General features: G+C 39.9%; 5 protein-coding genes and 1 non-coding gene across 12 annotated transcripts in view; 4 read left to right on the top strand and 2 right to left on the bottom strand.

Annotated features, from left to right (window-relative positions):
• The first annotated feature begins 1,424 nt into the window (after positions 1-1,424).
• Positions 1,425-1,496, top strand: trnaq-cug (transfer RNA glutamine (anticodon CUG)). Its single transcript has one exon. It is a non-coding gene; the product is annotated as a tRNA-Gln (tRNA).
• Positions 1,497-5,208: 3,712 nt separating this feature from the next.
• dennd4a (DENN/MADD domain containing 4A) lies at positions 5,209-28,164 on the top strand. 3 transcript variants are annotated; one of them, XM_012919636.4, is made up of 31 exons: positions 5,209-5,272; positions 5,404-5,445; positions 9,923-10,254; positions 10,417-10,663; positions 10,769-10,838; positions 10,963-11,132; positions 11,923-12,161; positions 12,283-12,349; positions 12,442-12,500; positions 12,613-12,757; positions 12,878-13,053; positions 13,307-13,407; positions 14,142-14,360; positions 14,826-14,971; positions 15,433-15,453; positions 16,781-16,914; positions 17,246-17,378; positions 17,575-17,781; positions 17,885-18,013; positions 18,121-18,265; positions 19,630-19,752; positions 21,205-21,312; positions 22,125-22,918; positions 23,014-23,233; positions 23,846-23,937; positions 24,038-24,213; positions 24,460-24,865; positions 25,171-25,288; positions 25,587-25,749; positions 25,850-25,914; positions 26,383-28,164. In XM_012919636.4, exons 3-31 carry the CDS (start codon positions 9,944-9,946, stop codon positions 26,517-26,519), a joined length of 5,121 nt encoding a protein of 1,706 aa, XP_012775090.1. In that variant the 5' UTR covers positions 5,209-5,272; positions 5,404-5,445; positions 9,923-9,943; the 3' UTR covers positions 26,520-28,164. The 3 variants fall into 3 exon arrangements, with proteins under 3 accessions (XP_012775090.1, XP_076741925.1, XP_004553146.1); XM_076885810.1 differs by lacking the exon at positions 5,209-5,272 and having other exon boundaries at positions 5,279-5,445; XM_004553089.2 differs by lacking the exons at positions 5,209-5,272; positions 15,433-15,453 and having other exon boundaries at positions 5,279-5,445.
• A 4-nt stretch (positions 28,165-28,168) lies between these two features.
• Positions 28,169-38,468, bottom strand: slc24a1 (solute carrier family 24 member 1). 3 transcript variants are annotated; one of them, XM_004553085.5, is made up of 10 exons: positions 37,548-38,468; positions 35,164-36,345; positions 34,339-34,398; positions 34,015-34,117; positions 31,042-31,116; positions 29,864-30,018; positions 29,490-29,747; positions 29,311-29,400; positions 29,019-29,185; positions 28,169-28,900 (listed from the first exon to the last, which is right to left on the bottom strand). In XM_004553085.5, the coding sequence occupies exons 2-10, from the start codon at positions 36,274-36,276 to the stop codon at positions 28,651-28,653; spliced, it is 2,271 nt and encodes a 756-aa protein (XP_004553142.3). In that variant the 5' UTR covers positions 36,277-36,345; positions 37,548-38,468; the 3' UTR covers positions 28,169-28,650. The 3 variants fall into 3 exon arrangements, with proteins under 3 accessions (XP_004553142.3, XP_004553141.3, XP_004553143.3); XM_004553084.5 differs by having other exon boundaries at positions 34,009-34,117; positions 37,548-38,467; XM_004553086.5 differs by having other exon boundaries at positions 29,930-30,018; positions 34,009-34,117; positions 37,548-38,464.
• A 5,937-nt stretch (positions 38,469-44,405) lies between these two features.
• On the top strand, positions 44,406-51,298 carry ints14 (integrator complex subunit 14). 3 transcript variants are annotated; one of them, XM_076885811.1, is made up of 12 exons: positions 44,406-44,588; positions 44,836-45,154; positions 45,262-45,369; positions 45,525-45,680; positions 46,664-46,782; positions 46,886-47,028; positions 47,637-47,729; positions 48,259-48,403; positions 48,514-48,647; positions 49,019-49,137; positions 50,444-50,509; positions 50,607-51,298. In XM_076885811.1, exons 2-12 carry the CDS (start codon positions 44,933-44,935, stop codon positions 50,838-50,840), a joined length of 1,539 nt encoding a protein of 512 aa, XP_076741926.1. In that variant the 5' UTR covers positions 44,406-44,588; positions 44,836-44,932; the 3' UTR covers positions 50,841-51,298. The 3 variants fall into 3 exon arrangements, with proteins under 3 accessions (XP_076741926.1, XP_023008237.1, XP_004553148.1); XM_023152469.3 differs by having other exon boundaries at positions 44,406-44,592; XM_004553091.6 differs by having other exon boundaries at positions 44,407-45,154.
• Positions 51,028-54,833, bottom strand: hacd3 (3-hydroxyacyl-CoA dehydratase 3). The gene is made up of 11 exons (XM_004553090.6): positions 54,613-54,833; positions 53,804-53,846; positions 53,633-53,706; positions 53,331-53,495; positions 53,154-53,199; positions 52,941-53,051; positions 52,723-52,850; positions 52,508-52,620; positions 52,102-52,208; positions 51,867-51,998; positions 51,028-51,765 (listed from the first exon to the last, which is right to left on the bottom strand). The coding sequence occupies exons 1-11, from the start codon at positions 54,688-54,690 to the stop codon at positions 51,689-51,691; spliced, it is 1,074 nt and encodes a 357-aa protein (XP_004553147.1). The 5' UTR covers positions 54,691-54,833; the 3' UTR covers positions 51,028-51,688.
• A 48-nt stretch (positions 54,834-54,881) lies between these two features.
• Positions 54,882-55,503, top strand: part of ppcdc (phosphopantothenoylcysteine decarboxylase) — a 12,270-nt gene continuing 11,648 nt past the window's right edge. Inside the window, exon 1 of the mRNA XM_014407894.4 lies at positions 54,882-55,099. Within this exon, the coding sequence (XP_014263380.1) occupies positions 54,974-55,099 (126 nt within the window). The 5' untranslated portion in view covers positions 54,882-54,973. The remainder of the gene's footprint in view (positions 55,100-55,503) is intronic.

Here is a 55,503-nt window from a genome sequence, read left to right as displayed (position 1 = left end):
CTCGCAAAAGCTGTTTTTCACAGAAGCTGTCATAGAGTGGGGAGGGAAGAAAACGTCTACATGTTCTGAAAAGCTGCACCTGGATGCTGACCACGCTGCTGCAGAATAACCTGTCACTTTCACTTGAGTCTGACATCAGCTGTTGAGAGCCAGGGAATAGATTTATGTCTGCATGAAGCATTTGAAAAGAGCGACACACAACAACTTCTGATAAAGTTTCTATTTTTCCTGGTGAACTTCTGATAGCAGGATCAATTGTGGTGTGATAGCGCTCTCATTTAAGTATGCACCATTTGACTGCACTCTGCTGTGGCTAAATCCATAGCAGAGCTCAGCTGCCGATCTTTATTGTGGTCACGTCCTGCTACAGGAACTGTGATTATCCATCAGACCAGAGCTGGATCTTTACTTAATGCACAATCACTATTCATCCCAGTGAGGTTGATCATTTTCACTCCCTCTGTGTCTGTATATAATTCAGATGAAAACCAACCTTGACACTTCTAACACTGCTCAATAACTAAATAAGCCTGTTAACAAAGTAAAGGTGGGAAAGGAAATGACATAAGATTTGTCTAAATCAACTGGTGAGACCTGTTAATGGAGAATTCTATGAGAACAGATGTTTCCATATGAGTTCAAAGCTCAAGGTTTAAAGAAATTACTATTTTTATGGAGACAGAGCAACCACATTACTACAACCCTGCGAGTGCTCAAGGCTAGTGAGTCCTGCTATGTAATGTTGCACCTCGGTCTATAATGCTTTTTTTTCACAGGTATTGGTTGAACTAAGGAGATTTACCCTAGAGTTGAACAATCTCAGTCATAAACTGATTTTGTGCTAGGCCTGCTAACTGTGGTGAACTCACAGATGTGCAGTTGCACTTTTTAATTTAAGTGTTATTAGGTACTCTTTGCAGAAAGATCATCGTTAAATTTGTATATTCAGATCTAAATTAATTGTATTTCAAAAAGATCTCATGCAAGATGTTTCATCAGCAGCAGTTTAACATAGTATTACAATTACATAAGTGCACCTCCTGGAAAGGATTTGGAATGAAAGATCACTAAATTGTGGCTGTAGACTTAATTTAGACATGGTTAGGTCATTATTACTAGTGTGGACTGGAGACATTGGAATCGCCCTGAGGTTTACATACTCACATGTGCCTCAAAGACGAGCAGAAAACGGAATGAAAATCAATACCTGCGGTTCTTGCAATTACACATGTTGACCACCAGGAGGCAGCCGAGTGCTGGTGAGAGCGGCATTGAAGTAATTCTGCCAGTCACAAGTAAGTGCCCAAGTTTTGTCTTTTTATTCCGGTCTACAAGGGAAACAATACATCCGCAATAAATATACACCTTGCAGAAACAAGATGTGTCACGATTCACTCTATGATTTTAGTAGGTCGCTGACACGTGGTTCTATGGTGTAATGGTTAGCACTCTGGACTCTGAATCCAGCGATCCGAGTTCAAATCTCGGTGGGACCTGAAAAGTTATTTTTCTTTAATTCTCGTTTTTATTGTAAAATGTCTATAGTTTAACACACAGGATTCTTTTTAGGTCTATCAATACTTATAAAATAGATTATAATATATCTAATATCTATCGTTTCAGCTTACTAATGGGAAATTACAAACAATCTCCACAGTACGAAATAAATCCTTTCTCCTCCGTTTATATTTCAGTTGCAGAAGGTATGCAATATTTTGACTCGTTCACTATTTACATGCACTCACACGTTGCAAGTTTTCTTAAGAGTCTGACGTGCATATATTTGTAGAAAAACATAAATCATTTAAAAAAACACAGTTTTTGAAAGTCTAAGTCAAATCACTGACTCACTTCCCAATTTTGTCAAGGGATTTTTCAACTAAAGAACACAAACTTTTTCCCTGATGGTCTGAAAAACTGTATACTTCTGAAAAAGTGTGAGTGAGTCAAGGAGCTGATTAGACTGGTGCTGCTGGCATGACCAGCTGATGATCAAGTCAAGTTGGCTTTATTGTCACTTCAACCATATACAGTTTAACAGTACACAGTGAGGCGAAACAACGTTCCTCCAGGAACCAAGGTGCTACATGCAACATAAATTTACAACATAATTTAACAGAAAAACTCTAAACTAGCTAACTAAGAGGCCTAGTTAGCTGGCTAGCAGAGACAAGACAGACTGACCTAACATAAATTACAACATAACTTAACAAAAAACTATCTAAGGATGACTTTTTTTTTTTTGATGATGACCCCTTTCCAAGCTTGAGGTGTAACGTAGAATTTTTCAATAACACTTTCTTGTCTAATGTCCTCCTTGTAATGATGTTCATTTTCGAAACAATTTTTAATCCTCTGGAGGATGTCATCAACAATAGTCTCATGCGATCAAAGACCAGACATCATTATATGGTAATTTCACCTGGATTTTTCTGATCTGATATTAAATAAAACTCTGTCTATTGCCTTTAATGCAAGGCTAACAAGGCAGACCAATTCACACTAATGGCTGATTTCAAAGCTCAACAATAACCCCAACACAGCTGGTCCCCCCCCCCCCACACACACACACACACACTTTTTTAGCCTAGCTGTTATCCTGAATCAAATCAGAAAATGATAATCCTTTGAAATGTATTTGTTGCTCAGTCTGTTAGTCGTTTGCAAGGTAGGCTCATACATTAGGTTGGATAAATCACCCTTCCTTCCTTCCTTCCTTCCTTCCAATGTGTAGATATTGCAATAACACGTTTTTTAAAAGAGTTGTTTTAATTTCTTCCCTCATTTTTTTTTTTTTTTTTTGATGTTGTTGTTTTGGGTTTTGGTTTTTGTAATAACTCATCAGCTGTTGCCATGGATGCAATGTTTTCTTGTTTGACAGCAGCAGCGATCTCAGTGATTGTCAGCTTTGGAGCTTGCTTGTTATTTCATTGTGGGTAACACATAAAGATACTTAATGTTCTGTTTTTCTGCTTTAGCCCTTCAACTCATACTGAGCTATTTGCTGAGATCAAGAAATGTCAGGTAATGTCAGTACTCCACATTCACGCTTCTGCAAAAAGCCCAGTATGACAGCTGTGTTGTGCTTTGACAGGAAGAACCTCACTTCATCTTACTTGAACTTAACTGTGTTTGTAACAACACATCTGATCTTGGATTGCAAGCAATTTATGTGAAGTCACAAAATAATTATTTAGTCTTCTCTAAAGTGACGGCGCTGCTGGTAACCAGTGCAGTAATAAATACTGTGTTTAGTCAAACCTGAACCTGCATCACTACATAGCTCTTTGGCAGCTCCAGGTGTTTGTGGGTGGGAAGCACCATCTGCTAAAAATACAAATAAATGCCTAGTCAAGGCCCACAGTTGTTTTTGTAAGTTTTTAGTTAACACTGTAGCATAACCATGAAGTTAAGAGCACAGAGCAGAGAATTTAGTGCAAGCTGACAGAAAAATGGTATGTAATATTCTCAGGCAGTTCGACTTAAATATCCGTTTGGACCGTTTGGACCTTTGTGATATATATATATTTTCATGCTAAACCAAAGTGTGATGATGATCATTTAGCTCTGAAGAGCATTTTGATTTGTTGAGTTTAATGACTTAACATCAATAACTAGGCCTTTACATAGAAAACCTGGTCACTTTTAACACCTGTACAGTACCTTTGAAATACCAACAACAGCATATCTGCTAACTGCCTAAGAATATATCAGATATCTTGTTGTTTTTATGTTTCTTCAAGGGTGCAGTCGGGGTGTGTGCCTGCAATCTCACAGAAACAAATGAAAAGCCACCTACTGTCTGTTGCTAATGAATACATTATCCAATGTGAGCATGCAGCTTGTCAAACACATTCACGCCACAAATCTTATATCATGTTTTTCATCTAGTCTGCACATCTCAGCAATACCATGTTGAACATTTTTGATGTAGTAGCTGTCTTCAGCCTATAACTGTTTTTCTTTTAACAATAAAACTGCAGTGTTGCCATCCTTATCTTGGAGATATAATAAGCATTAAAAAGCATTAAAGAGACAATACCATATCTGAAACTGGAGTAAATCAGAACTATGCGTTCTATTAATTAATTAATTAACTATTAATTTTCCCAAGGGGCTCCATGAGAAGCTGCAACTTTTTAAAACTACTGGTGCATGTATTGCTCACCACTGGAGCTATATGGGGTTTCCCAGTATTAATATGTGGTCATTTGTGAATTTCCACCAAACTGTGTGTCTTAGTAATCGCCACACAAGGGCAGCAGAGGGCAGGACTGCCAGGGTTTATGCAGAGTAAAAGGTTATAGTATACTGTAACTTTTTACTCTGCATAAAACCACTTTCATTGGGTATAACTGAACATTAAACAGCTGAGTGAGGAAAAAAACAACAACAACCTTTTGATTATCATGTCATAGATGAGTTCATGTGATATATAAAATTGTATAATAATAATAATAATAATGATAATGTGGTGAAGTTCAGAGTTGTCTGGCAATAAAGTATCATCATCACCACCATCATCATAATTCCTATATTTATTGCAAAAATTATATTAATATAATTAGCCTAATATATGTAATATTCTCAGATTATACTGAATGCACTACCAAAATGAATAAGTGTTTCTATGCCCCTTTTCCCTTTAAGAATAAAATAATGTACTTTGCTTATTAAATCAAAAGAGTCTTGTCTGTCTTTGGCGATGGGTGGGTGGGGGGTTGTGGGCCTGAGCGGTGTGGATGACTACAGTTAAATCCTGGAATACTGTGTCACTCAGTAGATTTAAATAAAACTAGGTGTAGCTCATCAGAATTTATTATTCCTGTTCGTATGCAAGAAGTTTCACAGAGCTATCAAATGAAAAGAAAAACAGTTTTAAGCTTATTGCGGTGATATAAATAAGTTGTAAAAGTAAAGTTATACTGTAATATTTCTATCAGAGACGTTTTTTATGTTAGCTCAATAACAAAAATAATAATAAGAAGAAAGTAAAATACGTTTTTATTTATATAGCTCCTTTCGAGATAAATATAACAAAATCATTCGCGACAAAATGCGACTAGTACAGCTTATGGCAATAATAATACTCTTTTGGTGTGGTAGCGCTTTCGGAAGTTGTGCAGTTCCGTATAAACCTGTTTCTTCAGAACCACAGACGTTTTTCTCTGTCACAGCACTGTCATCAGTGACGTCAGTCAGGGTTGTAATCGGTCACGTGAACAGCGCAGGTCTGGATAAAGCGCTGCTCGGGAATACACCATTTATTCTGGTCGGTCCAACCCTCTGTGAATGATTTTTTATTATTTTATACATTATAATATATGTGTAGGTAATTTATTTAAATCTGAACTGTAAGAAATAAACATTTATCATCAACGGGGACCTGGGTTTTATTTTCAGCGTGTACTCATATTCGACTGATCATCTTTCATTCGTCGTGATGTGAGTAGATTCTTCTTTTGTCGAATATCTTTAAAAAAAAAAAAATACAAGCGACGCTCGCACACGTAGTTTCTGTGCTTATAGTAATTTTTGTGTTATTATTTTTTTTTATATTATATGTCTGAGATCCCATTTTTGTAGCTTTATGTTTGTGTGTGTTATACACTGAAGGCTAATTTTAATGTTGGATTGCTGCTTGGAACAATTAACGGCAAACATGTCATATCACTGTCCAAGAGCTTCATGCAATGCAAGCTCAGATTAATTCTTTGCGGTGAGCATCGGTTTCTGTGTGAGATTTTCTGTGTATACACTGCGCCCATTGGTTACAATGAAGTCATATGGAGGCTTATTCCATTGCCTCCCGTGTCGGTGCTCCATAAGATGGCCTCTTTAGATGTGGGCATATGAGAAACCCCCTTTATTTTTATGGTCGCTGTAGCCAGTTGTTTTTTTTAAAAAATCTATTTATTTAATTTTAACCATTTACTTTATGGTTAACCCAGTAGTCCTTTTGCACGTGCGGTTCAAGCTTAACGTACAAAGCCCTTCAGCGTTCTCCTATTTTCAGCACCACCTTATCTCCTTCATCTTTCTGCTCTGTTTATCTTGGGCGTGTGTGGTTTCCTCATCAAGCGGCCAGGGCTCCCCCCTGTCCAGCATAAGGAGTGCAAATGGCTGATGAGGGTGAGGGTTGTCTTCATGGCTTCATGGGGAACAGATGCTTAGTGAAATGTTGTGGTGGTTCCCTCCCTGTTCACACTGCCCATCCTCCCTGCCCCCCTGCTGTTAACACAGCCCTCTAATCCCTCCACAGCCCTACTCGGACTGTCCAGCAGCCACTGCCTCTGTCTTTTGGGCCATAATTACAACAACACACAAGCAGAAGTCAGAAAGAGGGAGGATCGATTTTTCAAAGTTTAATGTCTGCCTTCTGAAAAAACAACAACAAAAAACAAAACAAAACAGAAAAAAAAACATGTTATTGGCAAGAAATATCAAAAGAGACTGGGGATAAATAATCGGTCATGTTGCTTCTGATGAAATATAAGTTCATTCTAATTTCCGAAATTGGCTTTAATGCCTATCCAGCACTTAAAAATATATTTTGGTGCAAACAAAATCATGTTTGATATTTAGGGGTTTTGTCATCTGCAGAGCTTTGGCAGTTGGGACTTCTAAAATGTGAGGCAGTGCATTTTAGTTGAGAGCTATAATCAGAGTGTGCTGCATACAAATGCTACAAATGTAAAAGGAATGTTTAAAATGATGCAACAATTTTATAGGACTGATGCAAGTTTAAAAAACTCATCTTAGAACATGTTTTAGAACATAAGAAGATACACAGAAGGTGTGATGCTCTCAGATACCATGAAAAGAAAATATTAGGTTTGAGGATGCTTAAGAGGGAAATGTCAGGAACATTATGGCACAAGTGGTTAACAAATTACTGCAAAACGGACGGTTGACGGAGACTCACGCAAATAATAGTGGATGCGAATAGGGAAGTTGGTTTGCTTGCAGTAAGAGGAAATCCGCCGTGTCCTTATTTGTCCTGTTATTAAGAAATGCAGTGAATGAAGCGGTTGCAGTTTCTGTGGCGACTGTGACTTGCTCACTTCCAGTGTTTAGTAAACTCGAGACTGCCTAGAATAAGTGAGATAATACGAGAACATTTCAAAATTAAATTTCAGTCAAAATATTTGTGATGGAGTCAGTTTGATTTCTGTGTTGGGGGGGGGGGGGGGTTGTCACTAGAACATGCACTTAGTGATTGATGGGATGAACAATCACATACATGAAAGTGGATGATACAGGCCAGTAACCAATCTGTTTTACCATAGTCATCTCTGTGGTATTAAATATGATATCACACTGATAAAAAATAGAAAGCATTTCCAGATAAAAGGGAAACACTGTGGGCAGTCATGTTTACTAAGAGTGTTTGTTTCCTCGTCCACAATCACATGGAAAAAAAAACATCAATTCACATAAACAGATAAAAGATATTATTGCGGCCGATTCTCCATCTGGTAAAACATGTTTCTCAGACACATCGGTCCAGGCAAAGACAAATAATCTACAGCATTCTGATTAAAGGAAACCAAAGACTGTGTATCATCACAGGAGTCAGAAATGTTCAACCTTCTGTTCTCTGCTCAGTTTTAATGTTGTTGCTATGGAGAGGATTAGATATAATTTTAGGCCTCTACTTCCTGTCGAGGGGGAGGAATAGACGCAGTAATGTCGTGGTGGTTGGAGCAGGAGATTACATCTATATTTAATCCAGAACCTTTTGAGTATTATATGACACATCTGTCTAGCTTTTAGCTGTCAGCATTTGTGTAATACCTACTGGCAGCAGGTATGTTGTGTAAGTGTTGTGCGCGATCAAAGAACAGGTGAATCAGCTGAACAGAATTATTGTGGCCTTCGGCTTGTTAGGTCATTAGGTAAAATGGATTCGGCACTGGATTACAAAGGATTTTGTGCCACATGAACAGCTGGCGATATGATAAAAGATGTGACACACAAATTTCTGCTTAGAAATTCTGGGGCAGGAAAGAAAGTGGTAAAAGAATCGCTTCTAGCTTTTCCAGCAGCATTATTTTGGGTCAAAGTCTGCAAACATTTCACCTGGTTTTAAACTGATTTCACCTGTAATTATATTTCATGACTTTGATTGTTCATTTGGTTAATGGGGAAGGACTTATTTTCTAAAATAGTTAGAACCTATTTAGAAAATAAGACCAAAATTAACTATCATATAGATGTTTAACAATGTAAATTATCTAACATAAGAAAAGAAGCCATCACATTCTGCCAGATAAGTAAGTAAGATTTACTTACTTATATGGAACCTTTAATTCATATAACACCTCCTTTAAGGACCACAAAGTGGTTCACAACTACAATAAAATTACAAATATTAAAACACAACAATAATTTCCACTAGTTTAAGTTTCTAAAAGCCGTTAGATAATGTGAATAGTTCATTGAAAAGTAGAACCGCAGAAGCAACATAAAAACAAGACCAGCTAAGCAATAAAATAAATATACATCAGTGTTTTTCAGAATAAAAAACTTTTTTGAGAACCTGAGTAAACCGTAGAGGAACAAATGCTACGTTGTAAAATGCATAAGTGGCAGTGTAATGAATGCATACATATTTTTCAATAAAATAAAATTGAGTATTGAAGGAGATCTGAAAAAACAAGAAACCTTTTTGCTCTTTACACGCCGAGTCATCACGCGTAACCATAGGGCTCAGCACAAATAACTGCGAAAAAACATCAACTACTGATGGAAAAACAATGTCGACTGGAAGACTGTCAGGATGGAGGAACCTGGTGGTGATGAGTCATCATTTCAAAAACAAGCTTATGAAACAGTGGACTGATCTTTGCTGGTAAATTATTTTAAAAGGTCTTGTGATTGAAAGTGAAAGCCAGTCAGATACCAAATTCTAAATCTTGTTCAGTAAACAACTGAATCTCTGTCATCACTCAACATGCTGCAGTATCTTGCTTCTACAAATTATCTTTTTTCCATGCTCTTGTGTTAGGAGTTAGTTTTGCACTCTGAGCCTGTAAGCAGTGCTTAGCTATCTGTACCATCACGCAGCCACAGGGAGGAACAACACACGGGACTATTAGATTTAAAGCCAGTAGAAGCCAAAGTCCTCAGTAGATGAGATATGGCCATAGCTCCTTGTGTGCCAAGGTTCCTAACAGTGACACATCCATCACAAAGGAGTGAGACAACTATTCTACCTCCCACATACGCCAGTGGGGAAAATAATAGGCAGCTGTTTATCAGTTTGCTAGTGTGTGTGGACGAACTGCTGAGAGAGATAAACCAGGCTCTTCAACTGAACCACAATAAGCTGGCCCAGCACTTAGAGGGCTTCCAGGGTTCCATGCTTTGTGATAAAGCCATAACAAGCTAATTCACTGGCGCGCCCTCTATTCCTTTCATTTTCATGATGTTTTTGAGCCCAAAATAAATGCTGTCTGAATATTACAGCTGTAAAAGCCCAGAAAAAACTGCTTGCCGAGCAACAACGTATCCTCTCTTCACTTCTGAGTGCTCAGTTACAGTTCAATTCTAGTTTCCATATGCGCCTTTTTTCTTTTTTCTCTACAGAGGCATGTGTTCTGTTTTACATAACCAGCCATGGCATATAGCAAGGTCACTGGTTGCAAGCCCTCCCATATTTCTCGGTGAAATATGATGTTTTTGCAGCAAGGAATGTATTTTAAGTGCTTCCATGTGCTCTCATTATGTGCTATTTCTTTGGTATGGTATGCAATTTAATGCACTGCAGGAGAAGTGTACATTTTACATGCTGCATTTTGCCTCTTTTTTCAAATCTAGTACAACAGCTAATACAGAGTAAGGACATTTAAGGGTTATCCAGTGTATAGAGTGCACTTTGTTGACCCCCCCATGCAACTTCCACTTTTTTATTTTGCAGCCAACAGTGTGGGAATGGGAAATGATGGAGGATAAAGGGCCTCGTGTAGCAGACTACTTTGTGGTTGCTGGCCTCACCGACTCATCCAAGCCTCTAGAGGAGGATCTACACTTTGATGATGCTGGTCCCAAATCTGTGAAACCCAAAGCCCCTATCACGGATGTCGCTGTCGTGATACGCTCTCTGGGAGAAGAGGTACCCCCAGGCTTCACCTGTGTTGAAACTACCCCCTCAGGCCTTTCTGCAGAGCTCAATGGAGCCAGTCTAAGGGGCCCACAGATATTCTTGTGCTTTAAGCGAGGCAGAGATAAGCCTCCACTGACAGATCTCGGGTAAGAAGTAATCCTCACTTACTGACCTTTTACTCACCCAGCAGCACTAATAACTCCTCCGCTTAGGGTCACTGTAATCTGCTTTAATGCACATGCTCCAGTCTGAAGTCTTGATCAGTTTTCAAAAATATAAAAAGTCACCAACACCGTCTGATATTTCAGGGTTCTGTATGAGTGGAAAGAGAAACTCAAACCCGGATGTCACATCGTTCAGACCACACCCTCAGGCCGCCCTGCAAACATCAGCAGCTCGTCCTCCCAACGCATCTACATCACCTACCGCCGTGCACCAAAGAGCCAGCCACACACCTCATTGGCTGTCACCGATGTCTGCGTTATCATCCCCGGCAAAGGGGAAACGCCCCCTCACACCTTCTGCAAGGTGGACAAGAACCTCAACAGCAGCATGGTGGGATAGAGCTCTGAAAAATAATCACTTAAACCTAGTTTGTCTGCCCACACAGCCCAGATTGTTGCTGCTATGTGATGAACTTTATCTTTCTCCGTATTTCAGTGGGGATCCTCGGTCTACCTTTGTTACAAGAAGTCTCTGGCTAAAGCAAACACAATCGCATACAAAGCAGGTAAACTGTGCAGAGTTTGTAGCAGTGAAAAGAAAAAGGAAGTTTAGTCATGGATTTGTGTCAGTCATTATCAGTATTCATATAAAGAATATGTTTAACATTTCTTGCATGTGTTTGTGTCCAGGTCTTTTGTGTAGGTACCCCGAAGAGGACTATGAGTCCTTTCCACTGCCAGAGTCAGTGCCTATGTTCTGCCTGCCCATGGGGGCAATGATCGAGTGCTGGCCTGCACACACCAAACACTCCCTGCCTGTTTTTTCCACATTTGTACTAACGGGAGCCTCTGGAGAAAAGGTAAAATCACCCTTGTACGTAGTTGCTTTTTTGTATTCTTTTCTTTTACTTGTTATTTTGTGTACTCACCTACTGAAGTGGCCAAAAAAACACTTCTCCATTCAGCTTACGGCCATTTCGGTGAGATCATCACCAATTAATGATTCCCCTACAATACCACACATACAAAATATCTCCCTTAATTGCTTCATTTCAGCTAGCATCTCTATCTTTAGCTCCACCTCTGTCTCTCACTGAGAATTAGGATCCCTTATGGATTAGACTGTTTATGAAGTGCAGCTGTATTTCTAAGAATACCAGACAATCTTAATCAACTTCTGAACTCTGACTGGAATCAAAAGTGGTCTAAAGGCTGTGTTTGGAATACCAAAAGCCTGTTAGCCTCTGAAAGCACTGCAGCATAAAAGATTTTTTTTGTATTGTGCGGCTGAGTGTAGCTCATCTTTTGAATAATGGATGGCTCATGCACCACTTGGGCTGATGTGCAAGTTTTAAATGCTGGATGCTTCAGTGTTTACTGCTTCTTGCCTGCAACCTCTAGTCTGCAGGCTAGTCTCATGGCACTTTAGGCTAGGAATGACTTGTGTATTTATTTGGGAGAAGGAACTTCAAAGGGCGGATTTATTATGTTGAAAATTCTCTTGTGAAGCCGCCACTACATGCTCAATGAATGTGTTTCTCAAGGGACTTGTGGCTACTGTTGGGTTTGCATTAGGATAACAAGCGTGCGCATCCTTTAGATGCATTGTGCATTCTTCACGCAATTATCTTGGGGGCCCTTTGTGTGCAGGTGTACGGAGCAGCTATCCAGTTCTATGAGCCTTACCCAGAGGAGAACCTGTCTGAGCGTCAGCGCTCACAGCTCGGCCTGCCAAGCTCTGATCTCAGACCTGACGAGACCAGAAATGTTTACAGCAACAAGAGCATCTGCTTACTCTCCCACTGGCCCTTCTTCCAGTCCTTCAGGAGCTTTCTCACCTTCCTCTACCGATACTCCATCTCTGGGCCACATTCCCTGCCTATTGAAAAGTTAGCAACTTTTACAGATTTTATCCCTTTCAAATCAGACACTTTAGCTCACAGCCTGATAAATCATACAAAAGTAAGAAGTGTTACAACTTTACTAACTGAATTGATTTTTTACTCACAGGCACATCTCTCACTTCATGCAAAATGTGCCGTTTCCCTCCACTCAGAGACCGCGCATCCTAGTCCAGGTGAGTTTATGAGAAATCACTTCAACTTTGTACGGGTGGGTTCTTTGTTAAATTTGCTCTAACTCACTAAATTTTGCTTGTGTCTTCCACAGCTGTCTCCACATGACAGCCTGATGCTGAGCCAACCTGTGTCCTCTCCGCTCCCACTCAGGTAAAGATAACAATAAATTTCAGAATTACAACATCTTGCATTTTTTGCAATCCTAATCTGAAAACTTGTGTTGTTGTTGTTTTTTAAATTGCCGTGTGTTTTTGTGTGGTAGTGGGGGAAGCCTCTCCACGTTGCTCCTGAATCTGGGCCCCAAAAATGCTGCCACTCTGCTCGTGTTGGCTGTCACAGAGCACAAGATCCTGGTTCATTCCCTGCGCCCCGCTGTACTCACCAGTGTAACCGAGGCCCTTGTGTCTGTAAGTATTGTCTTTTTTAATCCTCTTTTTTTCCTGACAGTAAAACGAAGGTCTTTCATGGGACCATAAAAATCTTTTGTATATATTGTTTATAGTAATTTTACTTATGATCCTTTTCAGATGATTTTTCCCTTCCACTGGCCATGTCCATACATCCCTCTGTGCCCGCTGGCTCTGGCAGATGTTCTTAGTGCACCATGCCCTTTCATTGTGGGCATGGACTCCCGGTACTTTGATCTTTACGTCCCCCCGGCTGACATCACTTGTGTGGATCTGGACACCAACACCATCTCCCAGTAAGTGACCTCTTACTGCAGCCAGTCTGTGCTACTAGATGGCCACCTTCAAATCAACTCTTATGTAATGATAAGAGGTGGAATGTGAAGTATTTTTACTGTACAGAAAAAAAAACATGTTTGGATCCCACTGGTCTCCCACATCAATTCAAAAGGTATTCTGTGAGGATATCAGTGAATCCTCCCTCCCTCATATCTTTTTTGTTTCCTAACTGTCCTCCCGTGTAACAACAACCATCTGTTGTGCTTTCAGAAAAGATGACAAGAAGGCTCTTACGTGGAAAATCTTGCCCAGGAGAGCCTGCAAGCATCTTCTCAATAGTCTGAATAAGCTCTATCAGCAGCTCATTGAGGGTGAGTCCAGTCTGATGCTGTGTCATCCTCTAAGTGGTTTCATGAATAATTTTGGTTGCTTAGGCTACATGAGTCTGTTGAGTCAGCCTCTATGGGCAGCTTTACAGGAAAACTGACAGGATGCACTCACTGTTCCGTTAATAAAATAGTGCAATGATTAGTTCTTTTATAGAAGAGCATGTTGACCATGTATCATTCGCCATTTATGGTTTTTTAACTGATCCTCACCCTTCCTCTTATTCCATATATGGTATTCTTTCATTAGTGATTTATTCAGATTATTGTTTTTATTATTCTATTTCTATTTAATTTAAAAATCTTTTAAATTATGCAAAAATGAACTGTTATGTCCTGCCTCTTATAAAATCTAGATCTTCGCTGTGGTGTTTGAACAACATGACATCATGAATACTGGTCTAGACAGGAACAATTTGCTTGCGACATCATGCCAAGTGGTCTGTTTTTGCTAGCTTTATACCTGTTGGCAAGTTGGTCTCTGCATTTCTTTTAACTAGGTCTGCTGTGAAAATCAGAGTATTATACATAATTTGACTTTGACAGTCTCACTTTTACTCCAGTCTTGAGTGCTGTACTTAATACTTCTTTCCTTGTGGAAAAAGTGTGTGGTCTGTGGTAATAATAATACTGGTGTCTGGTTAAATAACCGGTTATTTGCTATCAGGTGGTTTACGCGCGTATGGATTGTTAAAACATCAGCTGTTGTGTGCCCTCAGGTGGTCATTTAAACCATGAAGATGTGCAGATGGATCACACAGTGACCGACTGTGAGCTTGAAAGTGGAAAAAGCCTGCACACACTAGAGCTCGAGATCCAGGAGGCCTTCCTGCGCTTCATGGCTGCCATCCTGCGAGGCTACCGTTCCTATCTGTTGCCCATCACCCAAGCCCCGTCCGAGAAAACCACTGATGCCAGCTCCCTCTTTGACATCCAAGGTATGTGTCACTCTCAGCCAGTAATATTCACCATACTAAGTCACGGCAAACCATGCTGACAGGTCATGGCTCCCCTCCCTCTGTGATTCAGTGCTGTAGTAAGTCGCGGGGTTAAGGTCTGAATGCTGCTAAGCTGGCCTCAAATCAGAGCTGTAATGACTGTTGTGATTTATGTTAAGCCTCGGTGGAAATTAGGGTTGGATGACAAGTCAGAGAGGCCACTGCGATTAATAGCACAATGTCCCTGCACATCTGTGTGCTATTATGTAAGAGGAGCAGTGGAGAACAAATTGTTTCATAACACAGCATTTATTTTGCGGAAATGTTGGTTACGGCTGCATCTTTACCCCATAAATATTTTGCAAGGGCTTGACAAGTAAATGCAATGATTTAGAATCATGAGACGGATATGAATTCCCCACTTTTTAAGATTTTCAATAAATAATTTCGTTTTCTTTTTTACAGGCTTCTTGAAGAGCAGAGACCGCTCCCATCAGAGGTTTTACTCCCTCATGACCAAGACTCAAATGTTCAGTCGTTTCATAGAAGAGTGCTCCTTTGTCAGTGATAAAGATGCCAGCCTGGCTTTCTTTGATGAGTGTGTTGATAAGGTGAGGTTTACAGCTAATCTTTATTATGGAGTTTCAGTGTCAGAGATGATTCATCAAAATCATTCTGCTGCGTAGGAACAAACGCTCTTTGAGCGATATTTAGTCTGGCCTCTGACTGCTGGCAGAAATTCTCTAAAAAAGAAGCAGAAACATTTAGAGGAACAATTAATCACGCACTGTCCTCTAAATTAAGACCTTTTTTGGACTTTATTTAATTTTCAAAAAGAATGAAAAAGCAATTAACCGAAAGTAAAGGCAATAAACAAAAAGTAATTAACACTTCAGCACATCTCTTGGGCCTCTTTGTAAGATCAGCTCTAAGCTTTTCCATCAACTTTATTGTCTGCTTCTTTTTAAAGATGTTTTCTGTCTTCTTTTTGCTTCTTCTGCTGTTCTGATTATCTGCCTTCTTGTCATTTCTTTCTTCTCCTTTGCTTGTCGTTACGGTCCCTGCCTATCAGTTATTTTCCAGTGGAGGAAAGGTAAGTTACTCAATCCTATGCTGCTGTTTAAATAAAATATTTTTAACATTTTCCCACATTGATCCCAATCAAAGGATTTAATAATGTACATTATATTTATGTGCACTTATTTTGAATAAATCAAGGTGGTGTAACAGAGGGCTAGAAAGAAAATGTCTTTAATGTGATGACATGCATTAGATGTCAGAAATCTGCGTTATCCTTTTTGTTGTTGTTGTTGTTGTTGAAATCCCGTGGGATGTGCTGATTATTAGTTTGTGCTAATTCTTCGTAGACTTGACAGATTTTATGAACACAAACTGACAACTTGTTTTGTCACACCCTCGCACAAAAACACTAAAACATCCGCCTCCTCTGTTCGTGTGTGTACGTGTGTGTGTGTGCTAGTACACTTGTGCAATCAGGAAGTCACATTTACATCCTGCTTGAAGAGTTTGAACTGTATTAATGGTCATTGTGGTTATTATTGAGAAGTGGAAGCCTTGATTCATACAGCGTCATTGCTGCTGAGGTTGACAACAAATGCGTGATTGAGAAAGAGCTCTCGGGTGTAAGAGGAAGGGCAACAAACAGAGAAACACAGAGCAGAATTGAAGTGAGGGCAAACAGGTCAGTGAGGGTCCGGTGACTGAATCATCCACTCAACTGAGTGGAACAAACCCTGTAATCCAGTACACCGGGGAACTATTCAGCCGCTGCCATAATATTAACGTTTTTGTGAAACTCATGCCCGAGATAAGCTGGTAATCGATTCAGACAAGCCAAGTGAGTGCACATCAGCTCAGTAGGCTTTTTATAATGTCCCAGGAAACTATTCAGAGCTGATTTTCTTTAAAAAAGGAGCATGTATGCTTTTGCTCGGCTTCTCTTTGTTCCTGCTGTTGTTCTCAGAAAGGCATGCAGGCATGCAGGCAGGCTTTGAAAGCTTCTCTCCAGACAGCAGATAAGTCCATTTGGAGCTGAAGCAAATGTGGCAGTTAAGTATCAAGTAGTGCTGCCAAAGCTGTACAGTTAAATGGTTTCATGTCCCTAGAGTAACATGGCATCAATTTTGTCCAGGTCACTGCAGCCTAGATTAATTCGGTCTTGGAGAATTCACGGGATCAAGCATTCGGTAGTGCCCTGTAGTTAACTGGAATTGGAGCAAAAGCCATATTTCTGATGCAGGCCGGTTCATTACTGACATCTTTGTGTCCTCACTGACCCTGATATCTGGTCGGATCTGAATGCTTCCAGAAAGCTTTAGCACTTGTAGATTTGTGTTTAGAGAACAGCTAAAAGGAAAGATGAAGACAGCTGCTGAATTTGTGTTTCTCTTGCAAACCAGATGGACAGTGAGCGACCAGAGGACGCCAGACTGATCGAACTGGATGAATCGCACCGCAGCGAGCACACAGTCTACATCAACCCTCCAGAGCTGCCTCCGCCATCGCAGGGAGAGGAGCATCCTCTGTGCTATAGGTACCACACTGCAGATGAATCTCTAAATGAGAGAGGCAAGACAGGGGGTTTCTTTTTTTAAAACTCTGTCCTGTATGCTTGAGCAGCACACTGGGTGCTGCTCCCAAAGGACAGACTCATAAACTGCTTCCGTTGTTAGACTTTGTCACTGCCACAGGGCTGTGTGGTTATTTTGAGCTGTAACACATTACTTTTGGATTCTTATGTTGGTGCCTCAGGGAAGAACCAAACTGTTGTAGGAATAACTCAGCTTGCTAGCATTTATGAGCAATCCATGTCTATTTTTAGCTTATGTAACTGTATATAAGGGAGTATACATTTCTTTCTGCAGCTACTCTGCATTTCCTGTGCTAAATGCTGAGCTTCTGGAGCCTTTGGAGGGAGCAAGTCCTTCATCGGCAGGCATAGCCTCACGCCACAGCAGTCCAGCCAGCCCCACAGCCATCTTTAGACGCTCTAAACAGGTCCTTAAGAATCTTCATGTCAATTTGGTTTCTTTCATGAACAAAGATAAACCTAAATATGTTCAAATTAATGTCACATTTACTCCTGTACCTATTCTCCATAATCATGTGTAAGGATATGAATGTGAATCCAAAATGCAAATCTGGTTGTTAATAGACAATGAATCACATTTACATCTGATCTTTTTCATCTTAGGAGATCAAATCAGCTCAAAGGATGGCCAAAACATATTCATCTATGCCTCAGATGTGGTCCAAGTGTCTGCTTCGCCACTGCTACGGCCTGTGGTTTATCTGCTTGCCAGGATTTGTTGGCAACTGCCACTCCAAGGTGCGAGCGCTGCGTACGGCTTATGATGTGCTGAGGAAAATGCAGGACAAAAAGCTGCAGGCTCCAGATGAGGTAGGAAACTGCTCTGGATAAGAAAACAATACAGATCTGCCGATATGATTCAGAAAAGACGACGCTGCACATTTTCAGTGTTAACGTGTTTTTTTTCTCCAAGGTTTGTTACCGTGTGCTGCTGCAGCTGTGTGGACAGTACAGCCAGCCAGTCCTGGCTGTGAGGGTGCTGTTTGAGATGAAGAAAGCTGGAGTTCAACCCAATGCTATCACATATGGGTACTATAACAAGGTGCGTGCTATCGGTCGTTAACAATACAACTAAGAAAATGCAAGCAATTTGCATATTGGATTGAGATGGGAGCTTAAATCTTAAAATATGTTGTATTTCTTCTCCAGGCGGTATTAGAGAGCACCTGGCCATCGACCACCAGGGGAGGTTACTTTCTATGGGGAAAGCTGAGGAACGTGCTCCTCGGTGTGCTCCAGTTCAAGCAAGCAGGAAGGAAACAACGGAACTCCCAAAGAGATCCTCATCTTTCAGGTAAGGAAAAATTAAATTCCTGATTATGTGACTGTCTGTAACAACCCAATTACATATATTTTGGTGAAAAAACAAAACAAAACATACAGATATTTTTTTCATTCAACTACAGCACTTCCACAAACATCTGGCCAAACATTTTGTATAGAGCAGTAATTCTCTGTGAATGCTTTCCTGGGCGGTTACATAGATCACACACATCATATTTTTGCCTCTTGTAAATAAAAAGCATGGATCAATCTTGTCTTGTATTAGCGGTTCAGGCTGGAGGGTATGTTGGCAAACTGAGCCCATTAGTAACATCTAAATGTTATCTAAACACCACAGCTCACCTGAGTATTGGTGCTGACCATCTTCATCCTTTTATGATCACAGTGTAACAATTTTGTGATGGATGCTTCCAGCAGGATAACACGCTGTGTCATAAATCATCTCAAATTGCTTTCTTGAACATGACAGTGAGTTCACTGTATTCAAATGGCAGCCACAGTCACCAGATCTCCATCCAACAGAGCACTGTTGGGATCTAGTGGAATGGGAGATTCTTATCATGGATGTGTAGCCAACAAATCTGCAGAAACTGTGTGATACTATCATCTCAAATAACATCTCTGAAAAATGTTTCCTTAGAACTCCGATTAAGGCAGTTCTGTAGTCAAAAGTAAAACTAGTAGTGACTGCTTTACACTCGATCCCAGTGAGGCTTTAAGATGTTTTGGACTGCATCAAATTTACAGAAAATTACTCCTGACTTCATCAATGGTGTATTTTCTTCTTAGTTACTGTAATTGCTTTATGAATTCATGCGACATAGTCTGATCCTGGTTCCCTACCTTGCTTTTTTTGAAACCTTTTACACAAAGTGAAGAGGTTTTCCTCCCTGGCAGTCAAAGTATACAGATTCCTTTTGATCTCAGTCTCAAATTCCCACAACAACCCGCAGAGACCCTCATTACCATAATGACATATTGAGTGATAGGCTTTAATGAAAAAGTAATGCTTTACACCATTTGATACGACATTTTTCCCAGCTGCACATATTTTAACTTAACGTTTTTAAACGTTTAAATTCCCAAAATAAAAACACGATCATAGTAAGTGCATCTTCGGTCTTGAGCAAGATTCGTTCACTTTTCTTCACTTTGAGGTAAAATAGATAAATCTTATAGCGCTGGTTGATGCTGTGGCACTCAGAACATTCCTGCGTTTGCTGCAGATGATAATGATTGCAACACAGTTCAGTGAGGGTTTATACATCGCTCATATATAGTGTGAGTGCAGCTCTGGTTTCATAATCCTGTTGGTAGTCTGTCTTTTGTGAAGCCTCTCTCATCCCCTTTCTCTCTGCTCTTATCTCCCTTTAGACGGCAGCGATCTAGACACAGTCAGCCATGGCAGTTTGGACAGCGCTAATGACTCTGCTGAGCGCACCTCCATCGACACCGACTTCACTAAAATGGACTCCAGCGATGATGGATTTAGTACAGGTAGAGAGCTACTGCCCTATGTCGTTCTCATTCCATCTATTTTACGTGCAGCCTTTTACTTTCCCTCATATCTCTCTGATTTATGGGATGTGATTGAATTAACTGCCTTAAAAGTGGCAGAACATCATGAATCTCAAACCTTAATTATTCATCTGCACTGACTTTCTCTCAGTCATTTTACACAAACTAATATATGAAAGACTCCAGTATTAAGGTGTGATGAAAGGTTCACCGTTTTCACTGTTGGTTTTTCCCATACCTGATGTACTTGATTTATATCAGAGAGACGTTTTTGTTGTTTATTTTGATATTATGGAATTATGCCAGGTAATCAGAGCGAAAATCTCTTTAGTGGTTGTGTCGTGTCTTGTTTTTTCCTCTGTGGTTAGATGCTATGGATGGTGAGGTGCAAGGATCAAGGATAGTTTGATCCCTGATTATTTACTTAATGGTGTGAAAGCAATAGGGAATAAAGGGGATGTGTAGTCAAAGGCACTCTGCTAAATACATAGATATACAATATGTGTGCTGCATGTGCCGTATTATAGGTACCTTTCAGCATGTAAGCAAATAACAGGTGATACCTTTTGTTATTTATTTACATTTTATATCCTTTTTGTTCGGCTTGCCCGCCCTCGGCTGGTGGTAGGGTCCATTCAGGCATGGATAAGAGAAAGAAGGCGTAACGTAGATGGAGATGTGGTGGCAGTTTGTTGTGTAGCTGCTTTCTTACTCTTGCTTTTAAATATAACTTTTAAAACTTTCTGCTGCTTTTAAACCAGCCCAGTCAAAAGCATAAATAAATACATATAATAAATCTTTGAATTATGCATTAAAGGCAAATTGCATTCAAATTACATTTTAAGTGATTGGGGAAAATGCAAATGTAAAAGCCAAGAAACAAGCACTTACATAAAGTCTGCTCTGTAATATGTGGTGGTGGAGGTATGGGTGGGGTTGGGGAAAATTGTATTATGTTGGATAGCGTTAGGTAGGCATGTTTCTTTTGTAAGCTCACATCTTCGCAGCTAAGACAAGTACCAAAGCTGAAAAGACCAAAGCTTTTGCGCTAACAATATCATCTGGCACAACTTGTCTCATCAAACTACTGAAAGTGAACAAATTCTTTGAAAATACTCCAAGCACAGTGGAGAAGGTTTGTACTGTCTCCTGCTATTTGACCTTGTGAATTTAATGAAGTTTTTATAAAAATATTCTGTTCCTTTTCTGGTGCCCCTGCTTTTCTATTCTGGGTGTTTTGTGTGCTTCATGCTGAAGGGAATGTCACAAAGCGCTTGTAAGCAAAAACTCTCTGATCAGTTGTCTCATATAAAGCTTCCATGGAGACTAATAGGAACAAATTCTAATTCACTCGAGGAAGAAACAAAACACCAGTGAGAGGACATTTAAAAAGTAAGCGTCAGCGGAGTGATTTCTCCTTATCTTTTTCAGGTGAACAGTCAGACCAAGGCTATGATTCCTTGTCTAAGGAGGAAGAGAGATTGTGCAGCAGAGAGAGTGATGGCACAGCCCTAGTGGAAGACAAAGGAGTCAAGTCAAGTGAGTTATGGATTGCTTTTATGTCGTATCTTTGACACTGGGGGATTATTTCTGCAAAAAGTGACTCACAGCTCACTGCAAAATGGATGCTTTGCCTTTAAAAGCTGGTGGTATCACATCTGGCTGTGGGTGTAAAGTGGTTTTTTTTCTTGTCCATTTGCTGTTAAATTTAGGTGTTTCTCATTAAAAAAAAATACAATCTGCTGATGGATAAACGTGTTATGTAAGCAGATGACTTTTGCCTTGAATTTTGTTGCAAATCATGACATGCGGTGTCTGACTTTGTGTTGTTTTTCTAATTTTTCAGTCTTCATAATCAGTAGTCCTCTGTAATTGGTGTGGCATTTTATCAGAGCCTTAATAACTTATTACTTTTGGCTTAAAATGCAATACAGCTGTATTGTAAGATAAACACATATCCCTTAAGGAACCGCAGAGCTGCCAGTTTCCCTTCCTCCTCGTCCCTGCAGCAGCTTCATGTTGGCGTGAACAGTAGAACACCAGCAACAATTCATTCAAATCTAACAGGATTTTTTAGAATAATGCAAGAGCACAATAATGCCACAGATTTCAGTGGACTAGCCAAAAACGCACAAAAATGCCTTTTAGTGTTCATTCTCAATCTAAATGTTGTTCAAAACTGCAGCGTTTGATGTGGAGGTTCCATTCTTTCTCCCAGTGCCTCCAAATCAAAAGATGCTAACACAGCAATGTTTTATTTATAAAGCAGACTCTCAAGAAGTCGTTTTATTACTGCGTATAACCACTATGTACCGTTCAGCTGAATGCTTTCAAATGTGTTTTTGTCACAGGCAGTGGCCTTAGGCTGGCTTCCAGTCCATCTAGTGACACTCTTCTGAGTGGAGCTTTGCCAAAGGCAGAGAGGCCAAATTCTCTGGACTTGTCTGGTGGACAGGGAACTCTGAGGCTCAGTGTCCCCATTCTAAGTACATCAAAGCAGCTTCACCTTGCTTCTGACAGACTGCATGAAGTAGAGGAAGAGGTCACAGAGACTGATAAACAGAAACACCCAGTGGAGAGGGCCGGCGTTATCTGCAATGCCGGGACAGTGAGGAGGACAGGTATTGAGATGGGATTTGATCCCCTGTCGCTGATGGCAACAGCGACCGTACAGGAATGTGACCATGACAACAGCAGTGCATCCAACTCTAGGCGCAACCTGGCCGAGGAGATTGAAACGTACATGAATAATGGCAACAGCCCCTTGAGCAGCCGCACGCCCAGTATGGACCTGCAGAACCCCTCAAGCCCTTTGTTCCGCTCAGCCTCTTCTCCCCACTCCTCCCCGCAATCCTCAACCCTAGTTCAATCCACTACACACCTCCCACTGCCTGCCAAAACAAAGGAGAGGCTGAGGCAGTCTCCATCTCTTCCTCTTGGTATTTGTAACAAAGACAGAGAGAGGCCTCCCTCTTTGGTTTCACCGTCATCACCCACTCCTTCCACTTCATCGTTCTCCATGGAAACACTGTTCACCCCAACTCTCGACATCTTCAAGAGCAGCGTTATATCAGCAGGAAAGGGTGTGGCTGAGAAAGCTAGTCGTCTCTACTCTCGTTTGTCCTCTCAAACTTCACTAACACAGGTTAGAATTTTTTTAACATATAAATAATTCATGCATATTTGGGATTACTGGCTCTAGGATGAAATCTAGTTACAGTTCTTTTTTGCCCCCTGCAGGACGCAAACTGTGACCGCATGAGTGTGTCCTCACTGACCTCAGGAGAGGCCGATTGCTTCTCGCTGCTTGATAATGACTCCTGTCTAGATCCAGATGGATTTACATCCCCACAGCATGGTAGCGTGTCCCGAGTCAGGAGAAGCCCCGTTGGGCATCATCATACTAACCTGGGCAGCCCTGGCACCCCAAACAGAGTGTTCAGACACAACTCCTTTTCTGGTTCGTTCCACATCTTTTAATAAATATTGTTGTAGTGAAGCTTTTATTTTCGTGTGTTACATTGTTATTTTACAACGTTACTGATACTTACACTGGATGATCAACAAAGTCAATTAAATCAGGTCCCTTTCCTGCTAGAAGCAGCTCTAATCTAAAAAACTCATGGCTTAAAGCTTTGTTGTTACAAGCTCATTATAACTGCAGCATTGTGCAGGTTTGCATGAAAACACTTCTTGGCAGTCTAAATTTAGAGTAAGAGTAGGCCTCAGTGATGGAAAGAGTTGGGTGTTGTTCTATTGGAAAGTAGGCCAGCAGGCGTGAGGGATGATGCAGTGTGTAGGTTTTTCTGCACCCAGCCACAGGCCCTATGCTAAACACACTTCAACATGTACACGTGCATGCACAATCACGTGCACACAAGCAGAGACACAGACTCACTAAACCTGCGGCACAAATACAAACACTCATTGCAGATTTTAATAAAGTAATTGCTGCTTTGTTTCAGCTGGACACTTTTTCTTAGTTTCATCCAGATATTTCAAGCTTTGACAGCTGTGTTCAGTCTTGGCTTTGCGTTCTGTGTCTGATTGTATAATCCTCCACTGTATCCAGGTGGTTTGGCACTTCCCTCCAAAACTCCTCACACTCCAGATTCCTCCCCCGACACCGGCCGCTTCCAACCCACTCCCAATTACACCGTAGAGGTAAGGCACCAGCACATAACAATCCCAGTCCAACTCTTGTCTGTAGGCTCGCTCAGGCAGTGTGATGGTTTCTTTCTGAACCTGACGCTTTCTTTTATAGGTGTTGATGTCTAGCTGTTCACTTTGTAAGACATGTGACTGTCTGGTGTATGATGAGGAGATAATGGCAGGATGGACGGCAAATGACTCAAACCTCAACAGCACTTGTCCTTTCTGCGGCACAGCCTTCTTGCCTTTTCTCAATGTGGAAATCAAAGATCTGAGACCGCACAGCAGGTAAAATTTACACAGCACACTATGCTTACAAAGAGAGCTCAAGCACTTTGAATAGTTAAAGCCATCAATTTGGGCTATTTTCAGTTACAACATTGTGCTAGATTGTCTTTTCTATAGTATCTTGCTAATTGTCTGGAACATTTTTTTTTTCTTTTTACAAAAGAGCACTAAGGCACACAGACACAGACAAAACATCTTTTATCCCCGTGGCCCATTTAAACAGATCCACTCTCTGTCTCTCATCAGGTCGTCTAAGAAAAGCAATCCGGTTAAAGAGGAGGATACATCCCTGCCACCCAATCCCGAGGAAAAAATCTCCACAACAGACGGTGCAGCTGAGGCGTCTGCAGCTCCTGCACAGAAGCGGGAGAGCAGTGGGGGTGCTGGCCAAGGCCCAGCCTCATCCTCCTCCTCCTCCTGCTCCTCTGCTTCTGCTCCTGTAACAGTGCCCTACTTGAGCCCTCTGGTTCTGTGGAAGGAGCTGGAGAGCCTGTTAGTGAATGAGGGCGACCAGGCAATCTCCTCCCCAAGCGTTGTTGACCAACATCCCATTGTCTTCTGGAACCTTGTTTGGTACTTCAGAAGGCTCGACCTGCCGAGTAACCTGCCAGCTCTTATCCTGGGCTCCCAACACTGTAGCCACGAAGACCAGGTAAATATGACAGCCTGTCACCCACGCAGAATACTTTAATGATGTCATCCCGTGTGCCATCAGCAACTAGAAAAGTGAATATTGTAGCTCATTAGCTTAGCCAAGCGCTAAGGCAAGCAGAAACAGTTTGTACCAACTGGCACTTCTAAAGCTCAGAAAATTATTTGGGACTTTGGTGACTCCTAGTGTTGTTATTAAAAATCAAAACTAACAAAATATAATGCATGAAACCATAACACGACTTGTGCCTACAGAGGACAATGCAATAATGAATTCATCTTTTTTATGTATTTTGTCCCCTTCAGACTCCTCAGATGCTGTCATCGGAGGACAGCAAGCAGGTTCTCGTGAGGATTATGTGGGACAATTTGAAGTTGCACCAAGACAAAGTTCAACCCTGCTACGTCCTGTGGAACACCCACTGTAAGTTAATACAATGTTTACTTTCACAGACTATAGTGCAATAAATTAGAAAAGGTGATATCAGGCTACCTTCAGAAAATTATTTTCCCGGTAAGGTCAGATATTTACATGCAAATGAAACAATGCATATTAACTAGTAGATCATGCATAATTCAGCTCAGGAAACCTATTAATCAAGTCATCTTATCAGTGAGCCACACCTTCAGACTTCGTTTCTTCATTTCTCTCATCTGTTAATGAGAGAAATGAGATGAATGAACCTTTGATCGCAGTGATTTTAATCTCTCCCTCTTCGCAGGTGCCAACTCGCTGGTTCGCTCCGGGTTATGTGAAGAAGGCCAACTCTTCACTGTGGAGCTCCTGCAGGGTTTCGTGAGGAGCATTAAGAAGAGTGATGTGCATCAGCCCATGAGCCAGATCATTCAGCTGTTGGGGCCTGAGTTAGGTTTTAAAAGACAGAGGTAAGTAAATAAAGAGGTGTGTGATGAGTAAAATTACACCGGCAAAATCATATGAATGGAAAATCTCATTGCTTTTCTTTTCTTTTCTCTCCCAAAAAAGGAGTCTCTACAGAGAGTTATTGTTCCTTGCTCTGGTGGCTTTGAGGAAGAACAACATTAATATCAGTAAGTTCAGAGCATGGATATTTTAGTTTTTAGTTATTTTAGCAGGACTGGAAATGTCAGTCCACTGCTTTTGCCCAAATATGTAATAATGACTCTTGATGGCTTTAATGATGCCCTGACATTTTGTGTAACTCCATCAGGCGGGTTTTTTTCTTCTTTTTTTCACATATCCTGTACAAAGTTTTGTGTAAACAGCCATCTTGGATGCAATACACTAGCCTCATTTGTACTCTGTACAAAGTATAAGATTAAAGTATTTGAATATATCCACATAACACAGTTTTAGTACCACCTTACATAACCCAAAGTATTTCTCTGACCATCTACAATAGAACAGCTAGCTAGAAGACTGTAGATTCTTCTGCCGATATTCTCAAATGCCTGCTGTTTGTAGTTAATGGATATAAAAGATTTTATATAAAGAAAGCGTGCTGACAGATTCTTAACTTACCATTATCTCGCCTGCAGGTGCTTTCGATCGCGAGTACAAGCTGGCATACGATCGCCTCACCCCCAACCTGGTTAAACTGACACACAACTGTGACCGGCCCCCTGGAGCAGGGGTCATGGAGTGTAGAAGGACATTTGGAGAGCCTGGTTTGTGAACATTTTGTCCCCCTTCTGTAGCTTTTTTTCCTCCCTCCAACAGTCACTGCTGCTGTTGTTGTTGTTTTGTTTGTTTCTTTGTTTGTCAAACTGCTCTTCAGACTCAGGACCAGCTCATCTGACTGAAGCATTAAGCTCTTGTAAGCACAATGGGACTGAACATAATGCAACTGCCATGAGTTTCTTGAAAACTGTCAGAGCTGAGAGGCATGAAGTGACAGGCCTTGTATTTGTAAATACTTTGAAGATATTTTCTGTATAAATGTTTGCACAGTTATTACACGGTCTACTTTATGCCTCTGTTACTGTTGAAGCTGTGAATAAGTAGGTACAACTAAGTGTAAGTTCACCTCGTCGAAATTCCTCAGTGGTCCTGGTGACCTTGTTAAGACTGTTGTTGACTGTGTGTACTTTTAGACGTTCATGTTTTTACAAAGCACTTTGATAAGATGAGCACTTGCTATTTGTTCTCATTTACATGGGGCTGTGTCTCTGCCACGCACACCTTAGTCATGGTTCTGTCTGAAATTTCCACAGGTTCAAGTTTGTAAAGGCAAATCACTTCCTCTTCATGTACACCTCATAAAGCAGACAGGTTAAACTCATATACTGAAATACACTAAACTAGGTTGTAACCTCATAAAATTATAAACCACAAAATTGTTTCTGATTCAAGAATGGAGCCAGTTAATTTATATGCACAATGTTTATTTGTTTTTGTACAATGTACCAAAAGATCCCAAAAGGGAATATTATATAATTCATTAATTTACAGTTTGGTTTTTTTTTAGGCAATATCTTTTTTTAAAGTAATGATTAAAATTTTGTGTTAAATGTGATTTTGCAAGGATGGATTTCCTTAAAAACAGTACAATCAATCAAAAGGAGATAAATGTTTTCTGTCAACATTTTCTTTTATAAAGACTTTGAGTCACACTAATGGGTTCATAATAATGTACAGAGCATTTGACTCTAGAATTTTGTATATTTTCTTTTTGTCTTCAATGTATGGTGTCGATGTTTTAGATATTTGGACAACAGTGCACTGTTTAGTGTGACATACAGAGTATTGATGGATGTTTTACACACTTATACTAACCGGTCTTGGAACAGACGGTAGTGCAGGCTTATTTGCACTGAGAATATTTAAAGATATAAAGATGTCAAAGGCATTTCTTTGACATGAAAAACAGCTCCGACCTGCCCTCATTCAGAAATCACTTTAAAACACAAGTGTGACAGTTCACTCTTTCACGATCAACTGACAAAAAACCTGGAGTGATGCAGCTCCACAGCTCATTGCTGGACTTTGCAGTAACTGATGATACAATGCTGGATTATATAAGTCTGTGTGCTTGAAATAAAACACCAATCTCACAGCATGTAGACCAGTATTTTAGCCAACTTGTAAAAAAAAAAGTCTGGGTAAAAAACAAAACAGTGAATGACCAAAACATAATTTTATGTCTATGTGTTGTTTACACTGTGTCAATTTTAACAATGTTTTCAATGTATTATTTATCATTTGTAACACAGATACTGATTTGTATGATTTTTACATAAAAAAAAGAAAAGAAATGAAATTTCTTCCTTAGGTGGATGTATAGTTTGACTTCATTTATGAATAAAGACATTTATTCTATGGATGTTGTGTTTGATTTATTTTTTATTTTTTCAATGATTTTTCATGATTTTTGAAAAAAAAGTTCAAGCAAGCTCAGGGTCCCTATCATGATTCTTACAAAATCATTTACTTACGATGATACAAAATACACATTTAGTAGCCTACATTTTTCAAAATGTGTCCACAAACTAACACTTTTACTTGCATTTCATAGACAGTGCATAAAAAACCCATTAACATCTCTGTTAGGTCTTACACCGCAAAATCTACACTGTATTAGACAGTAGTCATGCATCTCCCCGTGTACTATGAAAATCAATTTAAAAGCTGCCATCATTTCTATAAGTGAGTATCGGGTTCTAGAAAACGCTTTATTGCTGCTGACATACCAGACACTTCACTGGTAACAATGCAGAGCACGTAGCTTTCTGAATGTTTCCTATAGATATCCAGGTCTATGCTCGTGAGATCCTTTCCCAAAAAGGTTAACAGTTCAGCAGAAAGAATTAGATGGAAACTGGGCAGATGATGATACGATCTTCCAACATAACACTGAGCACCAAGAAGATAAAGTAGAGGAGGAACATGGTGAAACCCAGCACCTTATTCATCTTCCAGTTACAGGAAGCAATGGAGATGATGACAAAGAGGAGCATGAGGAAGAGCAGCACAATGGCACAAAAGAGCCCATTGCTGCTGACAGCCACTGGACCAAAACTATGGATGGCTGAGTACAGGAGCCAAGGGACTGGGAGACTTTTAAATAAAATGATAGTGAAAAAACATAAAGAAAAGGGAGAGAAAGGAATTATTAAAGTTTGTGTTAAGCAGCTTTAAAAACGAAATTGATGACGATCCAGCTATAGAGGCTCACCCCACAGTGATGTCAAAGATGTTACTGCCCACAGAGCTAGACACAGCCATGTCTCCCAGGCCTTTACGAGCCACAATCACACTGGTAATGAGGTCAGGGATGGAGGTCCCCGCAGCCAGCATAGTCAGGCCCATAATTTCCTCTGAGATGCCAATAGTCTCACCCACCTAGGAAGATGAACAAGATTTTTAGGTGCTCAGCTTTTAGTTTACACAGATCTTTTAAGCGATACTGTGTGTCAATGCACATCAACAGGAAACAAAGCAGAGTATTTGTATCTAAAGTAACTGACCTGATGGGCCCACCACACCATGAGGTACGAGAAGATAGCAATCCATAGAATAGAGCCCAGGAAGGTGACAACAAAGAATTTTCTGGATTTCTATAGGACAAAGTGAGTTATGGAAAAGCAAAATGCAGCATGATTTAAATTACCACAGCTGATATCAGAAATATTATGGTATCTCTCACCGGGTTGCGAACATCTGGGACAGTAAGCCACAGAGGGAAAACTATGGGCAACAGGAAGAGGTAGGTTGCTTGCTTTCGACGTGTATCGGGCCATTCTAAAGACAGAGGTTCATCGTCTTTTTCCTCTTCTTCTTCGTCTTTATCCTCATCATCATCCTCATCTTCACTGGACTCGTCACTTTCATCATCGCTGTCCTCTTCGTCGCTCTCAGAGTCGTCTGACTCTCCTGACCCATCATCTTTTGCTGGTACATCTTCCTGAAGTAGGAAAGATACCGCAATTAAAACATATGATAAAAAGAAACAAAAGTCAAACCATCCTAAGGAAGCAGGTGCCCACAAGTTGTATCATTGATCTGTGCATTGACTCTTACATAGACAGGAATCAAAGACTGACTTCTGGGCTTTTTGAAAGCCACCAGGACATGGTTGGAGAGTACCTTCTTGTCCTCTGGCTGCTCCTTCTTTTCTTCTTCTGCAGCTGGGGTTGGTTCTGACTCTTTGCTCTGCTCAGTTTTTTCCCCACCATCTGTGAAAGGAATCCCAAAGAGTTTGCTTAATAACTGCGGGCCCTTATGCAGTTATCTGGAAGATTTTAATTTCATTTAAGACTTCAGGACTGATTACAGGAAGAACTGCAGTCAATGCATTAGCTGAATTCACTCACTGTCTTCTTAGCTATATACCTATACATTCCTTGAGTTCTCTGCATAGTTATATGCACTTGGTTTGTACATGCAATTTGACATGTCAAATATGTCAAATAAAAAAAAAACATAAAGCTAGCATTAACAAGTAAACAAGCTTCAGTGATTTAGCATCCTAACAGATGAGTTTCGTCTTGCTAACCACCTTGGCCAACGTGTGATGCAGAGAAATGTTAAAAACATTGTTAATACTTCCTTACATTCACAAGGAAAGCTGTGATGACGGTGGAGAGGGCTGCTCTGACCATGTTGTTTTATTACTTTTTTGCTAAAATGTTATTTGGCAAATTCCTCCACCTCCTGTCATTCTCAGTTTGTTAGCAAGTAATATTTGGTAATATAGTAGATATTCAGTTATAAAAGTAATAATATTTTTAAATTCTTCAGTCAGGAAAGAGTGCCAAAAGCTGAAGACATCCATGTAAAGTGCAGACAGACAGCAAAAATGGTATGTTTTAATCTGTTCCAGTTTAACTAGTTAAACTGTTAAAAAGTGGAATAATATGTTTGTTTGTGTATTCTGGAGGCTGGGGAATCTCTGCTTGCCTTTGTGTAAAAGTCACGCCACCGTCATACAGTATATATATATTTTTTTTTTTAACTAGTGTGTACTAACTGTTTCCAAGGTATAAGCTAAAATATTACTACAATGGGGAAACAGTTGTTTTATTATGATAGTTGGCATATAGCGACATCTACTGATGTTGAACAAAAAACCTATTTTTTTTTTTTTTAAGTCATTTTGCGCATGTCATTTTAATGCTTTGCAGACCAGCTATTGATAATGATACTAAGCAGGTGTCAGTCTCTAGTCAGTGAATGACGCTCACATCCTTCAATGTTACCTTCACTTTTGTCTTTGGCGTCTGATTTCTTTCTTGCCACGCTGTTCAGAGTTTCAGCTTTCTCCTTAAATTTCCCTACAAACACACAAAGTGGCAAAATAAAATTAGAATCACAGACGTCACACGGAGGGCCCTAAACACAGTACAAAGTGCTTTTAATTTAGATTCATTATGTGTATATTGCTGCTATATTACGGTAGTCATGAAACCCTAAAGAGAGCCTGATTGAAAATGTTGGTGGTTAAGATTTGTATTTGATTAACTTATTGCTCATCTTTTCATCAGACTGCACTTTAGATTGAGAACTACTATAAGTTAATTTAGTATTTAACTGATATTTAATTGTCATTTCCTGGAGTGGGAGGAGCTACTGACTATATGGTCAGCTACTTTCCAGAAGCATTGCATGTTAGGTCATAATGGTGAGTAGGCCACAATGGATGTACTACAGAATTGCTATCTTAATAGTTTATTTTACTTTTTGGATAATCAGTGTTTAAGTTGAGGTTACTTGTTTTTCTTTTGCTTTATACTAAACTTCTTGCCTTAGTTTGATTGCAAATACGGCACACTAATAAATTGCTATGATGAAAAGGGGGGATAAACAAGGACTGGACTGTTCATCTGCGTCCACCACACAGCCATTCCTCACAATGAGGCTAAAATAATTATTAATATTACCAGTAGTACAGCAAAAACCACAGAAAGACAGCGTCAGCAGTCAGTTTTTCAACTTCTCATATTTTGGACTAAATACACTCATCCCAAGGTACATAATAACAGAGTAGAGTATTTCTATTGATAGTGCTCCCCAGACATGAGAAAAGGTTTGATTGACTAAAAATTATTGCTTGACAGAATTACTTCTGTCACTGATGTTTCTTGGATGGATCTCAGGGTGTTTTCATGCCTGCTGTGTTTAGCCCATTTAAATCAAACTCTGGTTCATTTCCCCCCTTCATGCAGTATGTTTGTGCAGATGTGAACACAGTAACCACACCAAGAGCCTTTAGAGGAGGTGGTCTTGGTGCAAATGAACTCCTTGAAGTTTGTTTATAGTGTGAATGTGATCCGACAGTGATTCAAGCCATGGCTTGAATCACTGTCGGATCACATTCACACTAGGAGTTGAAGACTCCTAGTTGAAGACCACTAAGCAATATCAGATCGAGCGTGAGAATATTCAGCCTGCTTATTGGCCAGATGTGTCTGGGGTGGGAATAACAACAGTAAAAACAGGAAGAAGGTGTTGTGTTCTGGACTATTTTTATTCTAAATATATCTTCATTTCATAGCTAGTTGCTAGCTCGTACAGACCCTTGCACATCTATAGTACCTTTCCGCTTTCAGATTACAAAGCATTCATGGCTAAAGGGAATTTTCAGCTCAAACGTATAACATAGATAATCTTTGTAACCATTTTCTCAAATGTCAAATCTGGATAGGTCAGCCCATCATCACACTGTCAACCCAGCTTACATCTTCTAAATCATTGCATTTTAACTAATTTAAGGGAAAGAAAACCCCGTCATCATCAGTGTAGGGACTAACATTATTAAGTAACACGTTACAGTAACTACGGTATTATTGTGGTAACGAGCACGGTAACTAGTTATTATGCCAAAATCAGGAACGCATTAATCGTTACTGGGATTTAGATAGGGTCGTTATTCGTTACTTCGTGTGGTGGCTATCGCAGCTTCCACAGATTCAGTAACATTAGCAAGTGGTGGAAGCCAGCAGGTGGATGAGGGAAAGGAGGAGCAGAGAACCGAGGCGGCCGCCGGTCCGAGTGTCAGGTGAACTGAACTTCAGGTAAGAAGTTATAACCTGCAGTTCATCTGGGTCAGAAATAAACCAAGTTTAGATGGAGTTTAAATGGTAAATGGCCTGTATTTGTATAGCGCTTTACTAGTCCCTAAGGACCCCAAAGCGCTTTACACAACCAGTCATCCACCCATTCATCCACCCATTCACACACACATTCACACACTGGTGATGTCAAGCTACGTTGTAGCCACAGCCACCCTGGGGCGCACTGACAGAGGTGAGGCTGCCGGACACTGGCACCACCGGGCCCTCTGACCACCACCAGTAGGCAACGGGTGAAGTGTCTTGCCCAAGGACACAACGACCGAGACTGACCAAGCTGGGGCTCGAACCGGCAACCTTCCGATTACAAGGCGAACTCCCAACTCTTGATGAACCAGTCCAGCCCTGTATGCAGCTCATCTGCAGTCTGGTGTTACCTACATCTTCCTATTCGGAAGGCCGAATTTCTGAGTTCTGCGTACAATCGAAAGCACCACGACTGCAGTTTTTGTGTTGGATGTAAAAAGCGCACATGACGCTGTGACGTAGGCTAGAATCGTGGCGGCGGTCAACGGTGTGGGATTTCTCCAGGTGTGGGATTTCTCTCGTGGAAATATGCACATCATTTTTTCCTTTCTATTGGTAGGTGGCACAGTGCACTTGTGGCAAGTAAGCAAGCTAGAAGACTGGCAATCTTGCTGGGTATCCAGTTATGGAAGCAACACATTAACAAGAGAATTCTGAGTAAAACCAAAGTTACTTTCCCTAGTAACTAGTTACTTTGAAAGTAACGATTAACTTGAAGTAACTGAGTTACTTTTGATAGAAGTAACTAGTAATGTAACTAAGTTACTAATTTAAAGTGACTTACCCAACACTGGTCATCATGCACTAACTGACTTTTTCTAGAGTGTATTGCAGCTATACCCTGGTGATATTCTTCCTGTTCTCCTACAGGCCTCTAAATGGATCCCTCTACAGACTGAGGTAGGTATTTATCTGCTTAGTATCAATCTGGACTTAGTGCTGCCTTCATGTGGGACACTTTGCTAATCCATTTTAGAACATAGTAGTACTCAGACAGCTATTATAAAAGCACTTGGTACACAGTTATCAGTCATCAAACAGTATTCACAACTATCAAATAGTACTCACCATTACCTATAGGGTCTAATGTATGAATCATGAGTTGGAAGATGGTGTTTCTCATTGTGCTGTTGTGTAAAGAAGCAGAACTCCCCCCTCGCTGAAGGGATGGCTTCAACTGGGGAAAGAGACGGCTGAGGTCATGATAACTAGTCACTGTACAGATAATAGCCCATCACTGTTAAACATGCAATAGTGGATATAGTGGCTTCTTAACTAGTGCAGGGAGCTAGCACTTGTCTTAATTATTTACAAAATAAGACTGTGAGTCTGAAGGGTATAAAGAATTTTTTTGTGACTTTCTTCTTGCAGTTTATTGGTTGGTGAATTGATTTTTACCTTTAAACGATTCTTGTCCTCTGGAGCAGGAGGGGCATTATCCTCACCGTTTCCATTAGTCTGTGTGCAACAATGTTTTGTTCAGTGATGATCATTCAGCGGCAGAGATAAAACAAAGTTCATTCTGGTAGATTTTATATTAGTGCTATAATTTAATGCATTACTAGTTCACTCATTGCACACGCTGCCTGACTTGATGATGTCAGATTTTTTTTTTTTTTAAATGCAGAGGATGACAGTATTTTTATTGTATCCATTATCCCCATAAAATAATTATTAATGATTCTAAATGATATGAAATAGCATTTTCAACAAGGAATAAAATGTTCTCTTTTTGGGAGTCCCACCCTCAAAAACCCTGAGTATGAACAAACCCTTAAACCCTTTACTTGGTGTAAGTTAAGCCTCAGTCACACTGTTTAGGTTTGGACACGCTATACATGGATGCTAAAGGAGCTATAACTCTGGAAAGCATTCATTTGCTGCAGCTGATTAGCTTTGGGGTGTTTTTGTTTTTATAAAAAGCTACGTATATATCATGTGACGAAACTGCTTTCTAGTTGCTAATAATAATCCCTACAAAAACCTCTACTAGTTAAATATCTTAAAATCTGCTGATTTATGTCTCTCCAGCAGGAATGCATTAATACCTAGCTAGTATGCCTAGCTCTTCAAAAGTTTCATTAGGTTGTTTTCTGTTACCAGTAGTTTATGGGTTTGGGTGAAAATGGAGAAAACTTTTCAATATAGATATCAGACAACAGACTTATTAGTTGTCTGACTGAGGATAAGAGCTTTGATGAATTCTTTAATAGGAGATCTTACCTTGTCAGGTTCCTCTACAGCAATAACTTTGACAATGCTCTTGTGTTTGTGGAGTTGGGTCTTGAATGCACGCTCTATTTGCACATTAAACTTCATGAAAATGACATAGACAGTGTAACAAGCCACCAGCATCATGCTCTCCCACCACATTATGACATTATCCAGGAAGAAGATAATTAGAAAGATGAGGCCAAGTATGTAGAATGACACATCTCTGAATAGAGGCCACCAGGTCAGATGGAGAATCTCCCGAGAAAACAAAGCACACATTCCAATCACAAACAAAATATTGAAAACTGCTGAGCCCACAATTGTGCCAATACCCACGTTGCTGTGGGCAATGAAGACTCCTATCAAAGAGGTAAAAAGCTCAGGGGCAGAACCTCCGGCGGCCATGAAGGTGGCTCCAGCCACATCATCAGAGATTGCCAACTTGTTTGTGATTACCCCGAGAGCAGGAACAAAAAACTCATCACACACAATTGCAAGTGACACAAACATGTACATCATCCCAATAATGTGAAGGGTCACCCAGCCACGTCTGCGATCTTCGATTGAAAAAATGTCCTCTGGGTAATCACCCTTCATATGTGGCGCTTCACCCGGAAAGGCTGGTGGGACGGTAGTTGTAGGAGGAGCTGGCGTGGGTGTTTCCGGAAGTTCAGGTGCCACATAGATGCAATGCACAAGAGTCCGATTTGTTGTTGGCAATAATGGCGATTCAGTAGTGGTAGATGTTGTGGATACTGAAGTTGTAGTTGCATTATGGACATCATACGTTGTGTTTCTTTGCTCAGTTTGCTCTAAATCATATGCTGTAGTTAGAGCCTTTCCCAGATCTGCAATCTCCTCAACCCCCTCTGCTGAACCTTCCCCACTATCCTGTGCAATTTGAGGCATTGCCAAAGGCTCGTACAGTCTAGTGCTGATGGTCAGCTGGTAGAGGGTACAGAGGAAAACCCCAGAGAGGAGAAAAAGAACTCGGCTCAGCTGCAGTCGCTTCCTTCTGGTACAATACATTTTTCTCCAGCAGCAGGTGTTGCTTTTGGCTAGGTTGAAATAAGGTGCATAAATAAAATTTGGTGGAGTCCAGTTCTCTCCCCAGAAGACCATGGGGTGGCAGAATTCAAAACTCCAGTGATGTGACTCATTTCACATCTTCAAATCCATGGAATACCCAGTCTATAGTACAGTAAAGGAAAAACAGGGATAAAATTGCATTTGGAAAAGATATTAATAGTATACATGTATGTCAAGGCATTTGGACTATTCATAACTAAAATGTATCCATTATTATGTGTCATGGGGAAAACAATTATTTGTTTGCTCACTTACAACAAAATTAAATCTGTTTTTTTATGGTAGTTTTAGTTTAACAAAGAGAGACAGAATATCAAACAAAACACATTATATAAAGGTTATAAAGTCATTTGCATGTCACTGAGCGAAATAAAGATTTGATACTTCTGTTCTTAAATAGTTATGTGCATGAAGCACAATCGTCCACATAATCAGTTTCTTCCATTCCAACCTCTGCATTCCCACAGGCTAAAGAGTAAAGTGCTGTCAAAGAATGTCAGGAGCAAGATTACAGACCTGCACAAGGCAGGGACGGGCTACAAGACCATCAGCAAAAAGCTTGGTGGGAAGGTGACAACACTTGATGTGACTATTAGGAAATGTAAGACACAGAAAATGACCCTCAATCACCCTCTGTGAGGAGCTTCAAAGTAACTCTAATAAGGAAGCCACATGTATAGGCTCATGTGAAGTTTGCCAGTAAAGATCTAAACAATTTAAAGAAGGCTTGGGATAAATTGCTGTGGTCAGATGAAATAAACATCAAGCTCTTTGGCCTCAACTCGACTCACCTTGGTGGAAACACGGTGGTGGAAACATTATGTTTTGGGTACAGGAGAGATCCTCTCATTGAGGGACAAAAGGACGGGGCTGCGTACCACAAAATCTTGGACAAGAATGTCCTTGCCTCAGCTAGAGCACTGAAGAGAGGTTGTGGATGGGTCTTCCAGCATGACAATGATCCAAAACATACAAGGCAACTAAAGAGTGGCTAATTTGTTCTATGTCATTTTTTTCTGGAGTTTTTGTTGATATTGTGTGTCTCTCCATTGAAAAAAAAACAACCATAAATATCAGAGACTGTTTATTTCTTTGAAAACGAGAAAACAAACAAATTCAGCAGATCATCAAATTATTATTTTCCCCACTGTATTCATAGATCCATTTATAAAGTGTTACAGTTACTTTCTTTGCATAATGCTGGTTTCTGCACAACATGAAAGACTAGAGTTGTGATGCAAAATTTAAAGCAAGGAGCCAATCTAATTGCTTTATCCAAAGAGAACAAAAAGGTTCAGACTTACCAGAGAATAACATCTTGCAAAATCATAAGTGCAAGCATATCCAAACACAGGTTTCCACTGTCAGCTATTGTGGCACAAACAAACTGTTGCAGTGGCCAGTGTTATGTATGTAGGACACAGAACAACTCTTCACAATGGATCAGCATAATACCTAATACCTGAAGTCTTCTAAGAGGATTATGTGCGTTACCGCACTCTCACTTGTGAGTATACCTTAGTAATATTCAGTTTAATGCAAAATAAGTGTTTGTTTTGTCTAATGGTATTTTGACACCACAGTGTTTAGAGAAAAAAACTTTGATGACATAGTGAAATGTATTATACTGGTATGTCTACCTTTAAACTTCATATTAAAACATATAAGTACCATATCAATGTGCATAACTGATAAAGTGACGCGTTCCTTGATGGATTGCTGTTCCGGTGTTTCCAGCATAGGAATATGAAATAGTAGTGCATCTTAAAACACTGTTGCAAGGGCGAATGCCATATTCTGAAAACTAGCCAACCATTAGACTCAGACTGTTTGCAGCTTTCAGTGGTGACTTGATCAGTGATGTCACGTGTATGTCTGATTAATGCTCCCCTAGTGTAGGTGAATGCATTTCCATGAGTGAACGCAGCTTTAGCACTGACTCCTCCCATACCTGCTTCCTAATCGTGGGTTGATAATATAATGCACCTGAAGCCTTTGTTTACGTCCCACTCTAACCATATATGCACTATATGCTTGCTATCTATCTTGCAGCAAAAGAGGAGGTATCACTTGGATCAAATAAATATGTATTTGGGAAGATGTTCTTGTAAAAGTAAACTTTGGTTTTTGGTTTAATTTTAAAATGTGTGCTGAAATTTGGTAAATAGTTTATTGTGGGGTGTATGATTGTGTACCTGCCAACAGGGGTAGGCAACTCCAGGCCTCGAGGGCCGGTGTCCTGCAGGTTTTAGATGTGTCCTTGATCCAACACAGCTAATTCAAATTGTTAAATTACCTCCTCAACATGTCTTGACGTTCTCCAGAGGCCTGGTAATGAACTAATCATTTGATTCAGGTGTGTTGACCAAGGGTGATATCTAAAACCTGCAGGACTCCAGCACTCGAGGCCAGGAGTTGCCTACCCCTGATGCACAACAAGGTTAATTAGAACATAAAACCATAAATATTTTACATACTGTTAGAGATGCATCACAAAATTTAAACTAACTGGAAAACATACTAATGGGTGTAAAATCAACATCATAGGTGAAAAGCTTCTTATGTACTGATCAGTTTTTGTGATTATTTGCTTCTGTTTTTTAGTTTTCTTAAACTATTTATTATCTGTGTTTCTGTAACTAACAATGTGAAGCTATTGCTTATGCCTAAACACTAAGGATTTAAAAGAAACCCTTTTTCAGAATAACTGTGTAGTCCCATGTGTTCCTGTGATTTATATGATTTGTGTCTTAGTCTTTTATTTACCCGGGTAAAATGCTAATTGAGATTTTAATCTCTTTTCCAAGAGAGACATGGCCTAGACACCAGCAGAGGTTACAACATACACATCACATAACAATATTCAGTACAGACAAGTGGGCACAATCTATATACTCTATATGAATCTATGTGAAACATACACAATAATACACATAAACAATAGTTACACTGACCAAAACAGCTATTCTGTTGCTCCTTTAAAATAGACTCAACTATCGTAACCCAACTTGTGTAAATTGTAAATAATAAACAGATCAAGATCTTTTTTTATAACACCCTCACAATTTTAATTAGTGTCAGGGGGACACTGCATTGGCTTTCAATGTTCTTTTTTTTGAAATTTCAGGTTTGTGGTTATTTTTCTCAGGAAATCATCTTTAATGCATCAAGCCTTTGTTCTCTAGTTTCTTTAAAGTCACTGACTTTATGAAATGTATATGAACCCTTTCAACAAGCCTACTTGGGCTTACAAACAGGATGTCAGTGCGCAGGATAGAAGGCCTTTGTATTTTGTTGGGCGTAATATAGGGCCCCTGACGTCACAGTCACACCATCACTGGGGGTTTTTTTTCAGAAAAGACTATTTATACATTTTCCGAGCGGATGTCTGATTATTTAGTTTTTTTTATTTACACGGCTGTCTATATGCTTGATAACTGCATAGTTTTGTCCAATGAATAAAACATTTCTATGGTCACACACTGTAACTCATTAGTAAGTAGAGATAGGGAGAATTCAGGATAATCCAAAGAAATGAGTAACGATACAGTAATTAATGAGCGGTGAGAGTCGGAAAAGCCAGGTTGAATTGGTAAGTTTTCAAGCATGCTTTAAAGGATTGAATGGAGTCAGAGGCACGAACGGTAGCAGGAAGACTATTCCAGATGTTTGGTGCTACAGAGGCAAAGGCACGATCATCCCTAGTCTTCAAACGGTGCCTAGGCTGGGCCAGAAGTAACTGACCAGATGATCAAAAAGAACGGCTGGGAGTATAGAGACTGAGGAGGTCGGTGAGATAGTCAGGTGAAAGGTTGTTTAGGCATTTAAAAGTAAGCAGCAGAACTTTAAAATCAATACGCAATTTAATAGGCAGCCAATGTAAATCAGAGAGCACTGGAGTAATGGAGGCAAACTTTCTAGTTCCGGTTAGGAGACGAGCCGCAGCATTCTGAACAAGCTCTAATCGTTGGAGGTGAGCGAGTTGGAGTCCAGAGTAGAGAGAGTTATATTAATCTAATCTGGAGGTCGCAAAGGCATGTATACGTTTTTCAAGATCTTTGTACGGTATTAAACGTTTGACCTTGGAAATTTGGCACAATTGGCACAAAAGCCAGATTTAACCACAGAGGAAACCTGTTTATCCAGCTTAAATGAACTATCCAGGAAAACACCTAGATTACTTACAGTATCTGTAAGAATAATAAAAATAACAATAAATCAAAAAGAAGAATCTGATTATCACCTTTTTGCGAACATCGGGCAGCCTAAGCAGGTAGATGGCTTGCTCCCACCCTGAGTCAGGCCACTGTAAAGACAATGGCTCCTCTGTTTTTTCATCTTGATCCTCCTCCACTCTGTTTTCATCAGCTCTGGCTTTGTTGTCATCATTTCCTTCAGGTAGATTCTCCTAGGAAGCAGTTCATTAATCATGACTGGCAACAGTACCTAATATGTACCATGATTTCTGTCTTTTTTAATAACAACTAGACCACTGTTTGAGACAATCTTCTTATCAACTGACTGATCCTTCTCCTCGTGTTTTTAATCATCTTATGCTACAGACTATACAATGCTGCAACTTTACAGACAGTATCATTTCAATTTTTGACATAGTTGCAACTACATACAGTGGGGCAAAAAAGTATTTAGTCAGCCACCGATTGTGCAAGTTCCCCCACTTAAAATGATGACAGAGGTCAGTAATTTGCACCAGAGGTACACTTCAACTGTGAGAGACAGAATGTGAAAAAAAAAAATCCATGAATTCACATGATAGGATTTGTAAAGAATTTATTCGTAAATTAGGGTGGAAAATAAGTATTTGGTCACCTCAAACAAGGAAAATCTCTGGCTCTCACAGACCTGTAACGCCTTCTGTAAGAAGCTTTTCTGTCCCCCACGCGTTACCTGTATGAATGGCACCTGTTTGAACTCATCATCTGTATAAAAGACACCTGTCCACAGCCTCAAACAGTCAGACTCCAAACTCCGCCATGGCCAAGACCAAAGAGCTTTCGAAGGACACCAGGAAAAGTATTGTAGACCTGCACCAGACTGGGAAGAGTGAATCTACAATAGGCAAGCAGCTTGGTGTGAAAAAATCAACTGTGGGAGCAATCATCAGAAAATGGAAGACATACAAGACCACTGATAATCTCCCTCGATCTGGGGCTCCACGCAAGATCTCATCCCGTGGGGTCAAAATGATCATGAGAACGGTGAGCAAAGATCCCAGAACCACACGGGGGGACCTGGTGAATGACCTGCAGAGAGCTGGGACCAAAGTAACAGAGGTCACCATCAGTAACACACTACAACGGCAGGGAATCAAATCCCGCAGTGCCAGACGTGTTCCGCTGCTGAAGCCAGTGCATGTCCAGGCCCGTCTGAAGTTTGCCAGAGAGCACATGGATGATACAGCAGAGGATTGGGAGAATGTCATGTGGTCAGATGAAACCAAAGTAGAACTTTTTGGTATAAACTCAACTCGTCGTGTTTGGAGGAAGAAGAATACTGAGTTGCATCCCAAGAACACCATACCTACTGTGAAGCATGGGGGTGGAAACATCATGCTATGGGGCTGTTTTTCTGCCAAGGGGACAGGACGACTGATCCGTGTTAAGGACAGAATGAATGGGGCCATGTATCGTGAGATTTTGAGCCAAAACCTCCTTCCATCAGTGAGAACTTTGAAGATGAAACGAGGCTGGGTCTTCCAACATGACAATGATCCAAAACACACCGCCCGGGCAACAAAGGAGTGGCTCCGTAAGAAGCATTTGAAAGTCCTGGAGTGGCCTAGCCAGTCTCCAGACCTCAACCCCATAGAAAATCTGTGGCGGGAGTTGAAAGTCCGTGTTGCTCAGCGACAGCCCCAAAACATCACTGCTCTCGAGAAGATCTGCATGGAGGAATGGGCCAAAATACCAGCTACTGTGTGTGCAAACCTGGTAAAGACCTATAGTAAACATTTGACCTCTGTTATTGCCAACAAAGGTTATGTTACAAAGTATTGAGTTGTATTTTTGTTATTGACCAAATACTTATTTTCCACCCTGATTTACGAATAAATTCTTTACAAATCCTACCATGTGGATTCATGGATTTTTTTTTTCACATTCTGTCTCTCACAGTTGAAGTGTACCTCTGGTGCAAATTACTGACCTCTGTCATCATTTTAGGTGGGGGAACTTGCACAATCGGTGGCTGACTAAATACTTTTTTGCCCCACTGTATTTGTCTAACTGGTAACTTTTTAATATGTTTCTGTGAACGCCTGGCATTCATGTTATCCTTGTGTTAATTCTTTTAATTCTTTAAATAGATGCAAAACATACTTACAGACACATCTGAATGAACTACACTCTGTAGTTTTGTTCCCAATCATACACTAAAATTGTAACACATCACTGGTGTAGATACCATCTGGGGTTAAATGGTTTTTTAAATCAAAGCAGTCATTACAAACCAGTTAACAGTGACCAATAAATGAGGTTTATGTGTGAAACTACATTTATGATGATATTGTCAGTTAAGGATTGTTGTGGGCACGGTTGAAATCATTAAATTAATGGGTTTTAAACAAGATAATACAGATTTTAGGCTCTTGAAAATTACATAAATACCAAACAGTAGATTCAATTCTTGTCTGATTCAACATAAGACCTCTGAAAAGGAGAGCTTACCTTGTCAGGTTCCTCTGCAGCAATAGCTTTAAAAATGCTCTTGTGTTTGTGGAGTTTGGTCTTGAGTTTGTGCTCTATATGCACGTTAAACTTCATGAAAATGACATAGAGAGTTTAACAAGCCACCAGCATCATGCTCTCCCACCACATTATGACATTGTCCAGGAAGAAGATGATCAGTACGATGAGGTCAAATATGTAGAATGACATATTTCTTAATAGAGGCCACCAGGACAGGTGGAGAACTTGCTGAGAAAACAAAGCACACAATCCATTCACAAAAGAAACACTGAAAACTGCTGAGCCCGCAACTGTGCCAAAAGTTGTCATGGGTGATGAAGACTCCTATTAAGAAACCCAAAAGCTTTGGGATGGATATTCCAGCAGCCATGAAGGTGGCTCCTACCACATCATAGGAGATGGCTAACTTGTCCCTGATTACCCTGAGAGCAGGAACAAAGAATTTATCACACAAGATCGCCAGCAGCACAAACATGTAAATGATCCCAATGAGGTGAAGGATCACCCAGCCAAAAGATATCTAGAGGATAATGAGCATGAAGGATGGTCGGTGCAGGAGGAGCTGGAGCTGCTGTAGATATTTCTTTTGGAAGCTTAGAGGCTGCAGAGATAAACCCTTTTGTGACTTGCAGTAATAGAGACTCAGTAGTGGTGGGTATGTTGGAATCTGAGGTTGTTTCCACATCATCTACCACATGCGTCTGATCTTGGGGATCATAATCATGCTTTGCAGTGAGAGATTCCACCTCAAGTATCTTTGTTAATTTCCCCCTGAAATCCTCTCCGTTCTGAGGCAAACCTGGTCTGGCACTGACAGTCAGCTGACAGAGGGAACAGAGGAGAGTCCCAAAGAGGAAAAAAAAAAGAAGCTTTTTCAGCCGCAGTCGTTTTCCTCTTGTACAATTCATTTTTGAAAAATCAATCAAAAAAAGTCCCAACTTCCCACTTCCACTTCAAAACCTAAAAAAAAGGTTCTTCAAAAAGTTTAGGAACTGTTTTGCAATTACAACTCAAATACAGCACCAGATAAGGATATTTTCAGAGGTTCTGTTCTATTCAGATAATCAAAACAAATATTATAATTTTTAATCATAGTGGCAGACATCTAAGGAATGTTCAAGTTATAAGATATGACGCTGGAAAAGTCTTCACCGTAAACATTATAACCTACTTTAGGTCCGACTAATAGGATTATGTGTAGCGTCTCATCTTAAACTAATCATCAAAGCAGATTCCAGAAAGCCTAAAATACATTTAAAAATATTTAAACTGTGAAAATGTATTTTGAAAATGTGGGTAGATACCTTGAAACGCGTCCACCAAATCTTTACTGGTCAGGGCTTTAAAGTGGGCGTTGCTTATCGGCCCGTCTTTTGTGCAAAACAAGTCGCCAAAAGACTTGTTTTGCACAAAGACTTTTTATCATCTCTAGATGATAAAAAGTTATGTCTGCAGCCAGATCATTATTATTATCATCATTATCATTATTATTACTATTATTGTTGTTGTTATGGGTTTTGTTTTGTTTTTTTATCTCCCGGGAACTATCCGCTGATGTGTACACTAATGTCAGCCCGGACGGAAGTGCTGGTGCACAGTACACCATAACCATTGTTTAGTTAGCGTAAAAACTGAAAGGCGCGTAGGTTTTAGTAATTTTTTTTCCTGATACCGCTTCTTTACTTTGTATCTTAGGTTTTGGATAGTTATAATGTAATTTTGGTTAAATGGCAGCTGGAACATTTCATTCGTTTGCCGTAGCGTTACATAATGCTAATGTAAATTAGCCGAAAAACTAGCCAACATTAGCTAACAGTTCGGATGTTACCATATGTCCCTTCTTCTTTATCTTTACTGACGGCGCCTGTGTATTTGGTTGTTCTAGCTAAATACGCCTCAGCGACGACAACGCAGTGGAAACCGTCAGTGGGAGCATTGCAGCGGACTTCTGTTTTCATATTTGGGATCTGTAAGCGGTGAGCATGCCTACTGTGGTGTTAATGGACGTGTCTCTGTCCATGACACGACCAGTGTCATTGGATGGCATCGAAGAGTTTCAGAGGAAGAACCTGGCTGTCCACGGACTCAATATGTTGTTTGAACACATGGCCTCAAACTACCGCTTGGAGTTCACGTCGCTGATGGCCTTTTCTTCCCTGTGGGAACTCCTGGTACCTTTCACCAGAGACTACAATGCATTGCAGGTAAAGTGTGCTCATGTGACATATCTGTCTGAAAAGTCAAAGTATATTTTGTTTCCTTGAAAAGCGGTCTGATTTTGGGATTACCGTATGTTTTTTTTCCTGCACAGGAGGCTCTGAGCAACCTGGAAGACTATGACAAAACCTGTGTTGAAGCAGCTCTAAATGGAGTTAGTAATGTAGTACAGCAGGAGTGGGGTAGTGCCTGCCCCTGTCAGGTATTTGGCTAACACTTTATTCAGTATCGCCACACCTCTGTATTTATTGGATTTATTTATTGCTTATTATTGGTCGAATAGCTTTCCTGCAGTGATCTGAACCATATGTTCATATACTGAGTTATGTTTATGTACTTCTTCCATATGTCCTGTAGGTGGTGCTGGTTACTGATGGATCCCTTGGTATTGGGAAGGGGTCTTTACGCCACTCCCTCCAAACACTGAAACAACGTGGGGATGACAAGAAATTTCCTCTTCCTTTCCCTTTTCCTACCAAACTGTTCATCATGTGTATTGCCAATGCAGAGGAGGTATTGAGCCATCCTTACAGTTACATGATACCAGAAGCAGCTATCAAAAACACAATTCAGGGTCATATTGCCTGTGTTAGACACCTGTAAATCACACATTTCTGTGAACATTTTAGGATGACAGCAGTATGACAGTTGCTTTCTACCTTCACAGACTCAAACTATAGTTTTCCAGCACATAAAACATTTTGGCTTCCAACAAAGAGGCTGTCACTTCACAAAGCTGTTATTTAAAAAATAAATTTGAATACATTTTATTTTTCAAATAGCAAAAAAATAACATAAAATGTATAAACTTATAAGTATAAGTGAAATAGCACAGTCTTTTTGTGTTGACTATATGCACACTAATCATGGTTGTAAATAGTCACCAACTTTGAGTCGGGGAAAACCCTGCATGTTATTAAATATCAGGTATTCATCAAATCACTTTTATTGTCACATCACATGTGCAGGTACACTGGTACAGTACATGTGAGTGAAATGTTTATCGTCATGAAATTTGTAGATGAGGTGACCTTTGATTAAAGGTTTAAGATGATTTCTCTGTCAGCATTTCAGAATCGACAGACAAAAATTTGCTATAGATAACCTCACAGCACTTATCAGTTAAAGTTTTTGTGCTATTGTATCCCAAGTGCCCGGGAAGTTTCTCATGGAGATTTTTTTAGGAGGGGGACCACACCTCATTCACTCCCTGTCATATGACTATTGTATGGCTACTTCCTTCACTCAGGTTCTTAGTTCTCATTTTCATACATGGGAATCTGCGAGGCCCAGGAGCAACCACCAGTCTTCCCCATACCACAGTCTCAGCCCTAGATCTATATTTATTCCATCTGTCAGTACCTTTCAGGAAGCATGATCAGTCTAATTGAGAATGTGGAAATTGCCATTAAATTGCAAATATGTAAAAGTTTAACTTAATCTAGCTAAATAGCCCAGCTTTGAAAAATTAGACCCACTGTCTTGTGTAATTTCAGTTACAGATGACTGATGCCATGGACAACCTGGAGGAATTACTTTGCCTTAGTGGAGGGGATGGGCAAATCTTTACTATGGAGGGACCGCTTTGCATGAAGAGTGTACAGACCATGTTTGGGTACTACTGTAACTGTTTAGATTATTCACAAAAAACATTTTAACCTCTTTCATATGTTTAGTAAGGGCATCTTTGGTCATATTCTATATCTGCATGTCCCCAGGAAGCTGATCGATCTTGTATACTCTCCCTTCCACGCGGTTTTGCACTGTGGGAATCTATCCTCAGATGTTCAGGTCTTCCCTCGACCTGAGCCTGTCGTGATGGATGAAGAGGTGGAGCCTATGCCCCGGACTGTTAGTACAGGTACTGGCTTCAGATTTTATGATTAGTTTAATTTAAGGAGGTCATGAAACATTACATGCATAAAAGCTAATTTACATCATGGAACCCTACTTTAAAAAACTGACATAGATGTAACTGTGAAGCAGGATTTAAGAAATAAGTGCTGAAGTTTTATTCTGTCAGTACGGACCATGACAACATGTGGTTGGCTGGTGGCAGCTAGTAGACTTACATTATTTTACGTTAGCTAACTAGTGAGAGAATCAATAACTCTAAGGAAAATAAAGACACTAAAACTGAAAATCCGTTTAAGGGGATCATTTTTGTGCTGGGCTAAGAAACTTAGCTGATTGCATGAGCTGATTGTGCCGCACAGTACAGCTGGTTAGAGGAGGAAAAATCAGTTTCTGACTTCATTCTGTCGGTCTGGTGATTCAAACAGTCTGTCCTCTACACTGTTCTTATTTAAGTAAACTTTAAGCACTTCTTTCACAGACAGTGTTACATCTATGTCAGTTTTTGAGAGCAGACCTCCACGATGTAAACTGGCCTTTATATGTTTAGTGTTTCGTATCCTCTTTAAATTCTTCATTTTTTTTAAACAAATCTTTCTCTTGTATGCCTTTCAGATTTGGAGATTGTGGGTTTCATTGAAATTGCTGACATTGCAAGTCCTCCTGTCATATCCAGACACTTGGTATTACCTATTGCTGTAAACAAAGGTTGGTTTTAATACTTTTGCTATGTTCCAGTTATAGAGAAATGCGGATTGGTGACATATTAGCTTTGCAGCTTGTGCACATCTCCTCGTATTTAGATGTAAACACCCAAATGTTCAAGCAGCTTTATGTTAACTCACTTAAGAAAGAAAGAAAAAAGAACTTTAGAGTTTGCTGTTGCAGAACAAATCAATTTTAGTAAATAAGGTTGATAACGAACGAATCAGGAAATGCCTCAGACTATAAGAAACCAACAAAATAGGAAGGAAGAGCAAAGCTGCTGGGAAATCCCTTGAGGTTCGAGCTTCCTTTATTTGTCATGCACACTAATTTATTTCAGTACTTCTTTAAAAAATTGCTCTCATTCTGTAATGTAAAAGATTAAAACTAACATTAATAGAAGAGATGAGAAAAACGTAAGTAAAATTGTCTAACACAGTCTAACAGCAGAAATGAAAACAAGTATTTTTTTCTGATTAATAAAGAATAGCAAATATTTATGATTTAGTTTATTATGTGTACTTGGTTTTAGATGTGGATGAAGTTGGTACGGGAACCACAGATGAGCTTGAGGAGGAACCTTCTGCCAGTCAGATGGCAGGCAAAAGTCCCAATTTTTGTGTACTTTTACATGGAAGTCTGAAGGTTGAAGGCATGGTGGCGCTGGTCCAGCTGGGGTGAGATGCAGCAGAGCTGTTATATAAACTCTTTTATATTAACCTGCACCATAAAGACTGCTATATTATGCAAACAAATTGTATATGTAGTTTGCTTTTTTGCCCCTCAGGCCGGAGTGGTACGGCATGTTGTACTCCCAGGCAGACAGCAAGAAGAAATCAAACTTGATGATGTCTCTTTTTGATCCCGGTCCGGAGCCTCTGCCCTGGCTGGGCAAGATATCACATTTGGGACCAATCTCAGGTGACTTTTTGTTTTTTTTAATCTCTCCACCATGCCAAGTTTCATTGCAGATGAGGGTCAAATGAGCAAATATGAAGAGTTCTGTGTTTACAAAAGATTATATGGGGTTTCTAAGTGCACTGTCTTTAAATTTTTTTTTCTTTTTTCCCCCAGTGGCTTAAATTAATCCGGAAACCATTTTAGGGATATTCTGAAACTCTGTGTTTTATTTAACATGTGACACAATGACCCATGCACAAGTATTCCTAAAGAACAACAGACTGTGGACACGATCAAGTAGTTAATACTTCACCTGGGTTTCTCACGTGTCTCATGATGCAGTGTATTGACTGACCTCACTATGTTGTCCCGTGACCTTTCTCATGTCACAGAAGCGGCTGATAATCCCTACGGAGAGGATGACAGTAAAAGTCCATTTCCTGTACAACCACAGGTGAAACGTAGCTATGCCCAGAATGTGACCGTGTGGATTAAGGCCAGTGGACTACAGGTGAAGTAAAATTACTGCGTGAGAGTATTTTTCTCTTGAAAGTTTGGAGAAAAGACAAACATTTCATACATTTCTGTCAGTGATAAATTTATCTAATTATATTCTTTTAATGAACTGCTTTCTGTTTTTAAAAAAACCCAGAAAGCGATTAATTTCTGACATTTCTGTGTAAGAAGAAGAAAAAAAGGCTTATTTGCGAAATTGTCAAAATAGCTTCAGATTAATTTCTTGCAATTGACTAATGAGTTACTTGGCTTCTCAGAGGCTGCTCTGTTCACTGCCTCTACAGTGGGCTCAGCAAGTCTCTACTTTGTTTGAACTCTCTTCAGCAGAGCTTGGTTAATATTTATTGAAATTCTTGTTCCTGTGATTAATAATTACTCCAGGAATTTCTGGTATTTGATTTTGTCAATATTGTCGCCATCAAACAAATATTGATTCTTCAGGTCAGTCCAAGTCTGTCATTCAGAGTAATCTTTACATGACCAACTATGTAATCTTATATTAGTGAATCTTAAAAAAACAAAGGAAAATGTCATCAAAAGGTTTTTCGTTTTTGTAGTTTATTCAATAATCATTACACACGAAGTGAAATATTTCCTAAAAATATGACGAAATATTTACTATTTGATATAAATCTTGAGGCTTGTGGTTTATAGCTCATTTAAAAACGGAAATCCAGTGTCTCAGATTATTAAAATGCTTCCTAAGTTTAATCAAAAAAAGATTGACAATAAAGAAATGTCCACCTACTGTAAAGTTCATGTAAACACTCAGCACTTAGTTTGAGTGCTTTTATTATTTATCAAGGCGGCGTGGCATGGAGATGATCTGCACTGAAGCCCAGGTTGCTTTGATAGATAGATGGCCGATAGTGCAGCTTGTCTGTGTTTCTCATCTTCCTGACATTATCTCACAGATTCTCTTTGGCATTTAGATCAGATTAGTTGGCTATAGTCATGCACAGTAATAACATTGTCAGCAAACCATTTGCTCATAGATTTAGCAATGTGTGCTTACTCCTGCTGAAAAAGGGAAATCTGCATCTCACTGAAGCTTATCAGAAGATCTGCGCATAGAGTACTCTAAAATCATCTTGTAGATGGCTGTTAACTCTGTACTTAACAAAACGGTGAACCAACAATTTCCAATACAGATCAACTAATAAATATTCTACTAATTGAGATACTGGATTTCAGGTTTTCAAGCCGTAATCACTAAAACTAATATAAAAACATTTCATTGGTCAAAACATTTAAGGGCCCTTTTGATTCATTGACTCGTTTTTTATGCTGTCATTGTACAGACTGATGTCCAGAAGATCCTGAGGAATGCCAGGAAACTGCCAGATAAAACTCAGACCTTCTATAAGGTAAGATTAGCTGGAGTGGCTCTAAACTATAATTTTTAAAGCTATGTTTGTTTTTTTCCAAAAATGAAATGTTATATTTTCATTTTGATTCTGACAGGAGCTGAACCGTCTACGTAAGGCTGCTTTGGCTTTTGGTTTCTGGGAGCTCCTGAAGGGAGTTGCCGATCTGCTGGAGAGAGAGTGCACCATGCTGCCAGACTCGGCACATCCTGATGCTGCTTTCCAGCTCTCCCACGCTGCACAGCAGCTTAAATTGGCCAGCACTGGTGACTCCCAGTATGCTGCTTTTGATCACAACATTGTTCCCATGCACACGGATTTCTCAAGTTGAGCCGCATCCGAATTTGTATGAATGAACTCAAAATATCATAGGCTCCGCCTGCGTGGACCAATGTGCTGCAGTGTTGCATACACCCTGTAAAGACGTTCACGGGATTATTTTACGAAGTCATCTTTGGGATTCAGTGTTGTTTTGTTTTTATAAATGTTCCTTTGTAGGAATCTTTTGACACAATAACCACATTAAAATTAGGTTTTTATTCATTGTCAAATAACTGCCACATTTACAGAACAGAGTAAACAGCTATTAATGTTGGCATTCGTAATTCAAGTGCAAATAATAAAAAAGCAGCCAGAAAAAACCTGTTACAATTTAACATTGCTCCTTGAAGGTTGTTGTTGAGCACAATGGACACTTTTTTTTTTTTTAAGCAGTCTGGTTATTTGTCCCTGAGCTTTGTGGAATGGCTTGGAATTGTGAAATTATAACCAAGAGCTTATCATGTGGAATGATGACTTGTTTTCTTTATACATATGGCAGTGACTGAATATGAAATGATAACAGGGTTTTCTTATCAGTGCTTCTCAAAATAGTGCTGCGTGGGAGAAAAACAAGACTAAGAGCGGGGGGGGCACTATCACACAGGTGCTATGGAAATGTACCGGTATGTGTGTGCAAACTTGGTCACCAATAAGTTTGCTCGATGCAGTATTTCTGTACTCATTGCACATCTATTGTGTTAATAATAGCCATAAAGGAAGTCATTTTAGTTTTTATATGGACAGGCTGTCAAAAATTGAGTTGATAATAAATTTGACATAAGGATGATGATTATTAAAAACAGGTCGAGGAATAAGCAGGCAGCAAAGGTGTTCAAGGAATGCTGTTGGTGTTGAGTCTCAATTTGCTTTCCTCTTTTTGGTCCGGAAGCGCCTCTTCCTCTGCTTGTAAAGGTGGCTAAAGTTGATAAAAAGTCCTTTTGTGGGGGGGGAGGGGGAACCAAGATTAATATCAGAGCAGCAGTGGTTAAGTTAGAATATATGTGTCATGTGAGAGACAGTTCATGTGGGGACTTACCCAAAAACATAAGAACAAGATAAATGTACAGGAAGTAAGAGAAGCTGACAGAGGTGCCAATCACTTTAGTCAGAGGAATGCTGAAGAGTTTAGATTCATCAAAGATGGGGATGGACTGGATCACTGCAAGAGCTACGTGGGATTGAGAGATAAGAGTATATATAATAGAGTCTATAAACATGTTTGCATGTTTTTTATATCAAATTTTGTTTAAAAAAAAAAAAAAAAAGCCTACCTTCAGCTAAAACACCTAGTGGATACAGTGGCATCCAGACAGTATACCGCAGCCAAGTGAGGGTTTTCCACTCTGTATTGAAACAGCCCAGCATGTAAAAGGGATACCTGAAAAAGGATGAGCATGTTGGTTAAGGAAAAAAAAAGTCATGCTCCAAATAAAATTACACAAAGTTGCATCCACAGTTACACATTCTTATAAAATTATAGCTCAGATGCAACTGCTACTTGCCTGTTTCAAGGCTGAAATGTGAATAAAATCTAACAAAAAACTGTAACTGTTCCAAACATTTGCAAAGCTCTAAATCTTATCCAATTTTAGTTTTATTTAAATACAACTGGCTAAAGCTGTACTATATATCACTAGATGACTGTTTACTGTAGACAGTAGGAAAATGCATACTTGCCTAAAAATCTCAATAGCACTCCACAGATAGAAAACAAAGAACACAACTGGCTTGTGGTGCATTTCCTCCAGACTACCAAAAATGATGAAGAGGATAAAATTCCTTCCGACCACCTAGTGCACAAACAAAAGATGTGTATTGGTGCTCAATCTGTAACTTTAGGAAACTTGAACTCAGGCAAAAAAAAAAAAACACAAAAAAAACCCATCCCATACCTGTATAAGAGTTGGTATAACACCTGTCTTGACTACACCAAAAGCAGCATTCAGGACCTCTACTAATGCCAGGATCTGGCAGAAGAACATCACATCCGAAATTGTGTGAAATGTGTCATAGAGGGAATCTGAAAAGAGTTTTGAACGGACATGTTTTAACCAGTTTTCTGTGAAGTAAGTGACACTTTCAGCTTCTCCTGTGTAATATATTTTCACACCTATGCCAATGATAAACAGGCGCACTGTCATGTTGATAAAGATCCATGAAAAACCAAGAAACTGGACCAGGTTGTACACAATCAAGAACACAGTTTTCAGGCTGACGAACCCTGAAATATTTCAAAGAAATTGGAAAATTGTATCAGCAGTTTTCCCTTCAAAGCCATCTGATAAAACAGAATGTTCAAGTGCAATATATTATCTGCACCCACCTTCTTCTTTTTGTCTTGAAGCCTTCAGCCTGTTCTTTTTCTCCTCCTTTTAAAAGTATTTAAAAAATGAAAATAGTACAGTCTTTAATCAATTATTTTAGTCATACTGACATTTTTTAATCTTTATCTGCGAGTGTCATCTAGTAACAATTGTCAAATGCCAAGTTGTACTCTTACCTTTTCTCTGATTTCCATCTCAGCGTCTGACTCGTCCAGCCAGCGATCAAAGTCCGGTGCCAGGAAGACAGGTTTACGCTCCCGGAGAGTCAGCCTTTCCCACCAACCTCGCTGTATTTTGTGCACTGTAATGTTCACCTGCCGCTGTGTGGACTTGTAGCTGACCTACAGGTTCACGCAATGAGCACAAACAGGAAAACCAAAGAAAGGAAAGGAAAAGATTTAAGAGCAATCTTAAAGTTATTCTGTCTATAGATATATTTCTGATCCCACAAGATAAATTATAGAATTACTCAGCATACCTGTGGCTTTACTGGTAAGAGGAAGTCCAAGCTGAACTTGTACTCATTTTGTCCTTTTGCACCATGCCCCTGGGCTACAAACAGGATATCACAAATGAAATGCCACAAAAATATTTTTAAAAATATGTCTTTAATCACCAAATGCAAATGAAATCCGTGAATCCATGTCACCTGAAAAGTGAAGGACATTTTCATCCACGTGGACGTCAATATTCTGCAAAAACACAGGCAAAGGATAAGCATACTTCCTCGCTAGATCAAGAATTTTTTTACTTCCTGTTAACAGAAACCCGAAACAAAGATATTAATCTTATGTTACATATTACCGTGACAAACTATATTGCAAAACACATAGGATATTTAATTACCAGGTAAAATAAGTGGTTTAAAAAGTCTCTAACCTGAATCTTCTGTTACATGATCAGAAATAGAGTTAAGTGCTATAAAAAGAAGAAGAAAACGAGTGCTGAGAAGCCCTCCTGTAGCATGTAGTATGGGATGATGTGATATCTACAGGTGTAACAACACCTGTCCCTCACACATAACCCCACGAGCGCCGCGTGAACAATGCTACCACCCCCACCCACCCCGCCTTCCGAGTAGTTCCAACGGGTATTTTTAGGACTTTTCACCCATGTGATTAACTGTTAACACGAATATTCTTAAAATCAACAGGTTTTAAAAACAGGTTCGAACAGGTTGTGTGGCTTTAGACGTACTACATAATGAACGAAGGACCTCAACAGAGAGCTTTGTATGGATCAGTTATCAGATAAGAGATCTCAGTTCTCATACAGTATGCAAATAGTACAGCTATCCAGCAGGATAACGTTTACAGGAACCTTTCGTCTGTATTTGCATTGCTTCCCATTTACCATCAGAGGCCCAAACACAAGGCTTAAAAAAGAAAAGAAAAAAAAAAGTCAGAACCATGCTAAAGCGTTTTGCCCGTGACAAGCAACTGCAGGAGGTACTCTCACCTGAACATCTGTCAGCTCAACTCGCAGGTAAATGTCTTCATGGCGTTGAGCCCAATAAACAAGAGGTGTGAGTGCCATTATTGCGTTTTTGATCAGTTTTTTTTAATCGGGCAAACAATGAATGAACGCTCCACGCTTCATGCTAGCTGCCCTGGAAGGACTTTAGCAATTACCCAGAATATTCTTCGAACGTGCGCGCTCTCCACTGATCAGTGCTGAGACGCGCTCGTGCAGGAGGCACAAACGTTAGACGTGCTCTTCCCTGATTGGCTAAGTGAATATTTACGGAAGTGTCACGGGAACGCGACAGGTTGTCTAATTTTTCTTTTGGCAGTATTCTAACAGGCAGCAAGACGACCATATGTCAAGTTTAAAAACTGATTTGTTGAAAACTTCCGGGACATTTAATGTCCTTGTTGGAGTGACAGGAAGCGTCGCAGCCTTGAAACTGCCTCTTTTGGTCTCCCAGCTTCTTGAACTCTCCGGGGTGAGTTGCTTCATATTAGTTAATGTTTGCATATCATGAATGTTTCTATTTTCCCCGTACATAGTTAGCAAATAATAGCACAAGCATCTATATACATTTATTGTTTATCTAAGTGGCATAATACGCATAAGCTCACCTTTACCGCAAGATGGGGATGTTAGGCAGCATCGCTACAAACGCAGTATATTCTAGTTATTAAATAAACAGAGCAAATCTGAGCCAGCAATATCTGCCTGTTAATTAAAAACCACAACGGTCGTCCATGAAAATAGAGAAAACGACATTTGAAGACGTAAATGTTAAACGGGGATAATATATGACAGTGTTGGTATTAGTGTGGGAAAGGTTTTGCAATATACTAAATAAAGTGTGTTAGGACTTTTGTAGTAAACAGGGTGATGAAG

This window comes from Maylandia zebra, linkage group LG7 (assembly GCF_041146795.1).
Source record: "Maylandia zebra isolate NMK-2024a linkage group LG7, Mzebra_GT3a, whole genome shotgun sequence".
Classification (NCBI taxonomy): domain Eukaryota; kingdom Metazoa; phylum Chordata; class Actinopteri; order Cichliformes; family Cichlidae; genus Maylandia; species Maylandia zebra.
This window is presented reverse-complemented; position numbering and strand designations above follow the sequence as displayed.

What these genes read in the sequence shown, in the direction of transcription:
- dennd4a (XM_012919636.4), top strand. Translation starts at nt 9,944, where the DNA reads ATGATGGAGGATAAAGGGCCTCGTGTAGCAGACTACTTTGTGGTTGCT. An exon ending in AGACAAAGGAGTCAAGTCAA is followed by an intron (nt 21,313 to 22,124) that starts GTGAGTTATGGA and finishes TTTTTGTCACAG; the next exon opens with GCAGTGGCCTTAGGCTGGCT. An exon ending in TTAGGTTTTAAAAGACAGAG is followed by an intron (nt 25,750 to 25,849) that starts GTAAGTAAATAA and finishes CTCCCAAAAAAG; the next exon opens with GAGTCTCTACAGAGAGTTAT.
- slc24a1 (XM_004553084.5), bottom strand. Translation starts at nt 36,276, where the DNA reads ATGGTCTTCTGGGGAGAGAACTGGACTCCACCAAATTTTATTTATGCA. An exon ending in AGTCTTTGATTCCTGTCTAT is followed by an intron (nt 29,748 to 29,863) that starts GTAAGAGTCAAT and finishes TTCCTACTTCAG; the next exon opens with GAAGATGTACCAGCAAAAGA. An exon ending in ATCTTTGACATCACTGTGGG is followed by an intron (nt 28,901 to 29,018) that starts GTGAGCCTCTAT and finishes TTTATTTAAAAG; the next exon opens with TCTCCCAGTCCCTTGGCTCC.
- ints14 (XM_076885811.1), top strand. Translation starts at nt 44,933, where the DNA reads ATGCCTACTGTGGTGTTAATGGACGTGTCTCTGTCCATGACACGACCA. An exon ending in GTAGTGCCTGCCCCTGTCAG is followed by an intron (nt 45,370 to 45,524) that starts GTATTTGGCTAA and finishes TATGTCCTGTAG; the next exon opens with GTGGTGCTGGTTACTGATGG. An exon ending in AAACTCAGACCTTCTATAAG is followed by an intron (nt 50,510 to 50,606) that starts GTAAGATTAGCT and finishes TGATTCTGACAG; the next exon opens with GAGCTGAACCGTCTACGTAA.
- hacd3 (XM_004553090.6), bottom strand. Translation starts at nt 54,690, where the DNA reads ATGGCACTCACACCTCTTGTTTATTGGGCTCAACGCCATGAAGACATT. An exon ending in TCTTACCAGTAAAGCCACAG is followed by an intron (nt 53,496 to 53,632) that starts GTATGCTGAGTA and finishes GTGAACCTGTAG; the next exon opens with GTCAGCTACAAGTCCACACA. An exon ending in CCTGTTTATCATTGGCATAG is followed by an intron (nt 52,851 to 52,940) that starts GTGTGAAAATAT and finishes AACTCTTTTCAG; the next exon opens with ATTCCCTCTATGACACATTT.